At 39.9% G+C, this 60948-nt stretch overlaps 2 protein-coding genes across 4 annotated transcripts; both read left to right on the top strand.

Moving 5' to 3' along the window:
• Positions 1–5249: 5249 nt before the first annotated feature.
• fgf17 (fibroblast growth factor 17) lies at positions 5250–10316 on the top strand. Its single transcript, XM_031749805.2, has 5 exons — positions 5250–5596; positions 5677–5713; positions 5949–6126; positions 7931–8037; positions 9874–10316. Exons 1-5 carry the CDS (start codon positions 5565–5567, stop codon positions 10162–10164), a joined length of 645 nt encoding a protein of 214 aa, XP_031605665.1. The 5' UTR covers positions 5250–5564; the 3' UTR covers positions 10165–10316.
• A 1876-nt stretch (positions 10317–12192) lies between these two features.
• fkbp15b (FKBP prolyl isomerase family member 15b) lies at positions 12193–51702 on the top strand. 3 transcript variants are annotated; one of them, XM_031749807.2, is made up of 29 exons: positions 12193–12381; positions 20066–20169; positions 20258–20336; positions 20536–20605; positions 20698–20772; positions 21015–21113; positions 21329–21478; positions 21707–21775; positions 23621–23764; positions 23888–24030; positions 24109–24157; positions 24243–24359; positions 32336–32420; positions 32497–32597; positions 32730–32799; positions 32912–33021; positions 33134–33232; positions 33353–33447; positions 34044–34146; positions 36215–36386; positions 38077–38213; positions 38361–38516; positions 38619–38771; positions 39225–39317; positions 39637–39750; positions 41753–41860; positions 43222–43889; positions 50877–50985; positions 51170–51702. In XM_031749807.2, the coding sequence occupies exons 1-29, from the start codon at positions 12332–12334 to the stop codon at positions 51245–51247; spliced, it is 3600 nt and encodes a 1199-aa protein (XP_031605667.1). In that variant the 5' UTR covers positions 12193–12331; the 3' UTR covers positions 51248–51702. The 3 variants fall into 3 exon arrangements, with proteins under 3 accessions (XP_031605667.1, XP_031605668.1, XP_039476548.1); XM_031749808.2 differs by lacking the exon at positions 39225–39317; XM_039620614.1 differs by lacking the exons at positions 12193–12381; positions 20066–20169 and having other exon boundaries at positions 20321–20336; positions 20682–20772.
• Positions 51703–60948: the final 9246 nt, after the last annotated feature.

The following is a 60948-nucleotide window of genomic DNA, read 5'->3' as shown; positions in this document are numbered from 1 at the left end:
ATTGTTCATCAGGGCAAGAACAAGACTAGAACTAGGTGGTTTTTTTTAATCCAAACCCAGCCATGAAATTTTGACATCTAAACCTGCTTAAGAAGTTTTATTGAAGAAATCTAACCACATTTTTTTTATCACTAAACTCAACCAAATTATAAAAAAAACCCAAAAACTAAAGTAAAATGAAAGTGCACCATTCACTACCAGAACTCCGTATATAGATTTTAGATAAGATGCAATTCTATGATAGATTCAGCTTAAGGAAAAGATTAGGGGTCAGGCATTTATCTTACATCCTCAACCTAACAACCATGATTGCTACAGTATTCTCAGGGTGCTAAGGCACAATTTCAACACATTGATTTGGAGCACAAAGCTTGGAGCACTTATTTAAGTTATAGTGTAGGCCAGTGCCCTTGGCATGCACAGTTTCCAAAGTAAACTGTAGGGATGGTGTTCCGATCCACGTTCTTCTATTCCCCCCAAGTTCTTTTCAGTTCTTTTTTAAAATAGAAATTATTTTGAAAAAAATAATCATTTCAAACTCATTTCACCACAGATGCCCCTGAGAAACAGAGAATGCTACACAGATACACACTAATGAATTTTCTTCTGACAAATTTGCTCCAATGTTCAGCAGTTCCACAGCAAGCAGTGGTGTTTCCAGTTTGATCAAAGTATGTCTTTCACAGTTAATAATAAACATATATTTGTATTTATTTTTAAGTTTAGTTATTTTTAATTATTTCTAATCATATAATTTCTAATATAATTTTCCTAGTCTTAGTTTTCTTACTGTCTGAAATGAAGGTTTTATCATTTCATTTATCACATGAACAAATCATTCACTCAGTCACTGAATTTATGCTGTTTGTAAGAATTTTGTTGTCAGTTTATTTTTTCTTTCAGACAGTTTACAATGAATCGGACAGAGTGTTCTCATCACATGGATGATGTGGAGCCTGTCACTCCAGCGTTATATGCTAGCACGAGCCAAGTTATTTCCCCAGGCAAACAAAAACACACTGCAGCCTGCATCATGCTGTTAAATCATCACTCACATTACTAAGTGTGTGTTTTCTTACTAAGACAATACTAATTGTTGTTCCACTAGAGGAGAACTGATGGATGAGTTGATGGGCTTACAGTAAGAGGTGACATCAGCAGTCAGTAACAGTGACTCCTATCAAGCAGTTAAAAGCAGATCAACATGTCAGAGATGCCTAACTGCTGCATTTTACTGGTTTACTGCCCTCAGTGGGGATGACTGTAGTAGTGAGGTCAAGAGAACATGAGAAGGCCAAGACGTGAAGGCACTTGAAGCTTCATGTTACACTGTTGTTCACAAAATACACTTCATCTGGACCCAGCAGCTAACAAAATACACGCCCATCAACCACCTCTGCTGTCTTCTCAGATCTTCTTTGATCATGTTTTCTTCTCTACCTTTTTCTCTCATTCCTATTCCCCTCTTCAGTTTTTCTGTTGACTCCACTTGCCTTTTCTCTTCTTTCTCTTCATTCACTTTTCATATTTCCCCTATTCTAATTCTCCCCAACATATTTCTTTTCCTTCTCTTTTCTGGCTTCTCTTCTTTTTTTTTTACCTTCCTTTATTTTCCCTTTCCTTTTTTCTCATCTCTTCTTTTTTCATTCCTGTTTTCTATTCAGTTTTCTTCTTGTTGTTTATTGTTTTTGAACATTTTGCGTGCAGGTAACATTTTACTGCTCTAAATCAGGCAACGTAGAATTAAGGTTTGCTCAGGGTTTCCCATTTTGTTGGAGGAGAGGGTACCTGGACAGAAATTTCCAGGTCAGCTAAAGACAGATAGTGATGATACTAATTCACCCCAAAAGTATTCCATCTGATTGAGCTCAGGACTCTGTGTAGGCCAGTCTAGTTCTTTTACACCAAACTCGCTCATCCATGTCTTTATGGCCCTTGCTTTGTGCACTGGTGCACTAGTGGAGCAGGAAAGTCCATGCCAAAACTGTTCCCACAAAGTTGGGAATATGAAATGGTCCAGATTTTCTTGGTATGCTGAAGCATTAACAGTTTCTTTCACTGGAGTTAAGGTGCTGACCCCAACTCCTGAAAAACAACCCCACATCAGACACATCCGTCAGATTGCCAGATGGAGAAACGTGATTAATCACTCCAGAGAACATGTCTCTGCTGCTCTAGAGTGGAGATGTGCTTTACACCACTATATCCATGGATTTGCATGGATATAAGGCTTGGATGCAGCTGCTCCACCAGGGAAACCCATTCCATGAAGCTCTCTATGCACTGCTCTTGAGCTAATCTGAAGGCCACATGAGGTTGGGAGGTCTGTAGCGATTGACTATGCAGAAAGTTGGAGACCTTCTGCCTCAGCATCCACTGACCACATTAAGTGAATTTATTCAGCCTATCACTTCTTGTCTGAGTTTCTGTCATTACTAGTCGTTTTCACATAGTTACAGTACCATTAAAAGTTGACTGTGGAATATTTAGTAGCGAGCACATTTCATGACTAGACTTGTTCCCCAGGGGGCTCCTGAGAGTTACTCATTCTTTCACAAATGTGTGTAGAAGCAGTTTGCATCACTAGGTCTTTGATTTTATACAACTGTGGCCATGGAAATGATTGTAACTCCTGAATTCAGTGATTTACATGGGAAAGAGACTGCCTTTATTAATATAGTGTATCTGACCATGCTTTAGTTACATGCAGTTACAGCACTCCATAGGGAATGTAATAAGGGAACACAGTGGCCAATATGCAGTCTCACAACCACTGGCTATTCCTTTAATGTCTACTGGACATCTGCTAAATGGAAGATCAGTGCTTCAACCACTGAACCCCAAACTACTTTTTTTTTAATGGGCTGAACTTCGGCAGCAAAGGAGGAGGTGACTCTGCTTAGCTGATATGAACATGATAGGTGTGACTCTGGGAGAAGAGAGAGCTATTAGTCTGAGAAGTCCAAATAAATTCTGTAAGGAAAGTCCAATTAGTGAGTGAAAGTGTGGTAGCTTACTTGGACTCCTGAGGGGGAGGTGACTGGTTTGCTTTTCCACAGGTGGAGAGAATGCTGCAGGCAGTTGGGTAAGATAGGTGAGTGCTCCAGGAAGAGCCTTCAGGTAAGGCAGACCAGCTTGAGTGATTTTGGTAACTTATCAGGAGTTAGTGCAGGCAGCAAGAGCCTGACTATCACACCATAAACACAGATAATCTGGGAGAGACTGGGTTCTGGAGTTGTTCCTTAAATAGAGATTGAGAATGAGAGCAGTTGAGAAGCAGTTGGTTAGACTGAAAATCCGGACTCCAGGCAGAAGGCAGATGAAATTCTGCTATGCTCCTGACTGACTCACAGAGAGTTAAAGACTGCAAAACAGCCACATACCAGGTAGAAAGAGTAAGAAAGCGCTTAAAGTTCACAGAGTCCCCAAGTTGATGGCATCTGATTAGAACGGACCAAGAAACCTTAACATATGACTTACAACATGACACAAGTCTGAGTGCATGCAGTCACATTAAAGGACAAGTGTGTACAAGATTGTGATTCTACAGGAGTTTAGCTCAATGACATCCTTCTTGTCTGTCCCAATAGCAATCTCCAAAAGTTGAATCTGTTCATCTGGACGTAGCGTTTTGTGGGAGAAACGTTTCGTCACTCATCCAAGTGACGCTACGTCCAGATGAACAGATTCAACTTTTGGAGATTTACTTTCCTGGATGATTGAGAATGCATCAAGACGTCCCAATAGCAATATCACAAAATGTGAAAAAGTCACAGCTGGCACCACTTTAGATTTATCTCACTGACTTTGCTCTTTAAGTTCACATTTTACAGTTTAAAATGTCTCTAAAAACATGAATATGGAGTTGAATTTTAGATTAATGTTTTCAGTTAGTTTACAGAAGATTTCCCTTTTTGTCTATTTCAGAGCATAAAAACAAACAAACCCTGTGAACTGGATAAACCTTCTGTCTGCTGTGAGGCAACAGTGCTAACTAGCCAGTCGTAGTTCTAGCACTGACAGTAAAAATCTGATCTGTCTTCCACAGTGTGTATGCAGTCCCATACCACACAGGACCTGTCCTGTGTATCAAACTATTTATATAACTGCTGTATTTATTTTTTCAGAAAACTCATGTGCTGCCCATCTCACACTTGTAGCAAACATAGCAGAGCCGGTGACTGATGTTTATCTGCTGGGTTTCATCAATTTTGCACTGGTATTGTGTCCAGTCTCACTCCTGTTTTCATATTATAAAACTTGTATAAAACTATGAAGGGTAAGAAAACAAAAGGTCGTTTATCTTGAACAGATTTAATGCATATCTGTTAGAGCTTTTACAAACTAGAGACGTTTTCAAACATTATCTCGGAACATAAAAAAAACTCAGGACAACATCCAAAATTGCCTTGCCTAGATTTCTTACACTGTTTTGGCTGGATTAAGAAAAGGCTTTTTCTGAATACCACTATTAGCACGGCTCAGGAGCTTCTCTTGGGATGCTGATTGCTCATGTGAAGATAAAACACACCTTTTGTCTAAATGATTTGTTTTACATGAGCCCAGAGTGTGACCAGGTAACGTAAGATAACAAGCAAAAGTGTTGTGGGGGGTTGTTATAGTTTCTTTAACACCTCAAAACATTTCCCATAAATTGCTATTAGGCTTCTCATTTTCAAACACAGTGCTTTAGTAATTAATGTTGAAAAGTAGATTAAACCCTGTGACAGACTGGCGAACTGTCCCAGGGGTATCCCTCTGGAAGGACAAGTTAAACATAACTACAGCACAGATGTCATTTCTTAAACACAACACTGACAGCAGTATTCGCTTCAGTTTTTATTTATATAACACTAATTCACAGCAGCAGCGAATTGCAGGTGTAAATTGAAAAATAGATCATGTGGTTCATATTCTTAAAGAAATGAAATGTAATCATCTGCAATAAACAGACTGACTGAACCTTTGTTCAGGGCAAACGTGTTTTTCATGTTAGCTTTAGTGTGTACTGAAACTGTGTGTGACGCAAATGTGCTGTGAAAATTGTATTTTGCATTTACAGTTTCAAGAAAACCTTAGAAAGTTTCGAGAAATCTCCCTTAGCAGTTCTGACAAACTGTAAATTATTGGTCCCGCTGCTGTCCCCACCCACAAGGTTTCAAGGAGGGACTTGAGCCTTTCACCATTTAACCAGTGAGTAGCCGGGTCCCAGTGACACAGAGGGCTTTTCAAAAGCTGGAATCAAACCAAGCAGGAGCGCAGCGAGCTGGGGATCCCCTCACGCTTCCATCCTAGTCATGTAAAGAGCAGCATTACAGCCTTTCTGCTTTATAATGGATGCGTGCGCTTTTGATGTTTCGAAGAATTTTTCACTACCCAATCAGGTGGATCAGTTTTCTGATAAATGTGACAGGAAATAACTGCTGCAGACTTTGTCGGTGTGGATGGACAGGTCAGGAGTGCATATGCGACACTGTGGGAACGCTTGGATTTATTTACCGCATCCTTCTGGGATTTACTGCCGAAAGAACTCTGCTCCTTGACCGGTTAAAATAAGGGAGAGAATGTATGGAATAAACCAACACTGTATTTACATGTAAGAGGGCCGCACACTCTGATTGTATGATAGCCACAAAAAATCACTTTATTGCTCATTCATTTTTGTTGCTCCTGCAGATCGTTTCATTTTTTCGTGCTGTGGTGCCAGGCTCAGGTAAGCCACTAAAACTTAAACCTCTTAACAATAAGGAATAGTTGAAAGAAGGAACAGTTAAGAGGCTACAATCCAAACGACATTTGAATATGAGAGCTGATGTTAGTTTGCCAAGGAATATTAATTTGTGAACAAATCTGACGTATTTTGGTGCTTCTAAAATTGGCTATCGTTTCTTTATTCCAGATTAGAAAGACAACATTATGTATTTTATTTTTCCCTTTGCATAAAAAAGGGGGAGAATCACCCGTCTCCTAATTTTAACCAGTATGTGAGGACGCAGGGCGCAGTGACGGACCAGCTCAGCCGAAGACAGGTCAGAGTTTACCAGCTCTACAGTCGCACTAGCGGGAAACACGTCCAGATTCACGGCAAAAGGGTCACCGCCACCGCCGAGGATGGAAATCTGTACGGTAAGAGCTAACAGATTACTTTAAGAATAACCAAGGATTACGATCACTAAGGCCTACCGTTAGATATTTAATGAGAAAGCATTTTCTTTCCAGCAGCCCATCCCTCGAAAAAATAATACAAAAGCATTTACATGATATTTTCAACTGATTTTTTTTTGTTATTCTTCTTCTTCTTAATGTAAAGGTACCTTTTTGTGCAAACACGCAAAATATGAAGTACAGTTAACATTTGGGCAATTAGCATCAAAACCAAACCAGGGATTTTAAACGTGCCAGGATAAATATGTAATGATCATAAATTGGTTTATTACATTACTAATACTTTAATCTTTACATCATAATTTAATACATTTATATTAACAGACTCTCACCACCGGATTGTATTTTTATTTTGAGTAAAGCTGCCAGAATATGAACTTTTCTCTAAATGAATATTATGGCTAAATGTTCATCTAAAATAGTACTGATATTATTATTAGTTTTTCCTTAGGAAATAATAATAATACAAATAATAATAATAATAATAATAATAATAATAATAAATATGAATATAGTACATTTTGTGACTATGTAACCATACCTGTACAGAAACCTTGAAAAGAGCAATTGCACACTTATTTACAATATCTCAAATGTGTATTACATTCACAATATATTTCATATATAAAAATCATGGATATCATCAGTACCAGTATTAAGTAATTTTTACAAAATCCAATTGAAAAAGTTAAAAATTTTGAAATTTGTTCATTCCAGAGTTTCTATGTATTGTAATAGTTGCATTATCAAGAGGCACAAAATGATGCAAGCCACATGCTAAAAAAGGGACATTTTCCACAAAGTAGCTGAATATGTTAATAAAGTGTGATACTTTTTTTCTGTTAAAAGCTTTAAAATTTTGATCTTCCAAATAGGAGAAAATTCTATATTCAGTAGAAATTCAGTTGAAATTCACTGAGACATCAGCTGAACCGAAACCATACTCCTGTTCCACTGAGTCACAAATGACTTGGTGGAGGTTAAGAGGTTAAGGGTTTTGCATAGTTTGGCAGAACGCAGTACACTAGTCTGCAATCAGTGACAATGCCTTGTTAAAGACACTCTTCCGAGGAATTAGTGACAATCTGGAGTTTTGTGGTTCCCCACAGCGCAGCTATTTAGCCCCTGCTGGGCACTGATGTCCTCAGGCAAAGCCAGCAGTTTCACATCCAGCCTGCCCGTCCCTCCCACTTTGAGGTGTTTTCAGTTCTGTATGTTAATTCAGCCTCCCTGCTGTATCCATGAAACCATCGTCTGATGAATTTAGTGGCTGATTAGGACAAGCCCTTTGTTTCTGTAGTCCCAATACACAAGACTTTTGTAATGGCCATGATTAACTGCCGAATAATAAGTGAGAATGTATATTCAGCTAGTTCTTTAATGACCAGACATAACATTTGTTTAATCACTTGGTGTTTTGACTTTCAGCAGGCTGTTATCACTAAGGAGTTGCAGCTCAACAGTGTCCACAGAGCAAAGAAGTACAGATTCTTATACTAACAGCTTACACAATAACTCATCATCCATTATCCCTGTAGGTTTTATATCTGCAGTGAATAGCAGTCAATAAATGCTGGTCATACATGGTACAACAGAAATCAGGGCTTCATATTTCAGCGTCACTGTCTGCTTTCAATAATACCTGATTCCAATAAAGACAGTTTGTACATGCCTTATTACACACACAAGACAAAAGTGAGTCTGTGGCTTTGTCCTAGGCTCCTTTTGTCTTTAGCCCCCTGACAGTCTTGTGTCTTTCCCGCAGCTCGCCTGTTTGTTGAGACAGACACCTTTGGCAGTCGAGTTAGGATAAGAGGTGCAGAAAGTGGGCGCTACCTCTGTATGAACCGGAAGGGGAAGCTTGTTGGAAAGGTATGTGTTGAGGATTGTGTGTTAACACAGTAGCAGAAACTACACCTATGCTGTCTTTAGTGAGCAAAGTAGGGGAAAAATGTGGTGAACCAAAAAGAAAGAAAGAAACAAAAAAGCAGTCAAACTGTATTATAGTAGACTGATATTTGTCAGTGAACTTTATCATCTAACCTGAACATCTACCAGGTCAACCCATCTACTAACTGTAACCCTAGGTTCCCAATGATCTGGTGGATGCTGGTGGATACTGAGAGGTTAAGGCAAAATGAACACCTTGAACATCTTGAAAATGAACACATCAGGTAGAACACATCAGTGCTATCATTGTTCTGTCTGTAGCATGTAAAGCTAGCATAACCATTTTCCCATAAGATGGACGAAAGATCTTACATATCTGGAAAAACACTTATGAGAAAACTTTTCCTCAGAGGAAATACAGACTTTATTTTACAGAGTGCATATCCACTAAAACACACACTGTAGCTCAGATGCTAAAGCTCCAGTCCATTGTTACTGAATTCTCATACCTTGTCAGGCACTCCAGGACATGATGTAGTCCTGGAAAAAAGGGATCCTCTCAGGACTGAGTGATATCACTCAGTCCTATTGGCCACGGTTGACAATGACTGGGGGAAGTACCCTCCCATCATGCACACCCTGTGTGTTTGGTCATAAGTCAACTCTCCACTTCCTTCACGGAAATGGAAAAGATGGATTCACATATCTGGCTGACATGACAAGTCATAAATCTCGTTCTCATCACGATTCAGAGGTGTTGAAATTGTGGCTGCTGTGATATCTGTACAGAGATAAGAAGTTCACTGAGACAGTCTGTAGGTAAAGATGAAAAGAACAGTTCTTTTCAATACTTCTGTGTACAAAGTCGCAACAAACTTGAATGTAACCATCACACATTTTCTGTTACATTTTTCTAGTATTGTAGATTGTACCTGTTATCAGCATATCAGAAGACGACAACAAATGATTAAATCACATTAGTTTCCTTTGATCATTGTGGAAAGGGGTGATTAAATTTTTAATTTGATACCTATCAACTGTTTTAATATATAACTATTTTTTATAACTAAAATCAGAAGCTTAGCACAGCATAAAGACAGCTAGCACATCTCTATACAAAGGTAACAATATATGCCAGCATTTAACCATGTGAGGCTTACGTCATTGTCAGTGAAGACCACAGCTTTAACCCTAACTCTAATCGTAGGCAATGACAATGTGAACTTTCTGGTTTTCCGTTTTTCTTCCAAATCTTGGCAATAAGGAAACAAAGAGAACAATAATTTCAACTGAAATACATGAAAGAATATTTACATTTTCACCCCGAAAAAGTCTCATTTCAATTTCTCAATATTATCCCATACTTGACTGACAAATTGTGGTTAACACTAATGATGACCACACTGCAACTGTGAGGTAAGTCGTAAAGGCTATCAGTTCCAACCCTAACCCCAACCTTAGGCAATCTGAATAAGTTTTGTTTTTGCAGTCAGTGAAGAAAGAAAATCATAATTCTATCTGACACACATCAGAAGCTATTTGCATAAGTAAGTCAGCAGAAGCTCACTGTTGAGTAAACTGAAACAAGCAGGGTTGTTTTATTGCTTGTTCCCTCAGCATCTCATTTATATCAGGTTGAATTTGGTTTTCTCTTTCAAATGTTAAAGTCTTATTTTAAGGCGTTTGAATTGACAATCGTTTTTGGCATAGTATAAAGTAATTTATCCCGTGACTTCCAGCAATAATTTAATATGTAGATGAATCAGAACATTTCTTATCCAGGTGTAACATAAGAAACCTTTCTGTCTTCTCCCACAGCCAAATGGCCGGAGCAAAGATTGTATCTTCACTGAGATTGTACTGGAGAACAATTACACAGCCTTCCAGAATGCCAAGTATGAGGGCTGGTATGTGGCTTTCACTCGGAAAGGGAGGCCCATCAAAGCCTCCAGAACGAGGGAGAATCAGAGAGAGGTCCATTTCATCAAGAGGCTGCACACAGGATTACCTCCCTTCCCCAACACGGACCAAAGTAAACCATTTGAGTTCATCAGATTTCCGTCCACACGTAGAGCGAAGCGGAACAGGAAATCACCTAGCTCTTCCTAGGCACAGCAAAAAGTGATGGACTGATGACAGCTGTGACATGGGAAGAAACAGATGCAATTTTATTTTTGTATATTTTTTGACAAGTGAAAAATGCCTTAGATGCCATAATATTGCTGTAAAATGATCATGTGTAAATACTAAGAGAGAGTAAAGCAAGTGGATTGTATTTAATTGTCTACTGCGTCAGTGCAAGTGTTGAGGGATGAAGTGAATGCATAGGGTGGGTAGCAAGAAATCAGAGGAAGCCTTAGAAACATCCCACAACACCATTAGATACTACACTTTCACATGCAAATCAATTATAAAATACATTTAGTTGTGCTTCAAAGAATGTTTTTCTTTATATTCCAGTAGGTCGACACAATACTACCATCCATACCACAAGGAAACATTTTTAAAGCAGCAGGGAACAAACAAAGAGCTCCAATAAGGCCATATTGGAGACAGCTGGACAGTTAGATTTAAAACAAGTTTGAATTTTTTGGTAGAAACATGCTGGCTGGATTCAGTTAAATGACTAATTGGATGAAGTGAGGCGATTGCAACTAAATGGTGACCAGCTACAGCTACAGCTATCAGAAGGATGAGTTATAAAAAACAAAAGGGGGGTTGCCACTTCAATTAAAAAAGGAAGAATGGAGAAATATATTTCAATTTGATGTAAAATCTACTTTTTCCTAATAAAATGACGTTAAATGTTTAGGTGTATTGCACAATCACTGTCTAGATATTTGCTCTGACGTTGTAATGGGATCAATGACATACCATTTCCACATTTTCTCTTAGCCTAGTGGCAAAGTAGGTTCATGTACCAACATGCATGAACTAAAGGGAATGTTTTGGATTTTAGGAAACTACTCAACCTCAGGGGAATGCTAAAGGTGAAATCTGTACAGTATCAGTGTTAGCAAGATTTGTTCTGTGTACACCGTGAACATCCATCCATTCTCTTCCACTTATCCTTTTCAGGGTCCCGGGGGGCCTGGAGCCTATCCCAGCTAGGGATAGGGCAAGAGACGGGGTACACCCTGGACAGGTCACCAACCTGACGCACAGACAAACAGACACACCAGGAACATCTCATCATAAAAATAAATTATTTGAGATAACTCAGTCTGCATTTAACAGTTTACGAGTCTATGCTTGCAAGTGGTCCACTTATACTTTCACAGAAAGGAGTGTTGTTAGTGTCTGCAAATACATTTACATACAAACAGCAGTGCTCATATCACATTAAACTGTGTTGCTGTCGGTCAGGACTGACCTATGCTGTTTGGACTTGAGCCAGACAATGTAGCTCTTTTAATGAACTTGGCAAAGAAGGAAGGTTTGAGTCTTACTCAGTATTAACACTGATAGAGGGAAATGTGGTTGCATTTATGTGAATATAATGAGATCTATTTTTAAAACAATGGTAGGAAAACACTTTAAAAAAAAAAACAAGATGGAGGAAGCACACCAGTAGTTAATATTTACATTTAAATCAGATGTGTGGCATCACAATGTTTTTCACAGTCTATTTATAGAAATAATTTTATAACATTAAAATTATGTATAATATCTTCACCTCATTAAAAAAAGAATATATAGATATAATATATGAAACATACTACATATATAATAACCACCAAGCAATAACAATGATTTGTAATAATTAGTGCTCCCGAAAGTACAGCAGCAGTCATTTCAGCCACATATATTGGGATGATAGCACTCTCACTGATTTTGAATTTCACATTTGTCTTTTTAAAAAATCAGGAATAACAATGGAAGCTCAGCATAATTGAATGTATTTTACTACTTTTATTTTATCTTTTAAATTATTCTCTGCTCTTTTTCTTCTTTTTCTTGTAAGGTCGAAGGTCAGAGTTGACTAAAGGACCGCATCCCCTGACAATGTGCATGCTTGATGACTGAGCAACCCTCAACTCCTGATGACCTTGTGCCATTTGCCTACCTCACCGGTCCTGCCTGTGTTTGAGGGATTATATATGGTCTTTGGCCCCCTCTAGTGGTAGTTGCGGTCAATTGAACTCGGATCAGGTGGAAAGTCAGCTGACTTTTGCACAAGCAGGAAGGGGAAGTCGCAGACTAGTCATGTCAAACAGTTAATATATTTTTGTGCGTTTCTTTTATTTAATAGACGAAGGCTTCAAACTTTTACAGAATGTTCGTTGGGGACGATGAGGACGGAGACTTCTTGTCTCCCACAGGAGGGTAAGTTGGTTTTGTACTCCGAGCTAATGCTCTTTAGGCTGTAAGCTAACTAGCTCGCCAGGATTTAGCCAATGTTCTAGCCGTTGACCCAGCTTTCATTTTAATCTTTGTATTACTGTTGATTGATGGTAGTCCCCCCCAAAAAACAACAACAAAAATCTAAAGTGCAGGCTGATAATTTTAAGCACCTTTCTAACATGTAGTGCATATTTCAGTTATGGTTTTAATTTCCTTTGTTACATGTTTTACCGGAATATCAAGAGAATCATGTAGAAGTGATGTGAAGTTTTGTCAAAGCAGCATATCTGTGCCGAATTTCAAAGTGACCTCGTCTACACAATGAGGAGAATAAAACGGCATTTAAGTTAAGTTCAGGACTATTAATACAGTGTAAGGTCAACAAATATGAGCGGGTTTGAATCGTTTTCGTCATGCAAAATGTGACCTCTTATAGGTTTATGAGGCATTATGATTGCTTATATCACACACTCCGGTGTTTGTACTGCCTGCTCACATGATTCTGTGACTCATTTTCCAAGTAGCATTGATAAATGAAGCTTTTCATCAAATTTAATTTTTCGTTCATGTTTATGTGTCGCCCGCAATAAAAGCATAAAAGAAGCAGATGATTTTATCAGGCAAAAACCTGCAAAACTAAGGGGCTTTTTGTTGTTTTAAACACACGCATCTTGAACATGGGCTAGCGCGATGACGTTTACCCCTTTTCACAGTAAACGTCGTCGCGTTCAGTAGGACGCTATTGCAAATTAAAGAGTTTCATTATTTCCATTTAGTGAAAAAAAAAATCTTTATTAACTGATTTTATGGACAGGTCACTATGCGTGAAAATTAGTTGGTGCATGATGTTTTTTCCTGTGTGTCAGGTATTTGGAGTGAATTGGCCACAGACTTTCCTGTTTAAAAATGTGTGTGTGAGGAGAGAGGCTTTGCACACAGGGTGAATGAGAACAACAAGATCTGATATCGGGATGTTTTCTTTTAAGAAGAAATGAAAGCCAAGTAAATTGTGAGATACTGGACTACGTAATTTGAGCTTCAAAGTGTTTTTGAAAAACATTTATCCTATCTTGCTACATTCTGTCTATTAACATCTAACTGGTAAATGAAAATAAATGTATTTACTATGGAAGTGTACAGGTAACATTTGCATATAAAGAGGTTACTTCTAAAAACTAAAGCCACACAAACGGCATGATATGGGACTTCTAAAACTGTGACACACAGTTTAAAAAATAATAAAATGAATACAATGAGAACATTTCAGGCTGATTCACAGTGATACAGACATTTTGAGGGCCATACTGTATTTAACTGTGGTATACAATTATGTGAAAAAGAGTTCACATGACTCTATAGAGTTTACTGCTTCCATAGGAATTAAGACGGTAAAGGTAAACGGTCATTGATAAGAATGGGGAAGTATGTCTGTAGACCAAGTTTTGGACGTTTACCGATCAGACGTATTCAGGTGTGTGTTTTAAAACACTACCAACGAAAAATAAAAACCAATGTTTTAAGAGCACTATAGAGTCTGTACTGAGGAATACATTTTGTAATCCCAGGTGTTAATGCAAACTGTGTGTCGCGTTGTCATGGGAATGTGCGTGTATTCATTTAACGATTCACAAAATGTGTAAACGTATTTATACTTGATTTTGACTTAGCTTCTTAGTCTGTTTTACACTACTGGAAATGCAGTTAGAGCATAGGACACATGCCACAAATACCCATTCAGTCAGTAAGAGCAGTTTCTACGGAGCCCCGCAGGGGACATGGGAGAAAAAAAATTACGATGAACTTTTGCGAGATCTCGCAAAACTAACTCGATCTCGCAAAAATTGAATTCCAACAATGGCGGCAGCTACTTAGTTGTAATATTACTCTTTCTGGGTCACAAAATAAACTTTTAAGATATTTTGACGCGTGAATGTAGCTGTGTAAACGTCAAATATCTGCTCGGTTTACAAGACATCACATATTTGCAAAAGTGCTCCGACGTTTTCGGAGATCTGACACCCACCATCTCGAAGCTAACGGGAGGTCGAGACCTACTACAGCCGGGAGGAACACCGCTCTCCCGGCACATCGTGCCTCGACCTCCCGGTCGGCTTCGAGCTGGCGGCCTCCGAAGAATGCGGCTAAAACTTTTGCGAGATCCCGAGTTTGTTTTGCGAGATCTCGCAAAAGTCCGTCTTAATTTTTTTTTCTCCCATGTCCCCTGCGGGGCTCCGTAGTTTCACATTGATATGCCAAAAAACGAAATCAATTTCACTTCACCTTTACTACGCTATGGGACGTTATGATTTTATGTGTATAACTGTTTAACTGTATCCACTAAGTTTCAGAACTCTAATGTGCAGCACTATAAAGAGCACTCTCAGCAATGAAACAGTTAACCTGTTTTAAATTGTGTATTTTACCACTGCATACCAAATCACTAGATTAACAATTTTCTGAAGTATTAATCTCATTTCTTTCTTTCTTGCAACAGTGATGTATTTTATTGTTACTTTTTTATGTTCTCTCTAAATTTCTAAAAACCATGAACTCATCATCTGATAATATCTCTAACTGGACCAGGTGACACTCATAGAGCATCTGGGAGATTTATTCTAGAGTCAAAGGCCATCTATCGAGGGCTAAAGGTTGGCTGAAACAGTCATGTAACAGGACAATGATGCCAAGCACACTATCAAACCTATGAATGAATTTATTCATTTATTCATTCTTTTATTTATTTTTTACATTTTTCAGACAAAGCCCAGACCTTAGAATGTGGTAGCTTAAAGGAGCTGTGTGTAAATTCAAACCTTTGCATATCAATTAAAACATTTAATTTGACACTATTTTCAAAATGCAGTGTTTTGCAGCTTGCTTAGTGTCCTTGGAAAAGTAGTTCCAGAATCTTGAATTATTCCTTCTTCTTTAAAGAAAAAAAGGATCTGTGTGTTGAAAGACCCAAACTTTGTGCACTTTTGTCATGGGACAGACTCACTGAGTATTAGGAAAGCTTACAGCTGACTTTTTAATCTTTGCCACTTTTCCCATGCCTCCTCCCTCTGCATGAGTTCTGTGTGACTGTAGTGCAGTGTGTGTGAGCGGTTGGAATCAGTGGCAAGCGTGGAGGAGGGACAAGTGTTATGGAATCTAATTCCTCTCACATGCTGCTTGTTAGAGTAGACTGGAGTTGAAGGCTTCTGCCACAGCCCATCTCTTCCCTCCAAAGACCCGTGCAGCACTAAAGCAAGAGCACTGCGCTTTTCTTCTTTTTCTGCTATGCTGTCGAATTTGTCACACAGGTGTGATAGCACTGGGGGTTGAGTGGTCAGCATAGGTAGCGAGACGAGCATTGGAACAAGCATTAAAAGGATTTTAACTCACACATGCAAACTGGCTGCCCCTCCTCAGCCCAGTTCCTTACCGTCGGAAATGAATGCGTTAAGGCTTTCAACATGTCTGTTCTGGGAGATGCCAGTGATTACCAGTGGAAGGAGTTCCAGGGGTCAGTACCAGACTGCCACCATTAGTCAGTGACTAAAAATTACTTGGCAAGTAATTGGATAACGAACTAATCATTTCAGCCATTTGCTTAAAAAATCTGTGATTAGAGAAAGAATCTTGATGTCATGTGAAAGATGTGACAGGCAGTTTACTTACTGTCCCACTTCATAATTTACCTATTATGACCGTGGACAAAATGGTATATTTGAATAAAAATCATTAGCTGGTAATGGTTAAAATGGTTAAAATAATGACATCTCGATGGGAGCTCTATGATGTGTGGTTTTATGAGACTTTCTTGTTTACACATGTGTGATGATGCAGTGCAAAGATGCTGGAATAAAGGCACAGATAGAGATAAATAACTGGTTACTGTATATGCAGTTTATACATGGAAACTTGACTATAAAATAAAATGTTGGCGCTGTTACCGCCGTCTGGCGGGCACTGCCTGTGTTCACCAGTGTTCTGATGATCACAGGGCTCACTGTTGCCTTCACCTTCCACATCTTCTCTAGCTCTTCTCTAGCTCTTGGTATTCCTCAAGCTTTTGTGTTCCTTGCTATTACTTGCTGTTGCTATATCTGTTACTACAGGTTTCTTCCTCTTCTTGCCCACCACTACTAAATCTGTTTGGTTAGCTGCCACCAATTTGTCTGTCAGTATCTGGAAGTCCTGGAAGTCTTGGCCTGGTCATTCTCAACCACAACCACCATTTCAGCCTGCACCTGGGCTCGTGCCTAGTGTTGTAGACCCAGCCTCTGTCAGTCTTGTGCATATTCCTGTGCTGCCAGGATTAGTGCCTCTTTGCTGTATTTTAGTCCAGCATTGTCCAGCCATCTGTAGGATCAGTTGTGTCATCTTTCTGATATGCTCGCGGATCTTTGTTTCATCCTGAACAGTGATTCTGGCACTCACTAGTCCTAAGCCTCCTTCAATAAACTTAATGTAAAGTGTGAGAGTGCTGGAATTTTGTGGTGAAACCTCCCATGCATGCTAGGGAACTTTCTTGCCCTGATGTCAGTGGCATCAGTTTCCTCCTTTGACTGTCTTATTATCCCAGTAAGGTATCTGATGACTGACAGGGCATATGTGTTAACTGCCTGAATCTTGTTTTTCTTGTTCAGCCGACTGCTTACTCTCTGCAGGTACCTTAATCTCTACACAAATGCTATGGCAAGGGGGAGTGAGGAAGTTGGGCCATAAAATATAAATGGAAAGAAGGCAGGAATAAATGACAGATATGAGAAATGTATACAAAACAAGAAAAAGGCACACATTAGAGGACAAAAACACAAAAAAGGTGTACAGTAGTCGGGAGAGCTGTGCTGCTTCATACGTCTGTATGCACCGCCATCTTGCCATCATCCCCACACTTCAAAATTGGGTACCAAGCCCCAATAACAACTGGTATGTTGAATGTGAGAGCAGCTGATCTGAAAGAGAGGATTATACCTAAGCTGGAAATCTGGATCCTCCATGACAAAGAATGCATGAAATACAGTGGCTTGCAAAAGTATTCGGCCCCTTGAACTTTTCCACATTTTGTCACATTACAGCCACAAACATGAATCAATTTTATTGGAATTCCACGTGAAAGACCAATACAAAGTGGTGTACACGTGAGAAGTGGAACGAAAATCATACATGATTCCAAACATTTTTTACAAATAAATAACTGCAAAGTGGGCTGTGCCTAATTATTCAGCCCTCTGAGTCAATACTTTGTAGAACCACCTTTTGCTGCAATTAACAGCTGCCAGTCTTTTAGGGTATGTCTCTACCAGCTTTGCACATCGAGAAACTGAAATTCTTGCCCATTCTTCTTTGCAAAACAGCTCCACAACTGCCCTGTGACGGCCTCAGAGGTTGTCTAAGAGAATATTGGGAGCAACAACACCATGAAGTCCAAAGAACATGGTGACTCTGGACGAGCTGCAGAGATCTACAGCTCAGGTGGGGGAATCTGTCCATAGGACAACTATTAGTCGTGCACTGCACAAAGTTGGCCTTTATGGAAGAGTGGCAAGAAGAAAGCCATTGTTAACAGAAAACCATAAGAAGTCCCGTTTGCAGTTTGCCACAAGCCATGTGGGGGACACAGCAAACATGTGGAAGAAGGTGCTCTGGTCAGATGAGACCAAAGTGGAACTTTTTGGCCAAAATGCAAAACGCTGTGTGTGGCGGAAAACCAACACTGCACATCACTCTGAACACACCATTCCCACTGTCAAATATGGTGGTGGCAGCATCATGCTCTGGGGGTGCTTCTCTTCAGCAGGGACAGGGAAGCTGGTCAGAGTTGATGGGAAGATGGATGGAGCCAAATACAGGGCAATCTTGGAAGAAAACCTCTTGGAGTCTGCAAAAGACTTGAGACTGGGGCGGAGGTTCACCTTCCAGCAGGACAACGACCCTAAACATAAAGCCAGGGCAACAATGGAATGGTTTAAAACAAAACATATCCATGTGTTAGAATGGCCCAGTCAAAGTCCAGATCTAAATCCAATCGAGAATCTGTGGCAAGATCTGAAAACTGCTGTTCACAAACGCTGTCCATCTAATCTGACTGAGCTGGAGCTGTTTTGCAAAGAAGAATGGGCAAGGATTTCAGTCTGTAGATGTGCAAAGCTGGTAGAGACATACCCTAAAAGACTGGCAGCTGTAATTGCAGCAAAAGGTGGTTCTACAAAGTATTGACTCAGGGGGCTGAATAATTACGCACACCCCACTTTCAGTTATTTATTTGTAAAAAATGTTTGGAATCATGTATGATTTTCGTTCCACTTCTCACGTGTACATCACTTTGTATTGGTCTTTAACGTGGAATTCCAATAAAATTGATTCATGTTTGTGGCTGTAATGTGACAAAATGTGGAGAAGTTCAAGGGGGCCGAATACTTTTGCAAGCCACTGTACCCTCTGAAAGTCTATTAGAAGATGTTAATGCAGCATTAAGGACAATGTCTACTGCGACCATCACTGAAACCAAGCAGCTGATCTATACGATAGCAAGAGTAATCCTTGAGATGGCCTGGCTACAAGCTGAATAATACCCACAAAGAGTATTGCCCTCCATGGTGTGATGAAGAAACTGGTGGCTAAGAAGTACAACAAGCTGTCTATACTCGAGGCCTGGTGAATTGCCAAGCAAAGATTCACAACCAGCACCAGTAGGCCAGCATCAGTCTTTCAAAGGATATCAGGGTGACAGGTCTGTAGTCATTTAACCCAGTCACCAAGATGATTGTGGAGTGCTTGAAATGGGAGGGGACTTCACACAGTTTCAGGGATCTGTTGAAGATCAGTGTGAGGATGGGAACCAGCTGGTCAGAGCATACTTTGAGGCAGGAGGGTGACATACTGTCTGGACATGGTTCCTTCCTGGTCTTTGTCTCTTGAAGAGTTGCTAGATCTTCACACATCATAGGAGAAGGTGGGATGTCAGTAAAGAGGGGTGGGTGGTGGGGGCAGCACCATCACACTGTGCCTGTGCCTGACAACTGTCTTTGTAGTCTACCTGTATAAGAAATATAACCCCAGGCTGTCTTTGGTTAGCTCAGTAGTCAGTCTTACTAGTTTTAAGTGGTATGTCTCCGGGTGTTGTCATAATAATAACAAAAATGATAACCAAGCAAGCATTGTTACTTCTTTTGTAGCTATTTTAATTAACTTAATACAGTAAAATGTAATGACATAAGGAAACGGATTTATAAACGTATACAGTATTACCACTGTAGCGATAACCTTCTACCAATGTGTGGTAAACAATTGGGCTGCAGAGTAGGGGTGAAGAGTTAGGCTCACTGCTTAGCCCCTGTGGCACAGAGGCCCTTGCCCAGAACAATGTCACATCTACTGGTGCATTCTGCCATGCTGCCATTTTGGTGTCACTTCAGCTGGTCAAGATTTTGTTTGAGGGGAGATCCCCCAGGGAACCATCTGTTATCTATTTGGGATCATGGTTTGATGTTGTCAGACATGCATACAATATAATACTTTTTATATAATAATTTTGCTTTTAATGAAATGATTTGCATACTTTCATTCCCAACACATTACCCAGTCCATATCAGTATAGATGTCCAGAATGATTTTTTTTTAAAGCACCATATATCAATGCAAATATGACCACATGTACATAATCTTTTGTGTTTTTTAGGGCCAAGCTGGCTTCCCTGTTTGGATTAGACCAGGAAACCAGTCAGGGGAATGAGTCATTCCAGTACACAGCCCCCAAACAGCCTAGAAAGAGCTCCAACCAAGGTAACATTCTCAGAACTGCAGCATTGCTGAATTTACATTCAGTTGTCGTGCAGAGTCACCACTGATCATGTCTTTAATATTATCGCAGCTCCATCCAATCAGAAGCCAGTTCCACAACCTGGAGCTCCAGCAGTATTATTTGCAACAGCAGTCCAAGCCTTCAGATAGTGAGTTTGAAAACCATTTTTAAGCACTCATCTAAATATGTTGGGTGCTATATTCTGAATGTCAGTTTCCATGTTTCTTTGTTTTGTTTTGTTTTACATCTGTTTGGAGCATTATCCCCCTTTTCTTTACAAAACTTAAACTCTTTACTCCCCCAAAGTTCTCTATCTGTTCACTGAACAGCTGTTTTGTCTCATGTAGTATTAATGGACAGTACATGAAGCAGGGAAAGCTGGGAGCTGCTGTGCTGGGCAACCATACAACAAAAGAGGTTGGAGCTTTGTTATTTAGTCTTTTCCTTTATGCTACTGGTTTGACTTTTGTTTCGTTTTTAATAATGAGCTCAGCTCTTCTTTTCTTCAGTACAAGCTGCTTCTGTACTTAAGCCAGCAGAAACAAGTAACCTCTGCCAAGATTAATGTGGGCTTTGCTTTCACGGTGAGTATAGTCATGAAGGATACAAAAGTAGATGCACTGTTTGAAATTCTGTTAGTTATATATTTCCGATAATCATTGTGATACCTGTTCTTTACAGCTGTTGCAGAAAATGACCTTTTTAAAAAAAAAAAAAAAAAAAAAAAAAAAGCTTGTAACAACTGTTAAGAATAGCTTTTACCAAGAATGTTATGTTTTTTCCCCACTGACTGTTTTCATGGCTACATGCTCTTCTTCCTTTGCAGGTACAGCAAAACAATTATTGCACTTTTTATGATGACCAGAGGCAGAACTGGTCCCTTATGTTTGAGTCAGAGAAATTATCTTCAGACTTCTGCAAAGAGGTGAGCCTCAAATAATAAATACTGTGATTACAGTTGGGCCAACACACTGTGTGACAAAGCAAACCAACTTTGTTTATTGACAGCATAAATCCAAAAGTATCAGGTGATTTTCAATAAATGATCTGTGTAGTCTACATTTTGTACAAGCATTCATTAAGATGCTTTTAAAACTGAGTCGGTTATTTTTAGATGAAGAAGTCTTCTTTTACCATCAGGTATGTTTAGCAAAAGTGAACAGCGCTGCAACTTTAGATGTGGTGGTACTCCAGGATCTGAGTCTTGGTGAGGGCCAGTCAGTGGAGAATGGAGACTCTGTGGAGGTGGTGTACACAGGCTGGCTTTTGGAGAACCACACTTTTGGACAGGTCAAACACTCACATCATTCATTTTAACAAATAGAATAGAATAGAATTCAACTTTATTGTCATTGCACATGTCATAAGTACATAAGTACAAGGCAACGAAATGCAGTTTGCATCCATCCAGAAGTGCTTTAGCCATGATATAGATAGTATCAGTGTTTTTTGTTTTTTCTCTTGTGGATTTTCTGGTTATGATGACGAAGTCTTTGAATCTTATTTGTATTGCTACAGATGTTTGACTCCAACCAAAACAAAGACAAGCTGCTGCGACTGAAGATTGGAGCTGGGAAAGTGATCAGAGTGAGTAAAAGCATAATCCAATGACTGTGAATAGTAGCTCAAAGTGCTGTCCACACAGGAAGTGACATGTAGTGATGTGGCAACCCAACTAACTTGTGATAGAACTAAGCTAGAAACATCATGCACTACATACTGCAGAGAGCTGCCTAATCTTCCCATCTTGACTGTTACTGGAAAAAATTTAGTTATACATTCACTATTTAAAATTCAGTTTTATTTATATAGCGCCAAATGACAAAAACGGTCACCTCAAGTCTCTTTAAATTATAAGGTAAAGACCCTGCAATAATACAGACAAAACCTCAACAATCAAACCTCCTTTGAGCAAGCACTTGGTGACAGTGGAAAGGAGAAACTACCTTAAAAGAGGAAGAAACCTCTGGTGCAATGAGGCTTGGGGAGGGGCGACCATCTGTCGCGACCAGTTTGGTTGATGGGAGGATACAGGACAGGATACAATACACATTGTGGAAGGGAGTCAGATATTAATAATGAATAATGATTATGATGGTGAGTGAAATAGAGCATCATGGGAAGCCACCAGCAGCCTAAGCCTATTGCAGCATAACTAGAGGAGGATTCAGGATCACCTGATCCAGCCTTAACTATATGCTTTTCTTAGGCTTTATGAAAAAGGAAAATTTTAAGCCTAATCTTAAAAGTAGAGAGGAGCTCTGTATCCCAAGGCCAAACTGGGAGCTGGTTCAACAGAAGAGGGGCCTGAAAACTGAAGGCTCTGCCTCCCATTCTACTTTTAAATACTCTAGGAACAACAATTAATCCTGCACTCTGAGAGAGAAGTGCTTTATTTGAGGGATATGGTACTGTGAGGTCATTATGATAAGATGGGGACTGATTATTCAAGACCTTGTATGTGATTAAAAGGATTTTAAATTCAATTCTGGATTTAACAGGGAGTCAATGAAGGGAAGCCAATATAGGAAAAATGTGCTCTCTCTTTCTAGTCCCTGTCAGTACTCTTGCTACTGAAGGCTTTTTTAGGACCAGGAGTTTTTAGGACATCATGATAATAATGAATTACAGTACAGCCAATGAAGAGAAACCAATGTTGGGGGAAAAAACACGTCCCTATCAGTACTGATGTTGCAGAAATCTTTTCTTTGTGCTTTTCTTTTTCTTTTTCTTTGTACAAGGCTTGGTGATGGGAATGAACATCACTGTCTGACATGCCTCATGTTAGCTTATGATGTAATTTGGCAAGCTACCAAAACACTGTCAAAAGCAACATCAGAGGGTTCTCTTCTTATGTATATTTTAGATTGTAATCTGCACTGTGCTTAGAGCCGTTTGTTTCTCAGTTAGAGAGACTACAGCCCACTTTCTTCACTGTCCACAGACTGTTAGTCAACCAAGAAAATTGTAGAATGCCTCGTTTTTAAAGATATGTTACAGTTCATTCACACATTAAAAATAAAAAGCACATAATACATGAAACAACTTAGGTACTGCCTGCTTAAATGACAAAAAAAATCCAATATTACATTCTCACATTAGGTTTGATAATTATTTGTTTTACAATGCTGGGGTCGTAAATGAGACCAGTGGACTAACCAGCTGCTTTTAGGCTCACCTTAACTTATGATGTTGTTGATTAAATAAATAGAATTAGCAGTTTTTTTAAATCGCCACTCATTTATGTTTGCTTTTGTGTTGGGTCTCTCCTGCATTTCTAATTATCTAAAAATGGCTACAGTTGTTTTTTAAAGGTTCTAGCATAGCTTTAAATTAGGTGTGTGAGCACTGAGATCGTGCTGTTTATCACTCTTCTGTTGTTATTTTGTTATTACCTCATCATCTCTTTCCTCTCCTTCTCTGTATGCACAGGGCTGGGAGGAAGGGATGCTGGGGATGAAGAAGGTAGGCCGTCGTCTCATTGTCATCCCACCCGATTTAGCTTACGGATCTAAGGGTGTCCCTAACCGTGTCCCGGCTAACAGCACTCTTATCTTTGAAGCGGAGCTTCGACGGGTAACATCCGCTGCACAGTCCTCGGCATCTCCCTCATCTACTGTATCTGCTTAGCAGCTACAGTCTACCATTCAACCGCTTTCCGAAATATTAGAAGCTTATTGAGGTTGTTTTGTGGTTTAGGTGAAGTTCTCAAAGGAAAGTGGCTCTGATCAGGCGAGTGCTGGCTCCAGAGACTCTGCTGCTCCTTCCCCAGCCCTCAGTATTGAAAATCTGGTCCCAGAGCCCTCAGCACAGGCACCCTCTTCAGGTTCAGGAAGACCAGGGTAAGATTTAAACCTGATAAAGTTAGCACTATTATTCTAAACTTTTTTTTTCTCACAATAGCTGATTTTTCTTCCCAGGGAGCCACCACTTCGTGCAAAGTCAAACTCTCTGAGTGAGCAGCTGGCTGTAAGCAAGCACCTTATTTTGTGTTTTTGTATTCATTTGTTTTGTTGCTGTAAAGATTGAAGCTGCTATTCTTCTCCAATTTCAGAATCCAGATGCCACTAAAGCCAAACTGATTTCTCGGATGGCAAAAATGGGCCAGCCCATGCTGCCTTTTCTAACAGGAGCGGCCAGCCAGCCTGAATCCAGTGACTCTGAGCTTGAGGTCAGTATCTTGTCATGTGTACTGATTTAGAATTTTCCTGTTGTCAATAACCTAAATATTACTGCTCTTGTATCCAAAGCCTGATAAACGTTATTCCTGTACCTGTAGTTCATTTTGAACCTACAGGTGCTTAAAATACTCTCCAACAAATGTACCTGAATCCTGCAGCTAAGCCTGGTTTAGTGTATTTTTAGGGTATTTCTTTAAAAAGATTCTATCTTTGCTAATGACCACCGCCCTCCTGTAGGGCCGGTGTAATGTTTGTAGCTGTAGTCCACGAGGTAGGGCAGGTCATCTACTAATCAGAAATCCCTGCCTGCTCCAGTCTCCATACCAAACATCCCTTGGCAAGATACTAACCCAGTGCTCTGCAATGGATGTGTCAAGAATACGTGTATAAATGTTAGCTAGAAAACACTTGCTGCCAGTATGCTGGGGTTCTTACTGGTGGATGGGAGGGTTGCTTCTTCATGTTTTCGGGTCATGGAATGGGTCCTGACTGTCATTTGCACTTTATTTACTATATTTACTATTATTAGGGTTGTTATTATTAGAAGTATTAGTGATATTAGTGTTATTAGCAGTAGCTGTTTTAAAGACTTGGTGTTTAAGCTTCCCATGACAGGCCAGCCTTCATTTTTTTCATATGCAGAATGGTATGGTAAAAACTTCATGTCAGAAAGTCTCCGAGGTTGTTCATTGGCCCTCACAGCTGATTTAGATTAGGAGGCTATTTTTTGCAAAAAAACAAAAGAAAATTAGCCCAGTGCTTTAATTGTTTAACTTTGCCTGTACAAAACCCACAAATGCCGTATACAGGAATAAAATGGCTCCTAGCTTCTGTTTTCACAAAAGATGAAACTTTATTGTGCTCTATATTTCTTGTTACTGTACTGAATGCATGTCTCCATGGATGTGCACAAACACAAATGTTTGGATGTTTTTATGTTTGTAAACATTTACATGTTTTTTTTTTCCTTTCCTTTATTAATAATATTTAAAACATTTATATGGTTAAAATAGTGTTTTATGTTTGTCTTTAGCAATAGAAAACAGTATGTATGAGTCATTTAAATTTCAGATTAGATTGATTTTACAAAACCGCCATTGTAACCATATTTTTAATACGACTAATAACGAATAACTAATAATAAGTATCTTTGTATATATATTCATACAGTTAGTTCTGGAACATCATATCCTGAATATTTCATTGATGCAAATGGTGAAAATCATAACATGAGTAACATTGTTGATGGGTTCAATAAATTTTTTATAAATGTTGGCCCTGAACTAGCAGCGGACATCCCGTGTCAAAAAAATGAAAATATCAGTAATATAAAATCAAATCCTTTTTCACTGTTCCTCTCAGCTACAAATGAGCAAGAAGTAATAGATATCACATTAAAATGTAAAAGTAAGTCTTCAATGGATTATCACGACATAAATATGTCTGTAGTTAAACAGGTTATTCTGAATATTTTTTTTATTTTTTTTTTTTATTATAACCTTTATTTAACCAGGAAAATAATCCCATTGAGATTAAGAACCTCTTTTTCAAGGGAGTCCTGGCCAAGAGGCGACAACACGTTAAAAATTACAAAGTTACATACATATTGTAAAATAACAATTACATTTTAAACAACAATTTTCTCTGGCTCTCTCAATCTAGACTTAAAAGCATTTAATGAAATAAGATCTGCTATCTTCCAATCTTTTTGCATCTTGTTCCATGTGGATGGGGCAGCATAACTAAAAGCCCTCTTTCCCAGTTCAGTTCTGGCAAATGGAACATTAAGCAACAAAAGATCGCTTGAACGCAAGCTATAGGAAACAGTGCTTTTCCGTGTGAGCAGATCACAAATGTAAGTGGGCATTTGACCAAGCAGGGCCTTATAAATAAAGATGCACCAGTGAGCAAATCTCCTGGAGGACAACGAAGGCCACCCCACACGAACATACAGATCACAACAATGGGTCAAAGCCCTACAGTTTGTAATAAACCGTAAAGAAGCATGATATACTGAATCGATCTTATGAAGACACTGGGCAGAAGCATTCATATACAGCAGATCACCATAATCTAAAACAGATAAAAATGTAGCATTCACAAGACGCTTTTTTGTCTCAAAAGAAAAACAAAATTTGTTTCGAAAGAAAAATCCCAATTTTAATTTGAGTTTTTTCACAAGATTGTCTATGTGAGGTTTAAAGGTCAAAGAATCATCAATTAGGAAGCCAAGATATTTATACGTATGGACCACTTCTATGAGGTCACCCTCAAGAGTGGACACCACAGGGACAGTTTGAGGAGAAGTCTTCATGTTTGAAAACAACATTAGCTTGGTCTTATCAGCATTAAGAACCAATTTCAGCTCCAAAAGTGTGTGCTGAACCACGTCAAAAGCTTTCTGCAAGGATTGTATTGCTTTTTCGAGGTTTGAGCCAAAGGAATAAATAACTGTGTCATCAGCATAAAAATGCATACTGGCATTGGACACATTTTGTCCCAAGTCATTTATATACATGATGAACATCAGAGGCCCTAAAATTGAACCCTGTGGCACCCCAGTGTGAATATTCAGAAATTCTGAGCACAGATTTTCACATTTAGTGCATTGAGTCCTGTCACTCAAATAATTAGTAAACCAGGAAACAACATGTCTAGACAGCCCTAACGAGAGCAGCCTCTGCTTTAAAATGGCGTGATCCACAGTGTCAAAGGCTTTTGATAGATCAATAAAAAGAGAAGCACAGTGCTGCTTTTTATCGAGAGCAACAAGTATGTCATTTATCACTTTTGTGGCAGCCGTGACAGCACTATGCTGCTTTCTAAACCCAGATTGTAGTTTTGAAAGAATTTCGTTAGACTACAAGAACTCTTTTAATTGCTCACTAACAAGAGATTCAAGGACTTTTGCCAAAACACACAAGTTTGATATTGGCCTGTAGTTAGTCAAAATGGCCGGGTCGCCTCCTTTTAATATTGGCGTAACAAAAGCAGACTTCAGACAAGTGGGATTTCATTATTCTGAATTGAAAGATTAAAAAGGATCGTAAGAGGTTGTGCAATATAATCAGCTGCTATTTTCAGAAAATAGGGCTCTATTAAGTCAGGGCCTGGGGGTTTCCTTTGATCTAAGGCTTTAAGAGCTTTATGCACTTCCTGGACAGAAAAAGGAGAAAACTCAAAAAACTCACCAGAATATATTTGGGGTTCTATGCAAGGAATCGTGGGGTAGCTCCCACAGTATTAAATAGAAACCCAGCATCTACGGTGCTTGTTAAAACTGTTTAAGACCTCATGCCTGTCATAAACTGGGACAGAGTCTTTCAGAATAAATTTTGGAAGAGCCTGTGATGTTTTATTTATAGATAAGGACTTAATTACTTTCCAAAATTTCTGAGGGTTATTGAGATTTTCTGAAGTAACAGATAAATAATATTCTGATTTAGCCTTCTTAATAAGTGTCGTACATTTATTTCTTAATTTCCTAAAGTCTAACCAATCAGTCAGGGAATCGCTTTTTCTAGCTTTTGCCCATGCCACATTACGCTGGTGGATAGACTCTGATAGTTCCGATGAGAACCAAGGGTTTTCCCGTCCCTTAACCCTAAATTTTCTGATAGGTGCATGCTTATTTAAAATCTTCATAAAAATTTCTTTAAAATAATTCCAGGCCAAATGAATGTCTGGTATCAGATTCAGGTATTCCCAGTTTGCCATAGACAAATCATAATGAAACGCTTGCTCATTAAATATTTTAAAATTTCTTTTATAAATAATACGCGGTTTACATTTAGGGATTTTAGTGTTCCTACAGGTAGCAACTACACAGTGATCGCTTAAATCGTTACAAAACACTCCTAACGACAGAAACTTATGAGGGACGTTTGTTAGAATTAGGTCAATCAAAGTAGATTTATCAGGACTCTTTATATTTGGCCTTGTAGGTAAGTTGACCAACTGGGTAAGATTAACAGAGTCACAGAAGGATTTAAAATCATCAGATACTATATTCAACCAGTCCCAGTTCAAGTCTCCTGCCATTAGAAGTTCATTGTATTTTAATTTAGACAGAAGATGTTTTAGAGACAATAAGGTTTCCTTTACAGCAGACGGAGGCCTATAGCACCCAACAGCTGTTATAGATAGAGACTCTACTATTTTAATATCCAAAGCCAAGAATTCCATTTGTTTAGGAATAGATACAGATAAAACAATGGATACTTCATATCTTGACTTAACATAAATTGCTACGCCTCCACCTTTCCTAGGCCTATCTGTGCGATAAAGATTGTATCCCGTTATGTTAATGTCATCATCTGTAATAGATTTGGACAACCAAGTTTCGGAAATAATCACAATATCCGCGTTTGTTGATTTCACCCAAATTCTGACCAGGTCCATCTTATGTAATAAACTGCGTACATTTAAATGAACACATTTTAACCCTGGCTGAGATTTAAAATCAGCAGGGGTCTGGACACTTTTCAATTCAGGTCCAGGATTTGATTGTACATCTCCAGATATAAGTAAAAGTAAAACAATCATCATTAACCTTCGTTTCATATTACATTTAAAAGCATAACCATACTTTGCAGATGTTGACAGCAAATACTGCTTTTTCTTAAATGAAAGTGAAAGTTTATACAAAACAAGGGAACCTTGTAATTTGGGTAATACTTCATATCGATTTAAACTAGCAACCAGAGCCAGTTGAAACGTTGGTAATTCCAGATGCACTGCTACAGTTGACCTTGTGCCACTGAAATAAGTTTCACCCATAATCAACTCGTGTTTTGCAGTTCTCACCCAAGGAGCACCGCAATGTCCAAAGTCCCAAGCCACGAGTACACACAATAAAACTTCGATGAGTGTCCTCGTCTTCATAATGATAGCCCAGAGTCCAAAGAAAAAAGGCTAAATAAAAACCAAAGATTCAGAAAACAACAACATAATGCCTTTGTCCAAAGATAATATTGCTAGTCCCTTAACACAGTGGTTCCCAAAGTGTGGGGCCCGCCCCCTAGGGGGGGCGCAGAGCTATTGCAGGGGGGGCGCGGCATGAAAAGGGAAAAAAAAACAAAAACAAAAACAACGCTTGGACACTGCTAGCACGGGGCGCCCACACAAACGCAAAGCAGGAGATGAAGCATCGCTGAATATGTTTCCAAACCAACTTCCTTCCAAGCCAAAGACTAGAAAATATGGTGAAGCATATCTTCCCTTTGGCTTCACCTGCACAAGTGCTGAGGTAGGTCTCCCTGCAGAATTAGTTTTCCCTGCATCGGGACCCATTTTGTAGAGGGTTTTTTTGAAAAATGTATTGATAGCAATGTTGAACATTATTACACAGGAAAAAAAACAACTACATGTAAAATAATCACACCGTGATGCCTCTGCCTTTCTAAATGCAGGGACAGTAATGGCCTGTATATGTAAGCCTGTAAAACCTGAAGATAGTCAGATTAACAGTAACAGTATTTTGTCTCTATCTGCCATTCTGCAATTCATCTCATGTAAACAATAACGTGGCGCACAGTGTGACGTGAAAAAGGCACATACCTTTGATATTGCATGACGAACTCTGTATTCCTTGTCCACACGTAAACGCAAAAAAAAGGAGTTTTAAAAAATCTCCGTTCTCGGTGATTCGATACGCCGTTTACATGTGCCCGAAACAGCTGCGCGTTCAAAAATACCCGTGTAGGTGCGGACGGAGCGTAAAAGAGTTGGTAGTTTATTTTCTTACTACCTGTAATTTATTGCAGATTATTTGTGTTTGCTTAATTGTTTAATAAATGTTTGAGGTGTGAAATAAACCGCAATGGAGCAAAAATATGGGTGTGTGTGGTTGAAGGATGTGTTTGTGCGTGTGCGCGCGTGCACGCGCGGGGGTGGGGGGGCGCGAACATTTTTCTTGTTAAACAAGGGGGGCCCAGCAAAAAAAGTTTGGGAACCACTGCCTTAACATATGTCTGTAATTTATCATTTCAGTCCGGTTGTTTTCCAAAAAAAATGAAAATTGCGAAAGTAATACCACTATACAAAAGTAATGACAAACACAGTTTTACCAATTATAGGCCTATTTCTCTACTGCCTCAATTCTCAAAAATTTTAGAAAAACTTTTTAATTCAAGATTAGAAAAATTCCTTGAAAAACATCAAATAATAAATGTTGGTCAGTATGGTTTCAGAACGCAAAGAACCACTTCAATGGCGATAATTGAGGCAGTAGAAGAAATTACTAATGCACTGGATAAAAATAAATATGCAGTTGGTATTTTTGTTGATCTCAAAAAGGCCTTCGACACAATCAATCACTCAATTTTATTGGATAAATTGGAAAGATATGGTATTCGAGGGAAAGCTGGTAACTGGTTAAAAAGTTACCTAACGGGTCGGGAACAATATGTTAGCATAGGGCATTACCACTCAGAAAAACTTGATATTACATGTGGTGTTCCCCAAGGGTCAGTGTTGGGACCAAAACTTTTCAATGTATACATAAATGATATTTTTGATGTTTCTCAAGTACTTAAACTCATACTGTTCGCAGATGATACCAACATATTTTTCAGTAGCGATGATTATACTGATCTTGTAATGACCGTAAACAGGGAGCTAAAATTAATAAAAAAATGGATGGATATAAATAAATTATCATTAAATATAAATAAAACTAAAGCAATGTTTTTTGGTAATTTAAAATATAATATAGAATTACCAATTATTATTGAAGGTGTACCAATTGATAATGTGAGTGAAAACAAATTTTTGGGAGTCATAATTGATAACAAAATTTCATGGAAACCCCACGTCAGACACATAAAAACCAAAATTTCCAGAAGCCTCGCAGTTTTGAACAAAGTGAAACCATACCTTGATAAAGATGCACTTCGTACTCTGTACTGTACCCTGGTCCTTCCATATTTTACATATTGTGTGGAAGTGTGTGGAAACACATATAAAAATACAACCAATCCATTAGTCACAGTACAGAAACTAGCACTGCGTATTATTCACAAGGCTGGTTATCTAGATCATACTCACAAACTCTTTCTTCAGGCAAAGTTACTTAAATTCCAGGATCTGGTTAATTACAATACATCCATAATCTTATACAAAGCCTTTAATAAACTTCTACCTGCAAATTTACAAACTATATTTGAAATTCGAGAAAGGGCTTATAATGTGAGAGGCTTCGGAGAATTTAAATTACCCAGAACTCGAACAACCCGTAAAGGGTTTTGTGTGTCTGTATGTGGTGTGAAAATCTGGAACAGTCTGAGTTTACAACTGAAACAATGCAAAAATATTCATAGATTTAAATTCCTCTACAAACAGTTGGTCTGGTCACAGTATACTCAATGATGGTTTTGGTGTGCTCTGTAATGTCTGTTCTCTTACCATTGCTGGTATGGATTCCAAAAAAAAAAAAAAAAAAAAAAAAAAAAAAAAAAAAAAGTGTATGTATGTACATATGTGTGTGTGTAGATGTGTGTTTGTTACTATGTAATTATTATTGCCTGTTACCTGTGGTAATGCAATTTATAATTAATATATTTTGTATTCAGTTATGAAGGTTCTATTTGTTGTTTGCGAGCTGCCGTTGAGATGCCCGGGGCTGTTGATGTGTTGTTTGGTTTGCAATGATGGGCGTAGCTGTGGGAAGCTATTGTTTTTTGTTGATGAGTGAGTATAGGGGTGGGATTTAATAAGTTTTCTTCGTCCCACTCCTTTTCAGGTAAATTTTGTTTTTTGTTTTTGTGCACTTTATGTTTAATATATGTATTTTGTTGTGCCTGAAATGAACAAATAAAAAATAAAAAAAAATAAAAGAATGCTCTTAACACTTTGTCTTTATTGATTTTTAAGTCATCTTGTTGATGTCTTAAATTAAAAAGACATCACAAAAAATGTTTTCTGGCATCATCATTGTGAGTTCACACTGCTGTGCATTTATCTTCAGGACACCAGTGGCAGCAGAGCAAAGGATCATCCCGTAGTTTCATCTCCAGTGCCGATCACCACTGCTCCTGCAGCTGCTGCACATGGTAAACTTCTTGTCTTACTCATCCGTCAGTTCTTTCTTCCTGCTGTATCTGTAAAATTGCAGTGTTTTTCTTGCAGTACATCCTCATCCTCATGCTGCTCCAACCTCCGCCTTACTTCCTGTTATGAGCACTGTTACCGCACAGCCTGGACTGCCAACCAGCAGCCATGTGTTCCAGGTGTAGCATCACCACTGTTTGTACTAACTTAATATTTTTTTAATACATGTTGGAAGAATTAGTGGCAGAGATGGTAAATTTGTCTTTATATCAGTGCATTACATTGTTTCAAAGCCGTGCTCCTACACACAGACTCCTCTGGCTCCATCTCCACTGCAGCCTGTGGGCCAGGTCTACCCTGCACCAGCTGTCCCATACATGGGTAAGATTCAACCACCAGGAAGCCACTAGTTCATTTGATGATCTCATGATAATAATGCTGGATGCAATGGTTCCGAATTACACACCCTTGTGTGCTCCTGTTGTTTCTCAAGGCTCTGGGGATGTGACTTCCTTCTTGATGACTGAGGCCAGACAGCATAACACAGAGATTCGCTTAGCTGTCGGAAAAGTAGGAGATAAAGTGGATCAGCTGGCTTCAAAGGTACACACTAAAATGGTACAAAATCATTTAGCAGCTTAAATGGAAAGCAGAAACATTTGATTTCTTTTTTCTTTTTTTTCTTTTTTTCTTTCTTTCCTCAAACTCTTAACAGATCGATGATCTTCATAGGCAGGGGGGCCTTTCCACAGGTTTGTCTACTGTGTCGATGGAAACCTCCATGATCTTGCACAATATCCAAAGAATTGTTCAGGTACATGCAGCAGCAGCAGCACAGTGCTTTACAGAGGCATTGTTAACACCCCACCCCCCCACCCCCAAGCTCATATTTTATATCATCTATAGATGTTCTGAGCACTTATTTTGTTTTCAGGAAAATGAGTGTTTAAAAAAAGAAGTGTTTGAGAAAAGTTCTCGCATTGAGGAGCAAAACCGTAAGATCGGAGATCTCATCAACCAGAACCAGAGGTGGGTGGAAAGAACTAAGAATTAGGCACAGATATGGGGCAGCCTAAAGTCAAAGTCTCTTTTAGATGTTCAGATTCTTATTTCTTGCACAGTGCCATCAGGGATCTTGACAGTAGGGTTCAGCTGATTTATAGACTGAATTTTGAAGCCTGTTTGTTAAGTGTGTGGCTGCTTGATTTAGCATTGTTATAAAAAAGGATAAATTCCTTGACGCTGCAGTTGTTATGAAACTTTATAGAAACAGCAAAAACGATAACAATTTAAAACAAACGCAGCTTTTGTACCGGGCTGTAATTCAGGCTTTTTAATGACATAAACCTGGATATTTTAATATGAGGTAGAAGGAGACTGATTCACTTTAGTCAATACCACTAGGTTTCAATGTAATGCAGTTTTTAACAGCTCAAAATGGGTTACTTCTAGTTCTAATGTTTAGTTGTCTGTCTCTCTGTCATGTTGCAATTTGATCTTAACAGTAACCAAGCAGTCCCATATAGCCTAAAGAAAGCACGAGGGAAGCTTTGAGCCTGAATCTGCTTGATGCAGATGTGTGAAATGGGTGGTGGTGTGATTTTTTTTATTTTCTTTTTTTTCAGGTATATGGAGCAGAGTCACCTGATGCTGGAACAGAGGAATGACTCCCTCAAGTCATCCAGTGAACAGAACCAGGCGAGACTGCTGCAGGCTGAGCAGGACAAGGTGAGTCTTTTTGGTCTTTAATGAAACAAATAAGGCTGTTGGCTAATTTTTTGATGTTTGTGGTGACAGACTTCCCTTTTAGTGAACGGACTAAAAACTTAACAGGAGATGTGTTGGACTTAAAGTGGTCACATGCAGCATATTACAGAGTCTGCTGATTTTGTGGCTGGCAGCTGCGGGTCTTCACAATTGAGATTTAAAGTTGTTTTTTTTTTGTTTGTTTTTTTTAAATGTCACTCATTATTAAGAAATAACAAAGTGAAACATTCTTGACCATTCTGGCGTTTCTGATTTCTACCTAAGATTAAGTTTCATTACTAATGAAATAGTCAGGGCTCCTTTTTCCGTTGAAGACACAAAAAATGTTTGAAATAAACCAAGGTAGAAAATGTCATCTTTATTTTAGTGTAACTGTGTTGCCATTTATTTTCTCTATTCAATGGTAATACAGATATATAAGGAAAGACTCTTTTTAGAGACTATTAGAGCGTTTACTATGAACAAATAAACAGGAAAGTTATATAATTATATATAATTAAAGTCTTTTTAATTATAGGATCAGTATTTGGCCCACTGCTTTTTATTCTGTATCTGGCTATCATAAAACATTAAAAACTTAAACTAAATTTAAAAAAAAAAATTTTTTGATGTGGTGTGTAACTTGTTTGTTCGTATTCAATGTGTGGTATTCGTCATTTGTCTTTCAGTTGTCTGCCCTGCCTGACTGACTGAGTAACGTACTTATACCACAGGTTGTGTTAGTTTTGGGTTAGATAGCCATGACTTTGGACACGCTTTATTCCTATCATAAAGGTTTTCAGAAGAATCAGGTTGTGACAAAGAGTCAGGAGGACTTTCCCTCTCTGTGTGGTCGACATTTTACTCCAGTGAAAAATAGCAATTCCCAACCCGTATGCCAAAATTCAAAAACATTAAGTAGGTTAGCAAAGGGCACAATGAACTGTTCCTATCTAAGTTGTGATGTACTTAAACACGAGTCAAATCATTTGTTCTACAGTTAAAACAAAACATATTACTGTGCAGTACCTCTTGAAGAGTGGTAGCTGTTGTAGTTAATTAAAAACCAACAATGTTAGTTAATATAGTTCCATACAATATCAACCAATTCCACAGAAAGTTCAAGAGGGATGCACTGATTTATTTACATGGAGTGTAGTTGTAATTTTTGTTGTTGTTGTTTTTGTTCTTAAAACCTGAGAATAAATGTTGGTAAACTGTTTCTGATTTTTATTGTGATTTTGTAATTTAATTGCTTGTTAACTGTACAAAGAGTCTGGTGTAAGGTTTAATAACGTGGTGTATTTGTTGATTCCAGCCTGCCTTCTAATTGTGCACCTATAGTTTGTACGTTTGTGTGTCACCAGAAGATTGTTTGTAGTTTTGACTTGGTTAAAGGTTTGCTATCTGCTGATTCCACTCTTTTCCAACTGCTCTTTTCATTGTATTCAAGCTGCAGTGCTGCTCTGAGGAAAAACTCCTATTCACTGCTCTCTCTTCTCAGCATCCTCTGCCTCTGGACCTGGGCTCTGGCCAGGTGAGCCTGTTTCCTCTGTGTAGCGCCACCAGACTGGGGTCAGCTAGAATCTGCAAAATAAGAAAAAGCATCTAGAATTATAATTGATGTTTAAAATACAGGAAGAAAATGCTGCCTAAAGCATTTTTTTTGTTATGCTGTAAGAGAGCGCAGCTGAAAAATTCATAAGACTGTAAAGAGTCATTTCCACGTCATTGCAGACCAGAAAGCACAAACTTTAGCACAAAGAACTGTGAGAACCTCCTATTTCATCCCAATCTGACTGCAGCCACTGGATCACCCTCTTTCATCATCTTTCACTGGCACCTCAACTAACCTTATTTCTTTTTTTGTCCTTCTGCTTCCTTTTCATCAATCAGCGCTCACCATTTTCCTTCCACAGGGACACACTGCTAGCACCAGCAGACACTCATCCAGGCTTGTTTCTTTGTTGTTCCACCATCTCTGTGGCTTTTATTTTTATATAGTGCCACCAGTACATCTTCCCCTCTCACCTCTCGCCAACTCTCTCAGGTTCGTCTAACAGAGGACCTGGCTTCAGCGGCAGCGCGGGTGTCTCAGCTACAGCTTGAAGCTTCAGCTCACCAGCAGAAGGCCGCAGAGCTGCAGGGTAAACTGAGCACAGCACTGCAGGACAGTGAGAGCTGCTGCCAACGCATCGCTGCCCTGGAAGCACAGCTGGAAGGTGGTTGTGTGCTCATTTCAAATACACTTTGTGCCTGATAATTTTAAAACCATTTAACAAATTGTGCCTTTTTATGAATATCAGAATTTTCATTTTTTGGTGGTGCAATCAGAGAGGCTTTAATGCATTCAATACAGAGTCTACCTCCGCAGATATTATATCTATTTTGTTAATTTAACATTAGTTCCCAAAAGTCATCTCAAAGTGCCTGATATTGTGAGGTGATGAGATTACAATTAGCTGAATGCAGTGGGCAAAATATTTACAATAAACCCCGAAAATGAGCTCAACAAAATCCAGCTGCCATACAATCAGAAAGTTTTATCCATGTCTCTCTAAAACATCTTCAACAGAAAAACGTAGTGATGATTTACACAGGTTTAACTGCTTTATTGTCCTGTTGTTTAAACTTGGGGCAGCTGATCCTGAAGCAAGAGATGTTGGACATATTAGACATAACCTGGAAGGATAAGACTAATTTTATTTATAGAATGTACGAATCCTTTCATCAGATGAATACATTTCATACAATTTGAAAGTGAAGAAACAAAAACAACCTGTATAGAAAGGTTTGAGCGCCTCGAGAGAGCGAGAGAGCTCTCTCGCATAAAATTGCCTAAATCTGTAACAAGCTTGTATTATGGATTGTTCGTAGTCATCATTAGGTCTACTGCTAAGATATTAAAATATTCGCCAAATGTTTTCCTAACAATCTGTCTCTGAATCTTAAATTGTCTGACTTAAAGTAGAAGATTTTTTTTTTTTCTTTAACATAACAGTTTCTTCACATTATTATGACAGTTAACAGGAATAGTTGAGGTCACACAGAAGCTTGAAATTGTGTTGTTAGAAAAGGAAATCAGAAACTATGTTTTACTGCAAAACATACAGCAGCCATACTTGCACCACTACGAACAGAAGAAAGCCTGTCCTGTATCCTCATAACATTTAGCACCAGAAGTTTGGGCAGCACGGGGGCACGGTGGTTAGCACTTTTGTTGCCCCACAACAAGAAGGGACTGGGTCAGAATTCTTTCTGTGTGGCGTTTGGATGTCCCCTGTCTGTGTGGGCTTTCTTCGGGTACTCTGGCTTCCTCCAACAGTCCAAAGACATGCAGTTAATGGGGTTAGGCTAATCGTTGATTTTAAATTGCCCATAAGTATGGATATGAATGCTGGCTGTCTCTGTGTTTGCCTAGAACAGACAGATGTCACGGGGGTGGAAGGAGGCTGACCTGTCCAGGGTGTATCTCACCTTTCACCCTATGGAAGCCTGGATGGATAGATGGTTTTGAATTTTTTAATTCTCTTTGAATTCTCCATTCTCCCATGCAGAGAGCCCACGCTTTCCCTTTTGCTGAAATGGAGAACAGCCTCACAGTGTCCTCGTGGTGATTTGGAAAGTTCTTTCCATGCCTTAAATCTTTTGTCTTTCCCATTCCCTGTAAACTTGCGGCCAGAGCTAACCAACCACACAGATATTTTCCCTCCCAACGTTTAAGCTAAGAGTGTTACTTTAACAGAAACATTTCATTACAAAAAATATGCATGTGTGACATCAGCAACAAGAAAATCAAGTCAACCCTGTGTAAGAACATCTAGTGCTACATGAAGAGCAAAGGAGAAAATGTCAGACCATTTTTTTTGAAAGATGGACCAGACTAACCATCTGTGTGTTCATGTATTTCAGAGCTGAAGGAGGAGGCAGAGAGGGTTCAGACTCAGTACCGCTCAGAGAAACAAAGACGCAAAGAGACAGAGCTGAAAGTGAACACCATGGAAGAGGAGCTGCAGGACCTGAAGACTGACAAGGAGAGCCTAGAACGAGTAAGCGGATTTCATTCTTTTGTGAATGAGTTACAGCAATACACAGTCACCATGGAAACAAAAGGTTTTCTGATCTTGAATTAATTATAACAAAAGTTTTTGAAATCAAAAATGGATGTCTGACAAAAAGGTTTGCCTCACATTTAGGTGCTTTCAGAAAGAAAGAAGAAATGGCAGGCGGAGCGTCAGCGTCGGGATGAGGAGGTGGAGGAGCTCCGCAAGAGCAGCCAGCAGGAGCTAGACAACCTCCGAACTCAACTTCGCAAGGCCAGGACTAGCAGTGACAATGCTGCATCGGAACAGGTCACATCTCTGCACCCAGCCCAAGGGCGATCACATCTTCTAAATCGAAACATCAACAGAATGTTTTGTGAACATTAACGTTACTTTACATGCGTATTGCAGCTGTCTCAGCTGCAGGCAGAGCTTGAGCAGGAATGGAAGAGCAAGTGTTCCCAGATGTTGGCTTCAGCTAAAGAGCAGCACAGCAGAGAGCTGGCTGAACTAACAGAGCAGAGAGAGGGTCTGCAGGACAAGTTAACCCAGCTGCAGGAAAAGGTACATGAGATTGTGCTCTCATATCATCTTATGATGTTCATTTTACGCCCTTTGGCACTTCATGTAAAGCACTTTGAGTTGCTTTGTCACTGAAATGTGTTTAAAAAAACAAAAGAACAAAACTTGCCTTACTTTTAAATGAATCTCTTAATTAACGTAGAAATGTGAAAAGTACACTGACCTTTTATAGATTATTATTATCATCATCATCATCATCATCATCATCATCATCATCATCATCATCATTATAACTCATCATTCATTTAGTAACTAGCAAACATTCCACATATATAATATAATACTACCACATCTTTCATTACTGCGGTGTCCTGTGCCACTCGGCAGTAGTTTCTTCAATTGTTCACCTTAAAGTTGAGAAAAGTTTATATTGGGACACGTCCACGTTACATGATGTGGTGCCGAATCATGTTTGAACTCTCTTACTGTCAATAGTTTACAGCTCTGAAGCAACTGAGAGACTCAGAAGAACATAGTCTGCTGCAGCAACACAAGCAGAATGAGGAGTTGCACGCCCTTCAGGAAAAAGTAAGATGGGTGACTGCATTTCACTCATCTTGTCTAACAAGATTAAATATTCATTATTAGACTTCACTTCCCTGGAATATTTAGCCCTTTAACACAGACTGTGCTGGTGCCGAAGCTGTAGCTGAATCTTGACATTTTTACCTGAGGAAAAAGCAGAGCTACACAAAATCCTGGTTTCAAAATTGATGTTAATAAGTGTGGCAGGGATTCCTCTGTTAGTTTCTCTGGGAAGTAACTGGTAAATGCCTGTTATGACTGATTACAACCATACCGTTGTGATTTACATTACATATATTTATGTCATGTTATTCTCTTCAAGTACTCAGCCTTGGAGCAGCAGGGAGTGACTGTAAGACAGAAGTTGCAAAGACGAGTGGCAGAACTGGAGAGCAAACTGGAAGAGCAGGAGCATTCCGGAGACACTGCAGCAGAGGTGAGAAATACAGGAAATCTTTTAAATAGAACAATTAATAGAAGGTGCAGTGCAGCTTCGACTTCATCTGTCATTTTAAGAAGCTATTTAGCTGATAGAAATCACAGAATGAAAATCAGAAATGATCAGCAGTAACTCATTAATGCCTCCAGATGCCAGTGCAGGGTGCCGTAGTCTTAGTTCTCAGTTTGTTTTCCATAAGACGAGAACTGCCTGATGTTTCCAATCCAGTACTGGATTATGATGTTGAGTACGTCATGTTAAGTATAGGCTGAACCATTTTTAAAACCAATTTTATTTATTATATTGATGTGTTGAGAGATACTGTCAGGTATATCTGGTAACTTTACCCACGCAACGTGTACATTATAGAAAATGCTGCATGTTTGGCAGAAACTTGACTTTTTCTACAGGGAATCTTTTTAATGTACAATTTAACACACACACGCAAAGCTGAGATTTAAATGTAAATATAAGCAGAATCCAATGATTTGTAATAACATACAAAAAGTTGTTATGGTAAAAAAAATTCCCAAATAAAGCAAATTGTTTACTCTGCAACATGATTGCATATGAAACGAGCTTCCTAGAGTCTGAGAGAACAGAGTCTTTTAGAAGTAAAGTTGGGGAAGGGTCCCAGACTTTGAGAGGCTGTGTGGGCACATAGTTCAACAGTTTAAAATAATATTTCTACATGCACAACTGTAAAGTATTGGCTGATTTTATAATATGTGTTACAGAATATCAGTAAAAGAATCACAGAGCAGTGTCTGTACACAAGGCACGGCACGTAAAACCCGTATCGAACATTGATGATGTTCAGATCCTGTCACCTCTGTCACACCTGCAAAGGCCCCACTGAATGATATATGTGTGCATACAAGTTATGGAGTAATGTTTGATTTCATCCAGATGACTTGCTTATTTCAGCAAAACAGTAGCAGACCTCATGCTGACTAGTGTGGGAGCATCGTGGGTCTGTGTCGAGTCCTAAAATGATGTGCTTATATAGAAACATTTTGGCCATTATGAACACAAAGCTTTTAAGCTGCTGAGCAGGTAAAATCTGGAAAATATGTCCTGGGAAAATAAAATTATTAAAATCTTCCTGGCATGAAATTTACATTTATATTTAACAAAATCTCTTATATATTTTCAGAGGCCTAATTATAACCTAATTTGATTTAAATGACTAATGTATTGTTTGAAGAGACACTTTGTATAATTAATGTTTAATATCTTGAGATCACAGTTTTTCACAAAGGGTTTGTATCATAAATAATGCTTCAGTAAATACATTTTCTCACTCTGTTTTCTACATAGAATGGAATGAATATCTCCGTCTTTATTATGAGAAGCACACAGTTAGGACAGCAGGTTACGCTAAGAAATCAGTCCTAAGTAGCTGAGACAGAAAAACGTTCTTGAAGTTTCTTCTTTTTAAGTCGCTTTTCATCCATGACCTGGATGACTGAGAACCTTCAGACATATGAGACATCAGGTTCAACAGGAAATCTGAAGTGCTGATTTGCACCATAGTCACTGTTGCATAAAGCTTAGGTCAGAGGAGTGATGGCTCTGCAGCTCTTGTAAAATCAAACATCATTAGATGAAATGTGATGAGTGAATATAGTGAATAATATAGAAAAATAGAGTGAGGAGCATGAAATACAAGATTATGTTCATGCTCCTTTTAACTGAGACAGCATGACAGATCACCATTATAACCTTTCTAGTACATTCTGATCGCTGAATATGATTAATGTGTGATTTTTCTCAAAAGTAGATCTGATTTTGGGACGTAGAGGTTTTTTTTGATTTAGTCCTAATAATACCAAACACATGTTCTCAATCATAATCAGTGGGTTTACTAAAGTGGGTACACATCATGGATCACAGCTGAGGTGAAAGTTTGCTTATTGATATGCGCATTAGTGAGATGCTGTGTGAAGTCTAAGGCCAGTGCATGCTGGGACATAACTCATCGTTTGTGTTTTTGTAGGTGAAGCGTGTGATGAACGGAGTGTTCCACTCACTGCGAGGGGAGTTTGATCTCACTGAATCGTACACCGGCCAGGCTGTGCTGGGGGTGATTGTCACTACCATTAAGGTAAAATCCTTTGTGAAATGATCAGGAGCCACACAGCATTTGAGCGTCAGTCGTAGCGCCTTTATTCTGAAACACTTCCACTTGGGGATGGGTATTGATAAGATTTTCACGATTCCGATTCCATTTTCGATTCTGTTTAACGATTCGATTCTTTATCGATTCTCTTTAAAGGAGAACACTAAGGTCGATTAGCTTAGAACTTTGTTTTATATCTTCTCTTTTAACAAGATAGAAATTTAGGAGTAACATGGCCTTACAAACCCAACAGTGAGATCTTAAGAGATCCACAGCCTACGGCTCGTCAATGGGGTGTCACGGGGTCCCCAGGAAAGAAAACTGTAAATGTAAAATAATAAAATAAATATTCTTCTGTAGCAATAACAAAGTATAACATAAATTATTCTGTAGCAATTACACAAGAATATCCAGTAATGTCCCTGCCTACAATTAAACACATTCACTTACTGAAAATCGGGGGCATCTGCTGTGGCAAATGGGTGCAAGCCTTTGACCACAAACTTAGTCACTGCTCGGTGACATTCGTCTATCCTGGCCTGAAAGGAGAGGCTAACGGTAGACTGCAGCGAGAACTGCCAGCCAGACTCTGTCTCTCTCATCATGGTCACCTAAATGCACAGTAATGGCAGGTTTTGTAATAAGGCAGATCGCGCTAACATAATATGCACTGTTAGTTGATTATTTACCTGCCGTATTAACGGGAGAGGACGTGCAAACGTTACCGCTGCTGCTGGGTTGAGATTCACGAGTCCGGAGCGGAATTAAAAACACGACATTCATTGACGCTGCGCAACGTGGTGACGTCATTCGGGGCGACTAGAATCGATAAGGGAATCGTTTGCAAAAATGGCAAACAGTTCCAAGGAATTGAAACAGTGGGAACCGGTTCTCAACAAGAGCCGGGTTTCGATACCCATCCCTACTTCCACTGCTTCGGCACCTTATGTTTAACTGGGAAGCCAGCTTTGCAGCTCCATCCCACACCACACACACCACTCTTTCCCCACTCCAGACCTAAAAAGGGGGAGAGTTCTTTAGTTCCAGTTCATTGCACCTGTCCCCTCTGGGCACCGCCCCATGAGCTTACCATACCACCCCTCCACTGCAGCAGAGCCAGAGACCACACCACTAAAAATTCAGAGTTCTTGAATGCTTGGACAAATCATATTTTTGGTGTCTTACATCACCACAGGTGGAAAGGCTTTGTTCATTTATCCATATTGTATAATCACAGCACTCATCTCATGATAATGGAAGTGTTTGACTGGCATTTGGTTTTGAATCACAGAATTCTAGAAGCAGACAAAGTAGCCATTAATGTGGTTACTTTTTTTTTCTTCTAGAATGTAACTCTGCAGCTCCTTAGTGCCAAAGGCGGGTCTGCAACAAGACCAATTGCAAAAGATGAGGAAACAGAGGAGGAAGAGGAGAAAGAGGAGCTTGAAAATGTGAAACAACAGGAAGAAGAACCTCATCATAATGTGCACATAAATGGAGAGACAGAGGTCAGAAAGGAAGAGAAGGAGGAGGAATATGTGGCTGATTCAGATTCTCATCAAGTCAGGGAGACTCGGAAGGATCAGGAAGAAGCAGCCGAGGAGACGGTGAGCGAGTTAAACACAACAACTAAGGCAGAACATTCAGAAAGCACAGATATCCATCCAGTTTCAATGACTGAACTCGAATCTGAAGAGATGACAATAACGGCAGCACCAGCAGCAGAGTGCGAGGTACAGGAGGAGGAGGGGCAGCAACCTGCTTCTGAAAGCTCTGCAGAAGATAAAGACACCAGCAAGTCTATGGATCCAGATGAGCGTTCACCTGAGGATGGGCAAGATGCTGTATCAGAAACAAATGCTGCAGTGACCAGCGAGGCATGCGTGGACAGCTTGGAAGAGGATGGACAGCATGTAGGAGAAATAAATGCTGCTTCTCAGAAAGCCTTTGGACCCCCATCCAACCCACCTCCACCACCGAGTGCACTTCAGAACACCTCGGGAGAGGACACAAGGTGAGTACGGGCCATCACAGCTGATGGTAAAGTTACTAGTTTGGTTTTGTGGCTCTGCTTGTCAAAAAAAAAGAAAACACATTGGTCTCACTATAGACTGAGAAGCTGCGTCCATTTTTCATATACACTTCATGCACTGTAAAATATAACTTGTTGTTTCAACTTAAAAATATCAGGTACAGGGCTGCCTTAAAATTTTAAGTTAAGTCAAGAAATAGAGTTTGTTCTTATAACACAACCAATTGTTATCTTAATGAAAAATCACATGTTGTCTAAACTTTCGTCTTAGTTTAGGTGACTGAGATTTGTTAGTCAGTTCAACTCCTTTAATTGTCATTTTTACTTGGGAAAACCCTTTCAGCTAAATTAAAATAATCTATTGTTTAAACTCTTGTCCTAGTTCAGTTGACTTGGGTTTTTTAGTTAATTCAAATACTTTAGTAGTTCTTTTAACTTAGGAATCTATTTTAGCTTAACTAACATAATCTGTTAGCTATATAAGTTGATTTAAGTTTATTAATTAACTGAGCTCCTTAAGGTAGCTGAGTGAACTTGTAAATCAGTTTCATTTTAATTATCAGAGTTGATTGACTGGATGTAAAGAAAAATGTGTATTAAACATCTTAAGTTTTGTTTTGTTTTTAGCTTTCTAACATCCATTTCAGCAAAACTACCTGTTAGGTTTATCTTAGATCTCAGGTTTAAATACCTACATTCCTTTAAATTAATTTTCTGTTGTTTACAGAAAAAAAAATAAAAACCCCACAGATTCCATTAAAGTCTATCTGATCATTTCATACAGAAAGTTTATTTTAAGAACATGACAAGACAATTACTCATGAGCACCCAACATTCACCATTTATTGTGCCATCTTAGTCATCTGAGAAACAGAAAAATCAGTGACGTAGCTCATCAGGCTCACAATCCATCAAAACTCAAAGGCTGCTCCTGTGAAACAATAAATTTGAACTTGGTCTTGAGCCCAGTTTGGGTGAAGATTAAATTCTGACCAATACTCTAGGAGCAGTAGTGATTCTTGTGAAGTAACAACATAAAGTCTGCATTAATGTAATGTATCAACGGGACACTTGCTATTTTAGAAAAGTTATTCTTTACATTTGCAAAATTTTTAAACTTCATTGTGCTCAGTCACACCTGTTAGCATAAAACTTGAAATATTAAAATAGTACAAAACCTTTGATAAGTGACAGTAAAGATCAGTTTATAACAACTAAGACATCAAACTCTTGTATTTGTCTTCGTTTACAATTGCAACAAATTCCACAGAACCAATATCTCTGAAAATGAGTGCATGCTTCTGAAACATTTGATAATATGAATATTTCAGAAACATCAGTTTGAGTCTGCTCAATTGCAAAACAAAGGAAAAACTACTGACTTGCATGAGATAAGCATCTGCAGAGTCCACCATTATATTGTTGTTCACATAAGTTTCTTAAACCATGAACAAATGAGTAATTGTCTAATCTGGAATGTAAAGTGTAGTCATTTAGTGACATACAAAAGTGAGAATGAGAACTTGCAAGAATAAAAAAACAAACAGTAAAATAAAAACTGTCCTTAACACTAAGGAACATACAATTACAGTTCTGCATGGCTTTCTCAAGAGTCTGTTTCTTAGACCATGCACTAGTGAGATGCACTGCCTTCCACCAATGTTCATTAGGATGTTCTGAATGGCTTCAAAGATGTCCTTAAGTTCCTTTGGATAGTCTATGTTGAGGGCAAAAAGAAGGCCCATCAGCATGGAAATGGCACTTGAGACATCCCTCAGATTAGACAGGATTACTGCCGCCTCAAGGACAACCAACACATCGATGATGTCTTCTTCTTTCACCATCGCAATGCCAACTTTCATCCTCTTAGAAAACGTGTCTTCAACACCTGTCGGCTATAAAAGGGTTCAAAGACAAAAAATAAATAAATAAAATTACACAATTACAATTACACAACATTCTTTGTGCTTAAGAATTCATGTCTTTCCAAAGAAGAGCCATACTGATGCCTTGGATGATGGTGATTGGCTTTGGGTAACACTTATTAGTTGTTAAAGTTTTTTCAGAATGAGATATGCACCCCCATGTTACAAATCCATTTCTTGCTTTAAACAAAGACCATGTTCATAAATAACTGAGCATGTCTTCAATTGCAGAATTCAAACAAAATTTTCAATTTAAATGGTAAATGGCCTGTATTTGTATAGCGCTTTACTAGTCCCCTAAGGACTCCAAAGTGCTTTACACATTCAGTCATTCACACACATGGGTGGATGACTGAATCGTGACTCAAGAGTTGACAGTTCGTCTTATAATTGGAAGGTTGCCGGTTCGAGCCCTGGCTCCGACAGTTTCAGTCGTTGTGTCCTTGGGCAAGACACTTCACCTGTTGCCTACTGGTGGTGGTCAGAGGGCCCGGTGGTGCCAGTGTCCGGCAGCCTCGCCTCTGTCAGTGCGCCCCAGGGCGGCTGTGGCTACAATGTAGCTTGCCATCACCAGTGTGTGAATTTAAATCTACTTATGCTAAATATTGGCTGTGCTCTAAACCAAATCTGGCTGAGAATACATGAAATGTGCAAACTGCAGCTACACTACAGGATCAGATTATGGCTCCATAGACAATGCTTCTTCAATCAGTTTATTGATTAAAGTTTATTTTTTCCCCCTATATTAACAGCATGAAAAAAGTGCATATAGACATGGCTGAACAGGTTGCATAATTGGCACTGAATATCAACATCCACCTTTACCCAGCTGCCCAATGACTCTCAGCCAGTAACCTTTAATTGCTTACCCAGTCTGCACAGTCTCTTTTCCAGGGTCCAGGACATTTCACCAAAGTATTGCCCCCCACAGCTGTAGCAGCCACTGCAGGCCCTTAAATATCCTAATATCTCTGCCATTACAATATACAATGTGAGAAATCAAACGTAAAGCTGAAGTGAACAGTACAGCAGCGAAATGTCAAAGACCCTGGTGAAGACATGAATAAACACAAGACACTAATAATATCAATGCTAGCTTGCCAGTTAGTTTCTCTGAAACCCAGACCAAATCCAGTGTCAAAGATCTTGTAATAATACATTTGGTGAGGAAAAAGTACACATGTTATCATGTGGCATCTGTTGTTTCATAGATGCCACATGTTTCATTTAAAATCCACTGTGGTGCTGTCATTATTAAATTTACTAAAAGAAACAATGCTAACCTTCACAGTCTTGAAAAGTGTGTGAGGATCTTCCTTTAGAAAATGAGGTCCTCTGTCCTCTTCCTTTGTGTAGGGCTCTGGTCAAAGAAGTCAAAAACAAAACAAAACATTTTTTAAACAGTGTTTATGAAGCATGTAGACAGCTCCAAATTCACAGCTTTTTGATACATAATTCCATCAATATATGATTATCATTGGAAATTTTGAATCAGGCTTATCAGGACATTCAAGTAGAATATGATATCCAACCTACCACCAATATACACAGATTCTGTAAAAGTTACCACACTAAATGTCCAGTTGTGAAATATGATGACAGACTTTACTTATCAGCTTTCTTTCAATGAGTTCATCAGTTGAACTGGATAACCTAAAACTTAAACAAAGGAGAACATTTCGCAGTTGAACACTTACATCATCACCGAAGCATCTTATGAGCCTAGTTAGCCCTCCTATGCCGCTCTTGATTTTGTACAGCTCCACGAACCTCTCCATAATGGTCAAGCACAGCAAAAGGAACCCTTTCAGATCAACAGATGTAAGACGGGCAAATTCTGCTTCAACCTGAGCAATAGAAGAAGAGGGGTGGAGAGTACAGGCAGAAAAAAAGATTCTTTGAGACCCAAATTTAAGCAAACAGTCATCTGAGGCCCATTAGAGAAAACACAAACACACAAAAGCAAACAAACAAAAGATGCACTTTACCTGCCGTTCAGCAAACAAGGAAGTTCAGAGAACAATAAGCTCTGTCTTGAAATCTTTTAAAGTAGAATGATTGTGAAAATGACTTATGTGATGTAAAACTTTAGTAAACGTGCGATTAAAAGAACACTGAGTAAAAAGGACAAGTAACAATTTCCTTATTCCTCAGATGTTTACCTTGATGAGCAATACTGTTTTAGTCCAACTGCCTCATTAAAGTTACACAACAGGCTTTTTACATTAAAGCCAGCAAGTCCATTACATACTCCCTTTTAGATCTGAAATACTGTGCACATTCTGTGTATATGTAGTGGACAGCAATTTACCCAAAAGAGTGCAAAGTTTGCAAGTCCACCTCATTTAAATGACAAAGACAGATGTGATCATCTACACCTGTGAAAATAAATTAATGACAAACCTGCAGTTATGGATGTTATTACAACCACAAGAACCTAAACAGTCTGCTCCATTGCTTTTGTTAATGAATCATTTGTTGGTAACACATCTGAATATTTAGTTTATGCCACCTGCATGTGATCATCAATAGTGCCATATTACTTCTTAAGAAGTACCCTGACACTACAATCTTTATATCATTTGTTCTACAGAGCTATTAAGTTACAATATAATCTGTGGTGTTTCCAGTATGACAAAATGCACAAATTGTAACTTACCATTTGACTCCACTGACAAAAATAAATCCCCAGCATCAAGTTTGGCTTCACAGACCTAAAATAAGTAAAATAAAAATATATGTTATAATTATATTGTTTTCACCATTTATTCATGTTTGCTAATTTTCTGACATAGAAACAATGTTAGTTTTGTTACAATACAGAGAATACAGTTTAATTAAAAGGTAAATTATGCAAAAAAAAAAAAAAAACTTCTGCAGTATACCATGCCAAAAATCAGTGTCTCTGATGCCAATTATTTTATCACTACAGCTCTTTTAGTATGGAAACTCACACAATCTGGTCATACTGATCACAAGAGTTCAAAAATAAGTCAAAATAGTGAGCTGTTGTTAAGCATAAAGCATTTCAGGGTAACAAATAACTGCACAATAGAATTAAAGCAAAAAATAAACACACTGGAGGACTATCTGATAAAAACTAATATAATGCTGGTTTGTAGACCATATTTTGTCTCAGTCCACTCTTGCAGCTTAGCATGCAGCAGTTAATAACAACTTAAGTGATTACATAGGGGTAAACAGATGACAACAAGCATCGGAGTCCTGCCAAAAGTTCTTTTGAACCCAGCCAGTTATTGGAAATATTGCCAAAATGAACTTCCACCAAAATACAACAGCCTGTGAACTTGAAAGAAATTTACAAGTACAGAGACAATATGAAATAAGCTTTATTAATTAGCTGAGTTAGCTTGCTAATATCGCAACAGTGGTTGAGTGCACAACCTTAAAGCTAGCGGCACAATACTTGTGATTTGGTCAGTGCCACATTAAACCCATAAAAAAGGCCATGTGTCAGTTTATTAGGTCAAGTTTGGTCATGACACACAAGCTGGACCTTGTCGGCTAAAGTTACATTAGCTAAAGCAAACATTTCGGTAAAAGAAAAACACACATCATGCCATAAATTCAAAACATGTTCCAACTTTTGTATCTCTCTTTCCTTATAGTTATAACCAATGTTACTCACCTTGAAAGCATATTCCAAAGAAGACGATTAGAAAACGTCCAAGTAAAGTGAGCATGTCGTTAACCGCCAATTCCCCATGATGCACCTCGGTAGCAGTCACGTGAGGCAGTTTTGAATCCTGCTGTGCTCAACTTACCCACATTGTCAAGTTCACATAAGTTGCTGATTTAGCTGGACATGAGTTTTCAAGTTAGCTTTTTTTGGTGTAATTGGGACGTTTTTAACTTGTAATTCTATGTTATAACAACAACTTCAGTCATCTATCGTCAAACTGATATAGAATAATATGTTGAAATAACAAACATCTAGAATTACATTTTACAGTGTGGTTAATGTTATTCCAGCCAATAACAACAATATGTTTCAATATAAAATTATACACACAGGACAGAGTGAACATCATTCTGATACGTGGTTGCTTTAATTGTACAAAGTCACCTTTTTAGACTGTAGTGGCAAACAGCTGTCAGTAATACTGAAAAGTTTATCACTGGAAGCCAATGAATAATGTAACGTTAAGCGCATATGGTGTGTTAAGAAGTCTGAAAGGCTAACAAAAGACTTGTAACTTCGAACATATTTATGTCCTCATTACTACTGACATGCCCTCTTGCTAACTAAGGCTACGTTCACACTGCAGGCGAAAGCGCATCAAATCCGATTTTTTTGACCCTATGCGACCCGTATCCGATCATGGTATGACTGTGTGGCACAAATCTGATATTTTCAAATCCGATCTGGGTCACTTTCGTATGTGGTACTGAATCTGATACATATCTGATGTTTGAGAAAGCGACTGCTGTTTGAACGGTCATGTCACATTAAATCCGTCTTTTACGTCACTGACACAAGACAGACGCCAATTATCAGCGCCGGAGAAGACATCGTGAACGCTTCCTGGCCATCCAGTGTAGATGTTAGTGAAACTGTTGGGAAGACAGTGTGAATATTTTATTTGTACTGTATAATCTGCAGATTCTTACAGAAATCTGCAACTATCCTTTGAAGCACCGCTCCTCTAAAACAGCAATAAGGATCATTATTAGGTTATTTACATTATTATGTAAATAACAGAATAATTTAAAGCAAAAATTGGGAAATGTAAAGTCTGAAGTCTTTATATTAAGGGTCATCAGTCAAACAATATTGTTTGCTCTGGGTCTAAACAGAGCGCGTTGTGTGTGACGTCTTCTTTTGCGCATGCGGGCCGCTTTGAGCGTTCACACTAGAGCGCGTTTGCTGTCACATTTTATTTGCAGTGTGAACAAGCAGACAAAAAAAACAGATTTGATCAAAAAATCGGAATTGAGCATGTGAACGTAGCCTTAACGCTCATATAAACTCTATCCTGCTGGCTTTATTGCCTCGCCCCACTTCTTTCTGCTATTCTCTCAGTCTGACTGGGAGAATTGATGAGGAAAATGGAGAGGAGCCATTTTTCCAGAACACAACTCCTGCCAATCCCCCCGCAGCACCCAGCGAGGAGGAAGAGGAAGAGGAGATGGTAAGGAAGGATCTGTAGAGTTCAGGCAAAGCTCTCAGATTTGATTGAGCGCTTTTAACTCATCCCACTAAACCCAGCCCTTCCCCTCTGTGTTGTGTCAGAGATGTTATAGCACTTGGACAGTATTTGTGATTTTCTTCTTCTTCTTTTTTTTTTTTTTTTTTTGCCTCTGCTTTGTGTCCAGAGCCTAAAGGGGCGTCCACCACCTGCTCCTCTGTTTGGTGATGATGAGGATGATGATGATCTGGACTGGTTGAACTGACATGGAACCAGAACACTATTAGTCTGCGTCTTTTAATTTTCAAAGCTACAAACACTGCAAGGTGTACCAGCTGTGTCTCCACGGTAGAGCCGTGAAGGCGAAAGAGAAGCTTCTGCTGATGGACTGGGCAGAGGACGGTCAGCCTAGCTCTGCAGCTCTGTGTGATCCTGGCCATTGATCGGCTGCTGCAGACAAAGCAAAGATTCAGTCTTGAAAGCCTGTAATTAGAGGAATCTAATGAAATACCTTTCTGTACTTGTTTAATAACAGTTGATGATGCAATCAGTTCAGTCCCAGATTTTAATGTGGCAGATTCGCTTGCAGGAATAAATGATTTCAGACTGTACTAACTTAGTTTTTAATCACAGTTTTAAAAACTGAACTTTTACATACTTTTGTTAAGCTGATATTAATTTCAAAAAATAAATGATCAGAGATATGTGGCCTTTATTGACTCTCTGGTTCATTGCTGTGTGTTTTACAATTTTACTGTTAAGTAACTGTTTAAGTTCAGTCCTGGCTATTTCAGGAACATTCACTGAAGTGAACATCATCCTTTTATTTACCTATAAAAACTATTGATTGGTTATAAGTTAAAGCACAAAGCATGATTACCTCTTTAGTGGGATGTCTGCCAATAACCAGGAGAGGGAGCTCTAGACCCAAGGAAAGCTACACTGCTGCTGAGTAACTGAAGGCGTCATCAGGCTGACGAGCAACCTGTAGGAAAATGTGCGCTCGGTGTCAAATGAAAGGTTGCAGGAATTAGTGAATTCAATTCAAATCTGAGGAAAGCCAAAAATTCCTAGTTTTCCTTTTTGCTAGTTTTAGTTGGCGTGAAGTGGACCTTTAATACATTTAGTCTGTTAGGGGTTCCAATGTTAGCCTGTGGAGTGTTTTCAGTGCTCCAGTACAGCAACTTATATTTAAATCTAGCAGCTTTAAATTCCATAAAAATATGGAAAGAAAAAATATATACACACACATATATACATATATGTATATATAAATGAATGAGTTCTGAGTAGTTATTTCCAGTGGGATATAGCTGTCAAATTTTCATTGGCTCATTGTTTTAAGTACAGTTAGTGACTTGGTATTTTTTCAAGGCTAACATTCAGATTTTTCCCAACATAAAAACATGTGGGACTAATAAACTGAATCTAGCTTTGATGTTACAAGTCCTCAGAAAAAGCATTTTTTTTAGCCTTGCTTTCCCATGAAATGTTAAGCATCAGGCAGTTTACTCCAGGTCAGTTTTATGCACCAACTCATAGTTATTTTGTATCAATTAATGCTGAAAATAACTTTATTTGCATACAGAAAAACAAAACAATTACAGTGTTTTTGTACACCATATTTGGTAATTAATGAAGTAATGTATAATTTTATCTTCATACTCGAATAGGTGCCGTTTATGAACAGTATGTGATTTTTAGCTTTAGAATATGACACTTGACAAGGGCTGCAGTTTTAACAGATCTTAGATTAATCTGGGTCTCAAAGATGATGGTGATAATAAAGTGAATAAAAGCACCAACATTTATCCACCCTGATGTCCTCAGAGGGCCTGTAACTGTAAATTTTCATAGTATGATGGTACAAAATCCTCAGACCTGAGAGGATCAGGTGGGAACTTTTCTACTTTTTGTTTGATTTTTCTAACATAGCCACTCACCAGGTAACTGTCTTTAAAACAAGCCAAGCTCCTACTGATCCTCAGCATTTGTTGTCTGCAAAAAGGAAAGGAAAAAAGCATCACTGTGACATTTATAACTAAAGGGAACATTTTTTTTTTTTTTACTATTTTCAGTAGTCTTTATAAGAGTTGTCATAAAAACCAAATAACTGCTTATGGGAGAGAAGTTAGCGTTCATGGCTTTCTGCCAGACGGGGTCTGAGAAAGTGGCATTTAAACCCAAAACGTGATCTTAAACCTAAACAAGCAGTTTTGGTTCTTAATCCTTACCAAACTGTGACTCAGAACTGAAATTAATGTGTTGAGACCATAATGTGTTAAAACACTGGCGGATTAATCTAGTGAAGTTGCCCCAACATGTCACACCTTGGCAGAAAATATGCTCACAGAGTTGACAGTGCATGACAGTGCACAAATCAAGCTATGAAAACCAATGAATTGCCTGTAGACCTCCAAGACAGGACTGTAAATGAACAAAGTTTGGAACCACCAGGACATTCACACCACCTGAATGTCAAGAGCTATGACTGGAGGAAACCAGGCACCCTTCACCAAAAGGCCAATACCATCCCTACAGCAAAGCATGGTGGGGGCAGCATCATGCTGTGGGGATGATTTTTGGTAGCAGGAACTGGAAAGCAAGCCAGGGTTGAGGGAATGATGAATGCAGCAATGATCAAAGACACCTTTGATGATAACCTCCTCAGGACCTTGGATTGGGGCGAAGCACGTGGCTGTGATGCTCCCATCCAATGTGACGGAGCTTGAAGTTCTGTAAAGAGGAACTGGAGAAAAAATACACCAAGCTGAGCTTGTAGTGTCATCCTCAAAAAGATGTAAGACTGTAATTGCTGACAAAGATGCTTCAACATATTATTGTGCAAAGGCTGTGAATACTTATGTACATGTTGTATTTTTTTTATTTTTGATTAATTTTTTGAATTTGATGAAAATTTTTTTCACTTTGTCATTATGGGATGGTCTGTATAGACGTCCATGGTGAAAAATGAATTTAACCCATTTTGGAATAAGGTTGTCCACAGTTTAAGTGGAGCGCTAACTTGGTGGAGGAGGTGTCTGTCTCGCGAATCCAAACTGGGAGCTGGTTGCACAGAAGATGAGCCTGAACTGCTCTATTGGAGGGATATGGTCCTATGAGCAGAGGTGCACATAAGTGGTCGCAGGTGCGCATTTGCTGTCAAAATACAAGACGCGCACCAGATAAGAAGTTGCAACAGGCGTTTGCGTACATAAGATTTTCTGGAGGAGGAAAAACATTTGTTTAGAACTCTTAAAGATGTCGAAGAAGCAAGCTCCTTTAAGCAATTACTTTGGTGTTCCTCCACCTCCAAAGCAATGTCAGAAGGAGTCCGAACCGCAAAAGAAGCGCGTATTCTCGGAAAAGTGGTTGCAGGAGGTGAGCTGGCTTCAAACAAATGATGAACGCACAGAGATGTGGTGCAGAATATGCCGTGAAAATCCCACTCCAGCGGACAAAAACAGTGCCTTTTATATGTACGCAAACGCGCGTTGCAACTTCTTATCTGGTGCGCATCTTTTATTTTGACAGCGCATGCGCACCTGCGGACCACTTATGTGCACCCCTGCCTATGAGGTCTTCAAGAGTTAAGAGAACATGGGGCCTGATTATTCAAGACTTTGTATGTGAGGAGCAGGATCTCATATTTGACTCTGGATTTAACAGGGAGCCAATGAAGAGAAGACAATATGGAAGAAATCTTCCATCTCTTTCTAGTCCCTGTCAGTACTCTTGCTGCAGCAGTTTGGATCAACTGAAGGATTTTTAGAGAGTTGTTAGGACATCTCAATAATAATGAATTACAGTAGTCCAGCCTAGAAGTAATAAACACATGAACTAGTTTTTCAGTGTCACTCTGAGACAGAATGTTTCTATTTTAGAGATATTGCACAAATGCATATATGCACAAATATTAAATATTGTAGCGACCATGGGTTAGTAGAGCTGAACTGGCTAAACTGCTCACTAGCTAAAACGGCTAGCGGGCGCTAGCAGCTATCACCAGACTTCGCAACGAATGGAGAGCTGGTGCCTCATACACCGCACGCGACCCCGGCGTCTCAGCAGCAGGCTTATAATCCCCAAATGATCCAGCAGGAGGCAGTAGTGGTTCACACCAGTCATTTATTGACCATTTTTACAACCCCTGTAACGCTGCTGACACCGAACCCCTATCACGCTCCCACCACATAGAGTCGCGGTGTCAGCCAACCATGCCCATTCAACCCGCTCCACAGAACACACATCAACTTCACTGTGGCTTACATTAACATAACACTAACACAACATGCGAATCAAACGCATAGGAACTAGCAGAACGATAGAAAACACAGACAACACAATACCCAGAATGCACCTGGCTAACAACCCCAGCCAGGTCATTACACAGCCCCCCCCCCAAGAGGTTTATTGTCCCCACAACCTTAACTGTCCACTCTGTAGTCCAGCAAATGTCCGGGCCGGCGTCGAATACGCTTCGGCCTTGACTGGGAATCCATGGCGCCCCCATTTGGGCCGGGCGTAGGGGGCAAGGAGTCCCCAGGCTGCACACCAGTCTGTGGGTTGGGGGCAAGCGGATGGTATGGCGCCAGCCGGTCCTTGTGTAGCACCACCCGCCTTCCCGCCCGGCATCCGGACTCGGAAGAACACCTCCGATAGTTGTTCCAGGATCTCGCCCAGGCCCTGCCAGTGGCTCATGAGCTTGGGGGTCAGCCCCCGCTTCCTCTGGGGGCAGAACACCCAGACCCGATCTCCGGCCCCCAGCATAGGACCGTGCGCACGGGTATTGTACGCCCGTTTCTGGCGGGCCCCGGCTCCCTCCAATGTCCGTCTTGCCAGCTGATGCACCGTGTGCAACCGCTCCCTGAGCCGCCGGAAGTAGTCCATCTCTGGTCCACCAGCAATCTCCGGCTCAGGGGGCGCCCCGAACACCAAGTCCACCGGGGTTCGGAGCTCCCTTCCGAACATTAACGCTGCAGGAGTACACTGACTTGACTCCTGCACTGCTGTTCGATATGCCCACAAAACAAGGGGCAGGTGTTGGTCCCAGTCCCTCTGATGTTGGCTGGTCAGGATGGCCAGCTGGGTGGCCAGCGTGCGGTTGAACCGCTCAACCAGACCATCGCTCTGAGGATGGAGGGGGGTGGTCCTCGTTTTTCTCACCCCCAGCCTCCGACACACTTCTCCCAGCACCTGGCTCTCAAAATTCCTCCCTTGGTCGCTATGGAGCTCCTCCGGTACACCAAACCGCGTGAACATCTCATCCACCAGGGTCCGCGCCGTCGTCACCGCACTCTGATCCGGCACCGCGTACGCCTCTGGCCACTTTGAGAAATAATCCATCGCGACCAGGACATACCGGTTGCCGGCATCAGTAACAGGGAACGGACCCAGGATGTCCACTCCGATCCGCTCCATTGGCGCCCCAACTAGGTATTGCTGCAATGGGGCATGGGAGCGCTGGCTGGGACCTTTCTGCGCCGTGCAGTCGCCACAGCAGTGGACATGGATCTCCACGTCCTGACGACACCCCGGCCAGTAGAACCGCCATCTCAGCCGCCGCACCGTCTTGCCATTCCCAAAATGGCCAGTACCTGCAGCCCCATGAACCCAGCGGAGGACCTCAGGCCGCAAGGCCCGGGGAACCAGGAGCTGGAGTATGTCGCCTCCCCCGTCTGGCGCTCGCCACCGCCGGTAGATTACACCGCCATGTAGCTCCAGGTTGTTCCACTGGGAGTACAGCGACTTCGTCTCGGGCCCCTGGGAAGACACGGCGGACCAGTCTGGCCGTGTCCCTGCCTCCATCCAGTCCCTCACCATCCCCAGCGCTGGATCACTCACCTGGTGCTGCTGCAGCTCCGCCGCGGTGAAAGGTTCCTGCCCTTCATCCTCACCCTCGGGTTCTGCTGCTGCCGATGTCGGACCCGGTCCAGCTCCTCCAGGCGCCTGCAGTACCGGCACTCATCCGCAGAACAGGGCGCCTGGACAGGGCGTCAGCGTTGGCGTGCTGCCGCCCTGGTCGGTGCTGGGCCTCAAAGTCGCACTCTTGTAGTATTTCCAGCCACCGGGCCACCTGACCCTCCGGCTGGCGAAAAGTTCAGCATCCAGGTTAGGCTGGCGTGGTCGGTCCTGAGCAGGAACTTAGTGCCCAGGAGGTAAGGTCGGAAATGACGAACCGCCAGGACCACAGCCAACAGTTCACGCCGGGTAACACAGTAATTCCTCTCGGCCCGGCTGAGGCTGCAGCTGAAGTATGCCACCACTCGCTCCTCAGCCTCTCCCCTCTGGGAGAGCACAGCTCCGACCCCCACGTTGCTGGCGTCAGTGTCCAAAAGGAAAGGCTGGCTGGGGTCAGGATACGCCAAGACCGGGGCACTCACAAGGGCAGTTTTCAGCTGTTCGAAAGCCGCTGCACAGTCCTCAGTCCAACCAAACCGCTGACCCTTGTTTGTCAACTGATGCAAGGGGCTAGCGACGGTGGCAAAGTCTTTTACAAACCTCCTATAATAGGAGGCCAGCCCCAGGAAGCTCCGTAGCTCGGCGACGTTCGATGGGGGAGGCCAGTCCCCCACAGTAACCACCTTCTCGGGGTCAGTAGCCACCCCCTTTTCGCTCACCACATGTCCCAGGAACTTCACCTGGCGAGCAAGAAGGTTGCACTTGGCCGGGTTCAGCTTTAGTCCGGCCCCGCGGATGGCAGTCAGGACCTCTCGCAGGTTAGCAACAGCCTGTTCAAAGTCCTTGGCATGAGTCAGCAAGTCATCCAAATAGACCACGCAGCGGGCACGGGGAATGTCTTTGAGGACCCTTTCCATTAACCTTTCAAACGTGGCTGGTGCATTGCATAGTCCAAAAGGCATCACCCTAAACTGCCACAGTCCTTGCCCTATGGTGAATGCAGTCTTGGGCCGTGCCTCAGCAGCAAGCTCCACCTGCCAGTACCCACTGCGGAGGTCTAGCGAGCTGAACCAACTGGACCCAGCGATGTAATCCAGTGCGTCATCGATGCGAGGTAGCGGGTAAGAGTCCTTGCGGGTGACCGCGTTCAGACGCCTGTAGTCCACACAAGGCGCCAACCCCTGTTTTCTTCCGCACCATAACCACAGGTGCGGCCCATGGACTATCCGAGGTTCAATGACACCATTAGCTGCCATCTCTTTTATCAGTTCCTCGGCAGCTTGGCGTTTGGCAAGCAAAGATTCAGTCTTGAAAGCCTGTAATTAGAGGAATCTAATGAAATACCTTTCTGTACTTGTTTAATAACAGTTGATGATGCAATCAGTTCAGTCCCAGATTTTAATGTGGCAGATTCGCTTGCAGGAATAAATGATTTCAGACTGTACTAACTTAGTTTTTAATCACAGTTTTAAAAACTGAACTTTTACATACTTTTGTTAAGCTGATATTAATTTCAAAAAATAAATGATCAGAGATATGTGGCCTTTATTGACTCTCTGGTTCATTGCTGTGTGTTTTACAATTTTACTGTTAAGTAACTGTTTAAGTTCAGTCCTGGCTATTTCAGGAACATTCACTGAAGTGAACATCATCCTTTTATTTACCTATAAAAACTATTGATTGGTTATAAGTTAAAGCACAAAGCATGATTACCTCTTTAGTGGGATGTCTGCCAATAACCAGGAGAGGGAGCTCTAGACCCAAGGAAAGCTACACTGCTGCTGAGTAACTGAAGGCGTCATCAGGCTGACGAGCAACCTGTAGGAAAATGTGCGCTCGGTGTCAAATGAAAGGTTGCAGGAATTAGTGAATTCAATTCAAATCTGAGGAAAGCCAAAATTCCTAGTTTTCCTTTTTGCTAGTTTTAGTTGGCGTGAAGTGGACCTTTAATACATTTAGTCTGTTAGGGGGTTCCAATGTTAGCCTGTGGAGTGTTTTCAGTGCTCCAGTACAGCAACTTATATTTAAATCTAGCAGCTTTAAATTCCATAAAAATATGGAAAGAAAAAAATATATACACACACATATATACATATATGTATATATAAATGAATGAGTTCTGAGTAGTTATTTCCAGTGGGATATAGCTGTCAAATTTTCATTGGCTCATTGTTTTAAGTACAGTTAGTGACTTGGTATTTTTTCAAGGCTAACATTCAGATTTTTCCCAACATAAAAAACATGTGGGACTAATAAACTGAATCTAGCTTTGATGTTACAAGTCCTCAGAAAAAGCATTTTTTTTAGCCTTGCTTTCCCATGAAATGTTAAGCATCAGGCAGTTTACTCCAGGTCAGTTTTTATGCACCAACTCATAGTTATTTTGTATCAATTAATGCTGAAAATAACTTTATTTGCATACAGAAAAACAAAACAATTACAGTGTTTTTGTACACCATATTTGGTAATTAATGAAGTAATGTATAATTTTATCTTCATACTCGAATAGGTGCCGTTTTATGAACGAGTATGTGATTTTTAGCTTTAGAATATGACACTTGACAAGGGCTGCAGTTTTTAACAGATCTTAGATTAATCTGGGTCTCAAAGATGATGGTGATAATAAAGTGAATAAAAGCACCAACATTTATCCACCCTGATGTCCTCAGAGGGCCTGTAACTGTAAATTTTCATAGTATGATGGTACAAAATCCTCAGACCTGAGAGGATCAGGTGGGAACTTTTCTACTTTTTGTTTGATTTTTCTAACATAGCCACTCACCAGGTAACTGTCTTTAAAACAAGCCAAGCTCCTACTGATCCTCAGCATTTGTTGTCTGCAAAAAGGAAAGGAAAAAAGCATCACTGTGACATTTATAACTAAAGGGAACATTTTTTTTTTTTACTATTTTCAGTAGTCTTTATAAGAGTTGTCATAAAACCAAATAACTGCTTATGGGAGAGAAGTTAAGCGTTCATGGCTTTCTGCCAGACGGGGTCTGAGAAAGTGGCATTTAAACCCAAAACGTGATCTTAAACCTAAACAAGCAGTTTTGGTTCTTAATCCTTACCAAACTGTGACTCAGAACTGAAATTAATGTGTTGAGACCATAATGTGTTAAAACACTGGCGGATTAATCTAGTGAAGTTGCCCCAACATGTGACACCTTGGCAGAAAATATGCTCACAGAGTTGACAGTGCATGACAGTGCACAAATCAAGCTATGAAAACCAATGAATTGCCTGTAGACCTCCAAGACAGGACTGTAAATGAACAAAGTTTGGAACCACCAGGACATTCACACCACCTGAATGTCAAGAGCTATGACTGGAGGAAACCAGGCACCCTTCACCAAAAGGCCAATACCATCCCTACAGCAAAGCATGGTGGGGCAGCATCATGCTGTGGGGATGATTTTTGGTAGCAGGAACTGGAAAGCAAGCCAGGGTTGAGGGAATGATGAATGCAGCAATGATCAAAGACACCTTTGATGATAACCTCCTCAGGACCTTGGATTGGGGCGAAGCACGTGGCTGTGATGCTCCCATCCAATGTGACGGAGCTTGAAGTTCTGTAAAGAGGAACTGGAGAAAAAATACACCAAGCTGAGCTTGTAGTGTCATCCTCAAAAGATGTAAGACTGTAATTGCTGACAAAGATGCTTCAACATATTATTGTGCAAAGGCTGTGAATACTTATGTACATGTTGTATTTTTTTATTTTTGATTAATTTTTGAATTTGATGAAAATTTTTTTCACTTTGTCATTATGGGATGGTCTGTATAGACGTCCATGGTGAAAAATGAATTTAACCCATTTTGGAATAAGGTTGTCCACAGTTTAAGTGGGCGCTAACTTGGTGGAGGAGGTGTCTGTCTCATGAATCCAAACTGGGAGCTGGTTGCACAGAAGATGAGCCTGAACTGCTCTATTGGAGGGATATGGTCCTATGAGCAGAGGTGCACATAAGTGGTCGAGGTGCGCATTTGCTGTCAAAATACAAGACGCGCACCAGATAAGAAGTTGCAACAGGCGTTTGCGTACATAAGATTTTCTGGAGGAGG

The sequence above is a fragment of the Oreochromis aureus genome, linkage group 12, assembly GCF_013358895.1.
Source record: "Oreochromis aureus strain Israel breed Guangdong linkage group 12, ZZ_aureus, whole genome shotgun sequence".
Classification (NCBI taxonomy): Eukaryota; Metazoa; Chordata; class Actinopteri; order Cichliformes; family Cichlidae; genus Oreochromis; species Oreochromis aureus.
Note: the sequence above shows the minus strand (reverse complement) of the source record. Positions and strands in the feature narration are given on the sequence as shown.

Excerpts from the sequence above, each read along its gene's own strand:
- fgf17 (XM_031749805.2), top strand. The coding sequence starts at position 5,565 with ATGTATGGAATAAACCAACACTGTATTTACAT. Across the intron at positions 5,714-5,948 it reads TGCTGTGGTGCCAGGCTCAG|GGGGAGAATCACCCGTCTCC; the intron begins GTAAGCCACTAA and ends TGCATAAAAAAG. Across the intron at positions 6,127-7,930 it reads CGAGGATGGAAATCTGTACG|CTCGCCTGTTTGTTGAGACA; the intron begins GTAAGAGCTAAC and ends TCTTTCCCGCAG.
- fkbp15b (XM_031749807.2), top strand. The coding sequence starts at position 12,332 with ATGTTCGTTGGGGACGATGAGGACGGAGACTTCTTGTCTCCCACAGGA. Across the intron at positions 20,170-20,257 it reads TAGAAAGAGCTCCAACCAAG|CTCCATCCAATCAGAAGCCA; the intron begins GTAACATTCTCA and ends ATATTATCGCAG. Across the intron at positions 43,890-50,876 it reads ACCTCGGGAGAGGACACAAG|TCTGACTGGGAGAATTGATG; the intron begins GTGAGTACGGGC and ends CTATTCTCTCAG.